Below are 72,089 nucleotides of genomic sequence, written 5' to 3'. Positions count from 1 at the left end.
TGGACTTGATGATACACCAGATATGTGAAAGAGAGATATAGCAGGTTAAGCCCCAAGTTTCTGATTAGGGTGAATTAGTTGATATGGAGATGCCATTTGCTGACACATTTTAGTGTTTTGTTTTCTTGGCATGAGGGGGCCTTAGTTATAAGTAAGTAATCTACTGGGAAAATCAACATAGTATAGTCAAGGTGATTATATCCAGAAAACATGAGGAACTCACTCAGTTATTTTGAAATTTCCTTATTTTTCCCTTAATAAAGCTTGCAAAATCCTGAATATGATGTGCTAATTCGTCCCACTTAATATCTTCTCCCTTAAGTCCTCTTTTACTTTTTTAAGAAAAAGAGCCATCATTTATTTTTCTGCCCATAACAACTATCATTCTTAAAACAACTTATCATTAATTAAAAATGGGAGGGATCAAAATGGACACACTGAGCTGAAAGTCATTCCAATTGGATAATTCTCTATGATTTGGGGTTGGGAGAGACTAAAAGGTAATTGTTTCAGGGTCTTTAAACACCTGGAGCATAGCGCTATTTACGACCATTTGAGAAAAGACATATGATTTCTCCTGAGAACTCCTGCAATGAAGGCAGATAGCTTGTTCCACTGCTCTGTCCGCTCATTACTACTGAATGCTTCTGACATCTTTCCAAAGAGCAATGCTCCCTTAGAAACTATGACGTGCGGAGGGCTTTGTGTATAAGCTGCAGAGAGCTGAGGAAGGGAATGGTGAATGTACAAAACCTAATTCAAAGGTCAGCATTAAGAGATAATGGTACATTTTCTTTTCTTCCCTCCCTTTCATCTTTCGTTCCTTCCTCCTTCTTCCTTCCTGCCTTTGCCTCTTCCTCCTTTGCCTTCTCCCCACCCTTGCTAGTCTCCCATTCTACATGTCATTTCCTCTTCTTTTATCCTTTTCTTTTTCCTCTTCTTCCAAACCATGCTTTAAGTCTAAAGTAAAACATGGTACAATTAATGAGAAATAAAAATAATAGCTGGGGCGTCTGGGTGGCTCAGTCAGTTGAGCATCCGACTTCAGCTCAAATTATGATCTCACAGTTTGGGAGTTCCAGCCCTGCCTAGGGCTCGCAGCTGTTATGGCAGAGCCTGCTTTGGATCCTCTGACCCATTTACTCTCTCCCCCTCCCCCAGTGGTTCTCTCTCTCTCTCTCAAAATAAATAAACTTAAAAAATAATAGCTAACATTATGGCACTGGACATATTACTGTTTATATATTATCTTTGGCATATGTTGTAACATTGATGTCAAACAGCCAATGTTTCAGAAACTGCGGGATCTTTTTTTTTTTTTTTTAGTCAATTCAGTAAAACGTACTCCAAACAATTTCACAAACAGATTGAATGATTCTCTTTCTAAATGATTATTTAGGTTTCGCAGAGACATCCTCTTACTATGTTGGTTTTAGGAAAGTGTGTGGTCCTGTTTTATTACTTGAAGATAACATGGGTAAAACCCACTGTGACTGGGTCCTTCATTTCTCTGATGAAGGGAGGCTAATGTTTGAATAATTTACAGGGATTTATGGGTAACACCTGGTTTTTAGTTAGGGCAGTCCTAATAGCAATTGCCATGAGGAATTTGCAATTGCCTGAATTGCACTGGATCATACTCAGGAAATAAATGAAACCAGTTGGTGCTTTGACAAGAGGTAGTTGTAACACTCAGAAACCAACATTCCTACTATCAGTGTCTCATCTAATTTCAGAAAAGGATATGAACAGGTAGTCTGCAGTTGAAGGTGATGGCATCTTTGTTTTCAAATAGTCCTGAAAAGTAGTGTAATGGCCATAGATGGGTGGGGGAGCAGTATTTAGAGAAGTCTTAAACATTGGGTCACCTTAGATCATTTCCTCCTCTGGAAACTATAATAGCTGGTGTGATTTGTAGTATGAGAGACATATTTAGTCCTCTAGTAAGGCTCTATTTCATCACTGAGCATGGAATTCTCTAAAGCTGTGTTCTAGATAGAATCTGGCACATGAAATAAGGAACTGGATTGAAGAAATGAATTTCAGATGGTTTCTGTCTCATATGATTGAAGGTCCCAAAATACATCCCCAATGTCCAGCTAAGTACTTTTATACTACTTTAGATTTTAAAAATACCACTTAGGCTAGGGAGCCTTCTTCTGGATGTACATACCATGGAAAGGTCTAACTAACACATTCACACAGTTAATCCCATCACATATTTTACCAGAATCCAAAAATGCTATGAAATACTACCCTCACCTTACAAGTATTTAAATATTAATACTGAGGTAGGTGAGACTTGGGAAAACTGAAATTCTCATACCACACTAGTGATAGTATTAATTGCACAATTCTGGAGTACAATTTAAGCAGTATTTATTAAGGGGCTTAAAGATGTGCTATTGACCCAGTAATCTCATACTTTTATGTTATAGAAATAAATAAGGATATAAAACTTTATGCACCAATATATTTATTCAAGCAATATTTAAACTCACGTATATGTACGCATTCACACACATGAAATGAAACAAACTAAATCTCCCAATGAGAGGATCTTGGCTGAATATAGTAAGCACATCTTTGGGAATCTTACATAGTTGAAAAACATGTATAATAACAGAAAAATGCTCATACTATAGTAATATCTAACACTTGTTGAGCTCTAATCATGTAAAAGCACTAATTCCATTATATGCATTTTCTCATTTTATCTTCACAATAATTGCCAGATGAATAAACAGATGCATAGAGTCAAAGTAACTTGCCCAGGATTACCCAGCTGGTAAATGGTAAATAAATAACATAAACCCAAACAGATTGAGATAACAGACCTTATTCTTACTCACTAAAACACTGATAATGTTTTTTTTCTCTAGATAATAAAAATACGTGGGATATGAAATTTGGTCTTTGCAGTTTCCATACTGTCTGTATTTTATAATCATAAAACTTTCATTTAATAATTCAAGTTTTCAGAAGACTTTAAAAGATCAATAATGTCCAATAATTGTCTACCACCACTGAGAATATCATTTAAATGTATGCAATACACTTCAGCCATAAATCCTATAACTTGCCCTCACATACACTCTACTTTTCAATTAACTAATGATTCTGGCCCACTTGTCCCCTGAATATTTTCACCAATTCTTTCACATTCATTATTCTGTTCCCCTAAAACGCCTACCCAGCAATTTCTGTAATAGACATACCTGGTGTTCAACAATATCTATGCTCTCCTCTACTTTCTTAATATACTGCTAGACTGCATCTCCAAGACCTCTGTGTGGGAGAAGCAGTGCATGACTCAGTGTCAACAATGAAATGTGAACAGAATGAAGATATACAATAGGTACATGATCAGAAGTCATACATAAGGTAGTTTGGGAAGGACATACCTCTCTATGCTCTCTTTTCTTATCTTCCAATAAAGTTCAGTAGAGGACTCCAAAGACCATAGAAGTTGGTGACCCAGATGGAAGGAACTTGATTCCCTGATGAATACACTAAGAGACTCTCTCTGTTAACCTATGATGAATGGCAACTTAAGAAATAACACCTCACTGTGTTAAGCCACCAAGATCATGGGATTATTAGAGTAGCTTATTCTAACAAATACACCTATTCATCTTCCAAACCTCAGAGCAACTGCCACCTGAACTATGAATATTTCTTCAAATATTTCTTCAACCTATGTAAAGCACAGTAATTATTTTTTCCCCTGTAAAGTTTTTCTGAGCAGTGCTACTGAACAAGTTGGTCACCAAACACTTTGTTTCCAGTCTACAGTGAAATAAGGAAACTGCATTAGAATTTAAATAAAGGTGATGCTTTCTTCATTGGTAAAATCTTGTTACAAAAATAAAAAATAAAAAAATATCTGATCTAGTAGTGTGTTTAGTAAGGCATTTGGTTTATATTCTTCTTTGTGGATCAGTAACAAAAGGTTCATGGACTTCCAGTGGTCTGGAAACCACATTTTTAAGTAGTTCCATTTTAGAGCAAGAATTGTTTTCTAGTACCTTATGTTTGACTCCTATTTTATCTGCCCTGCTAGATGGTGCATACTGAGTATTTGAATTATATTTTATTCATCATAGATTCTTCCACAGTACCTAGAAAACAGTAGATGTTCAATAAATATGTGGAGAATGAATGAATGGTTATGAGTAAATTTGATGCATTTGAAGAAATGGATGGAAATACATGGAACGTCTTGGCATAATGAGTCTTTCCAGAACTAGTAAGTGATTACTAACTGATAAATGCTTTATGGATAATAATCTTGTGTTTTCTCCTCTAGGTCAGTGTTTCTCAAATGAGGGATATTTAGCAATATCTGGAGACACAATTGGAAAGGGTGCTATTGACATGAGTGAGTCAGGGGTGCTGCTAAACATTTTATAATGCACAAATCAGCACCTCACGATAGTTATTGCAAATACCCCAAATCATACCAGAATTTCAACAGTGCCAAAGTTGAGAAACAAAGTTGAGGCTGATATAAGCTAAATACATTAATTTCATACATTCAAATGATACTAGTCCATCATTTTGTAATATTATCTAGTGTTCAAAAATAAATAGTACTTTAAAAGAACTATGAAGATATTTAGTTGACTAAAGGTATTCGAGGAAAGATGCTTATTGAAATGGAGTTTGTGGTCACTCGACTGTTTAGTGAATGATGCTGTCTCTGTGCCTAGCACTGGTGTAAACTCAGTAGGACTTGTAAAGAAAGTCTGAGAGACAGCCCTTCACCTTAAGGAGTAGACAGTCTAGTTGGAGAGATAAGTGGATAATGGAAAATATCATGGCAGAACATTGAACTGCTAACCAAGTGAAAACATAAAGACTTCAGAAAGGAGAGAGGTCATATATACCTCAGTAATAAAATCAATAACTCTGAATAGATTTTCTATTATTGACCACTCTCCATATTTTGACTGATCTACTACGCATCACTATTTCTGCAAACTTAGAAATAGTCTTTAGAGTTAAATGGAAACAGTTGAAAGGAAAAAAATCCCTCTGCAAAATAATTTTGTCTTTAGCACAGAGAGAGGAAGGCTTAGTGGATGATCACTAGACACTCTGATCCTGAAGGGAAGCATCCTCTCAGACATACATTCTGTGCTCCTCTTGGCATCCCTTTCCATACCTTCAGTGTTTAATGATCAAAGCCCAGCCCACGAGAAAAAGTGGTATCTTTTCCCTTCAGGAGCTGGTGTACAATTAGTCTCTTGTAAGCCTCTCTTCTTCATCCCACTGGAAAAAAAAGCATGGCAGAACAGGGGTCACCCTATTTTTTTCTAACTCTTGAGTGTGAAAATAAGAGGAGATATGCGGCCTAGGAGGCATCAGGAGATTAGAAAATAAAAACGCATAAAGCTGCTCATTTGCCAATATGTTGGAAGAGAACTAGAGGATCATCTATTCAATGACTTAATTTTGCATGTGTAGAAACTGAGGCCCACAGTGGGGAAATTATTTTTTTAATGACACTCAGTATACAAGTGATAAAGAAGGGGATTCCAGGGCTTTGAAGCTTGTGCTTTCCCCAATAATTCTCACAGCCTGAAAGCTTAATGATTTCACTCGCTATAGTTTTATTTGAAGACTAGAGAGGAAGACGATTGGGAAGAAGAAAGATTGAAATGGTTAAGGGGTCTCTGGCTCTCCAAGTAACCCAGAACCCTACCTATTGGAAAATAACCCTAACTTTCTCCAATATTCCAGCCTTCTTTTAGACCTGTATGGTATGGAGCTTTATTATTAAACACAATAATCAGACACCTCAAATAAGGAAAGAAAAAAATAAAGAGCATGACTCCTTCCCTGCAATAGAAGGCAAACAGCTGAACTTGAGCAAAAGGGAGTGGTGGCTGGCAAGAGGAAGGAGGCATCAGTTCTAATTCCATGCTTTTCTCATTATTTCTGTTTAAATTACACCTCCCATCTATCTCCATGCTGGCATTTATTAAAATATATTTATTGTAACTGTCTAGATGCCTGCCTCCTAACAAGACTGTCAGCTTTCTAAGAATGATTTCTCAATCTTGACACAATTGACATTTGGGGCTGGATAATTCTTTGTTGCGAGGTTGTCCTGTGGATTGTAGGATGTTTAGCAGCCTCTCTGGTCTCTGCACATGAGATGCTAGTATCACTCTCACCCCAAGTTATAACAACCAAAAATGTCTCTACACATTGCCAAATGTCTCAAGATAAATGGGGGAGATGTGCCCTGGTCAACAACAGCTGTCCCTAAGGATGAAGACGATGTTTTAATCATCTTTGGATCCCCAGTACATAACTCACTAACCGATGCTCACCCAATATTTTACCAGTCAATTCAGCAATTAATCAAAGTATAGAACTTAAAGCTCAACTCTTAGAAGTAATGCATTACTTAAATTTAGTAGGCTATATATGAAGGATCACTTGCCCTCCCTCCCCCACAAAAAAGATGTCCTTCTGGAGTGCCTTCTAGTTAGTCTTTTTTTTAAATAAAGTTAATTGATTAATTGATTGATTGAGAGAGTCGGGGAGGGGCAGAGAGAGACGGAGGAAAAGAATCTCAAACAGGCTCAGCGCTGGCACTGTCAGTGTGGAGCCCAATGTGGGGTTCAATCTCACACACCCTGAGATGAGGGCCTGAGCTGAAATCAAGAGTGGGATGCTTAACTGACTGAGCCACCCAAGCACCCCAAGGAGTGCCTTCTTGTTCTATTATCTGTAAAATGGGTATTATCTGTAAAATGGGCCTAATTTTGTAAGTCCTCATCAGCGATTTTCAAAGTCCATATGCATAAGAATCAACTGGATTCTTATCTGGTAGCATGCACATGATAGATCTGCCAGTGAAGCTCTTAAAATACATATATAAATATAATCTCCCTCCATCATTACTGGTAGTGGTTCTATTCTGGAGTTTCATCCCAGTTCATCTGGGATGCTAAATTCCAGGTGGTGGGTGATGATTGTCACAATAATCAGTTTCCTCTCTGGAGGAAAAATATGTGACAAAGACATTTATAGGTTGTGCAAGAGTGGGGAGAAATGAATTACGGAACTTATCTGTCACCATTCTCCCAGCTCTGATAACCCTCCCGCCCTTAATGAGAAAGAAATACCAAGACCCAGCTGGGGATTAAAGTCAAGCCTCCCAGGCCCCCTGCATGTTTTATACCAGCAGCTCTCCCAGGCACAGACCATACAGAACTCGGCTGAATCTGAGCCCTCAGGGCTTGGCCCTGGCAGTTGGACTGGATTAGAAGAGAATGCAAATCTGACTCCACCAGGAAGAAAATACAAGGAATCAGGGGAGCAGGCGGCTCTCTTCTGCGTTGCTGGGAATGACTAACAGTTTGAGAAGCACGGATGAGTAGCCCTTTTAAAATTCGTTCTCTACTTGCCAAGCTCCTGTATAAGTTGGAAATTCAATTTATTGCTGCGCTCCTTCAGAAGCCACTGGTGGAGCTAATGGGAGATTTATTTGTAGTGGGAGTGGAGGTGAGGGAGCTGGGAGGGAGGAGTTGCATGGAGAGCAGAACAAGTGAACTGCTGGAGGGAAGTAACCACAGAGAGGGGCGAGGTCTGTGAGCAAGAGGCTCCCCATTCCTTCCTCTGCACTCTGCCTTCTGCTAAAGCGTTTCTTTTAATGAGGTCCCCCAGTAGTGCGGTGTTTTCCTACAGGGCGGAGAGGATGGAAATGTGACAACAGCTTCATTAGAGGCCAAAGGCAAGATGAAGCCTTTGGGCTTCTGTGCCTACAGAGCTGGTCCTGCCCCTTGTGGTGGCAGTGAAGCCCCCTCCTCTCCCTCAGAAAAGGGCATATTGAAGAGACCTGGTCTGACTGCTGTCTGGGACTTAACAGAAGCCAAACACTGGAGGCTTGTGAACTTTCCTCCAGCCTTGCCTTCTGTCACTAATTCTCTGACCTTAGGCAAATCATTTAACCTCTCTGGGCCTCAATTTTCTCTTCAGCTAAATAAGGAGAATAATGCTGCGCCCTATTCACCTCATAGGACCATCTGATGAGGAGGAGGGCTCAACAATGAAATTAGCTAATGCTCTGCTCCAGAATTTCCAGGTTGCATACAGAAGACCTCAACAAACTCATGTGAAGGTCTCAAAGAGGACAAGGCTAATAAGTCTCTTTCACCTCTGAAAGCTCTACATTAGCCTGACACCTGGAAAAAAAGCTGTCCTTGCTTGAATACTATTGTGTACCATGCCCTGTTCTTAGCACTTGATGAACGTTAGCTCATATAACCCTGAAAAACCACATGAGGAAGGTACTGTTCTTATCCCCATTTGAGGAAACTGCAGAAATTTTCAACACAGCTGCCAGAGATGGGGTCTAGGTTCCTGCCCTCAGATCTGGAAAGACCTGTGGCTGCTTCAACCAATAGAATATGACAGAAATAAGGGGAAGGATATTCAGGGTGGGTCGTAAAAAGCAATGCAGCATTCAGATTATCTCCTGGAACATTCATATGGAGTCTAAGGAGCTCTATAAGGAATGAGACCATCCTGGAGTCACCATGATGGAACAATACCAAGTCACATGAAAAGGCCACATGCAGGTGTTCTGGTGAATAGTTCTAGTATTCTAGTCAGCTCAGCCCACCCCCTTTCAGAGGATTCTGAAAGTCTCCAGCTATCAAATCACCCTCAGGCTTACAACCCTCCCCACTCTGAGGCCCCAGCCATCATGGAACAGAGACAGCCATTCCTGCTGTGCCTTGTCTGAATTCCTGACCCTGGGAATCCATGAGTAGAATAAACCAATTGTTATAAGGCACTATGTTTTGAGGTAATTTGTTACACAGCAATAGTAACTGAGACAGAAAGGAAAAAGAGGATTAGGCCTAAGGCCATAAGATTCAGACTGAGAAGCCAGTATTCCCAGGCATGTGGCTCCAGCACTCATGCTTGCTTTTTTTCCTTTTTATTTTAGCACTCATGTTCTTAATCATCAGGTTCTTCTGCTTGATAAATTGCATTAATTGCATTAATATGTCTACTAAGTGGATGAAAAAGAGCTCTGATTAATAATGACTACTGTTAAGGGTCTCAGTTGATAAAGCATCTGACTTCAGCTCAAGTCATGATCTCATGGTTCCTGAGTTTGAGCGCCGCATCAGGCTCTGCGCTGACAGTGCAAAGCCTGCTTTGGATCCTTTGTCTGTCTCTTTCTCTGTCCTCTGCTACTCATTCTCTCTCCTCTCTCAAAAATAATAAATAAACATATAACAAAATAATGATTACCATGAATGACTATTTTTATTGTTTTTATAAACATATAAATTTTTAAATTTTAAATTATTTAAACATGTATCTGTTTACACAAATCAACCAAAAAAGATTTATTTTATTTGTGCCTATTTTCATATAACACCTTATAGATAATAACTATGTTTTGAGAAACTCTAAACAGTGATAAAGTGCATAAATTCTCCACAACACAGTCACTTAGATGGACAAAGGGATTAAAACATATTAGTGTGCCAAGGTTGGTCCAATGTCTAAACTCAATAGAGACTTTTCTCAGATACCGAGTGGCCTTCCTTCCAAAGTAAAATTCAGCAAGAATCTTTTCTCCTTTGTTTGATATGCTGGAATCCTTACCATACCATACACCACAGTACAAACCAACAAAACATGTTAAATGGTCATGTGGTTAGGAGTAAGCCCCGTAGTCACATGAGTCAATATTATCACTGAGGATGCTGAGAGTGAGTCTGATCCTTCCCATACTCCAATTCAACAGCAAATAACAATGCCTTTCCACAATCTAAAGAGAAAGAAAAAGCCCTCATCTCCCTTCACTTTCCCAGCCCCACTCCCAAGATTCATGGGTTTTTAACTTCCCATTAACAAGTGGGAGAATCCATATCACAATGTTGGTACTGGTTTTCCTGAATTTAAAAGGGAATACTAAGTGTAGGTATTCTCTCCCAGCTAAAGAAGAAAAAAACAAATAAACAAACAAAAAACCTTACCACAATGTATCATCAATATGCTGCATCCCCAAAGCCTCTGCACTATTAGTGCAGACCCTGATGCGGGGCTCGATCTCACAAAGTGTGAGATCATGACCTGAACCGAAATCCAAAGTCAAACGCGTAACAGACTGAGCCACCCAGACACTCCCAGCATGCAATTCCTTAAAAGGCACACATGAGCCAGGAGATCATGAGCCCAAACTGCAGAAACTCCCTGGTTTTCCAGTACATATATATGTTCCAGTGAGCCCAAGGAGATCACATGAATTCGGGCACCCTTGTTTGGCCACTTGCCTTCTGAGTGAGCCACAAGACAGTGGGACATTAATTGTTCCTCTTGTTTTGTGAATATCTGCTCATAAGCTCTTTACCTTCACTGTTCCCTTTGCATGAATATCCCCTGTATTCAGACCTCTCTGTTGGTTGGTCCAAGTTCTGCCCTTTTCATAAGGACTTGTTCAAGTTCAATAATGTCCACCCAGCATCCCTCTCCAAAATGTCTTTGTCTTCTGAATTCCAGTAACATTTTCTCTAGATATTGTCTACATCTGCCATTTTTCATATAATATTTGTCACACGTCACTGCCATAAAAGACATCCCTTTTCCCCATAAATGAGGAGCCATGTGAGGAACAAAAAGTTATCTGAGACTTTATAGTATCACTGACAATTGTGGGGCTGGTACATGTCCATTATTTGGTGATGAAAAAACACTGTGGGGGCACCTGGGTGGCTCAGTCAGGTCAGGTCACGATCTCGCAGTTTGTGAGTTCGAGCCCCTCATCAGGCTCTGTGCTGACAGCTTAGAACCTGGAGCTTGTTTTGGATTATGTGTCTCCCTCTCTCCTTGTCCCCCCCCCTAAAAATAAACATAAAAAAATGTTTTTAAAAAGAAAAGAAAAGAGAAAAGACACCATGGTTAAGTAAGGAAGGAGGTAAAAAAAACAAAGAGGAATGCTAATCTTGGCTCTGTCATAGTTCAGCAGAGACTTGGCCAAGTCATTTACTGTGTTTAGAACTCAATTTTTTTTCTATAAAAACATTGGCTTGGGCAAGATGACCTCTGAGTCCCTTTGAACTACTCTGAGGTCCATTGGTAAGTGTGTGAGATAAAAAGAAAACTGTTTCTCTGCTTTAGGACTGCATGTTTATTAATTAAAGTATACTAAAAGAGACAAACACTGAAGTCTTAGTGACTGAACACAATATGAATAGATTTTTTGGTTTGTGTACAATCTACTGTATGGCAGGAGAAGGGCTCTGCTCCACACACAGAGTCAGAGATCCAGACAGGTGGAGGCTCTTAAAGATTCAGTGTGGCTTCCAACACCTTCAGGAGAGGAAAAGAGGGTCTTGCATGAAAACAAGGTTGCCAGCTACAATACAGGATGCCTAGTTATATTTGATTTTCATATAAACAATGAATAATTTTTTAGTGTAAGTATGCGGTGTGTAATTATCTGAACATTTAAATTTATTGGGCATCCTGTGTTTTCATCTGACAACTCTGCCAGGAGGTTTTCAGGTGCCAAGCCTTAAAATGGTACTCATCATGGCCACTAACTTTCTGTTCATCAGAACTCAGTCACATGACCCCACTAAGATGCAGGGGATGCTGGGAAGTACAGCCTCAGCTGGGCAGCTGCTTCCTACCAAAAGCTCTACACTTACTGTTTCCTGTAGCTCTACAGGATGGTTAGCCACCTCTGCCACTACGCAGTACTGCTATCAACCTGGTTGAGTCAGAGTGGGGAAAAGAGTATTTTAAAGTAATTTTTCTAATGACTTCAAAGACTTGGCATTCCTTTTTTAAAAAAAATGTTTATTTACTTACTTTGAAAGAGAGAGAGATCTTGTGCAGGGCAGAGAGAGAATCCCAAGCAGGCTCTGCATTATCAGCACAGAGCCTGTTGCAGGGCTTGATCTCACAAACTTGTGAGATCATGACCTGAACCAAAATCAAGAGTCAGACACTTAACGAACTGAGCAGCCCAGGTGCCCCTCAAAGATCTGGCATTCTGAAACATAAATGGGCTAAGGCTAGAACTGAAGGAAATAGACATTTTATTTCATTCTGAGGTGGAGAAAATGGGCTTCACTGTATCAGGATAGTTTATTTGCTGAATGGAGAAAAAAATCAGGATTGATATTCAGGGCTTTTCTTTTTCATGTACCTTAATCAAATTAAATTTTAAATCACATGCATGCTCTCTATTTACGTACTATATTCTCATTTAAAAGTCTCCAGAATATCATTTTGATTCAATGAAACTGGTAATTCTCTATGTTATTTATGGGGTCCTATCTATCCTCCCCCCCCCCCATATTATTTGGATTGACTAGTCCGTGTTATACTACATAAGAGGAAGAACTCTTACTTTGCTATTCAGAAGTCAAAATTAACTGCTACTGTATAAACTGCCCAGTTTTCTTCTTTGCTCTGAAGGCTATGCCAGGACTCAGCGATTACAATGTGAAAACATCTGAGCTACTGTGGCTAGCCTCCAAGACACAGAAAAAGCTATAATGTCTGAAAGCTAATATAGAGTTGGGGATGGATGGGCCAGACTGCAAGATGAATGGAAAGCAGTGTGGTCTGTAGAGTGTTCGAATTTTTTTTTCAAAAGGAATTTTTTACCCCAGGCCAGAAGCCTTTGTGTCACGGAGACTGTCTCATTTCTCTGCTCAAAGGCTGTCAGAGATGACTGAGATTTGAGAACAGTTTCTGATGTTGACGAGGTCAAGGGAGGCAGCACTGCGAACCATCAGTCACTGCGTCAGCGGTGAGCTGAGGAGACACGTGAGCCCCACACTGAAACCTGGAAAGCCGTTTTCTCCAGAGGAACAGAGGGGAAGGGGGAGGTGCAGATGAGAGAAAGGAAGAAAAGACACAGGTCAAATGGTCACGACAAAGTTTACCACATTAGTATTCAGCTGGAATCAGAGAAACTTTCTCAGTCCCAGTTGGGAGTGTTCTGAAGAAAGAAGTTGGCTAGAGGCAAAAATCATATTAATATTACTGTGCTTAATCAATATATGAAACCCTCCAATGTAGTTTTGCAAGGCTGCTCCACAAAGTTAGGACCTGAAGTGATTCTTATTCCACCTGATTGTGTTTGCAAACAGCACAGGTCAGGGGCATCTGGACTCAGACCATGGGAATATGTACCGGCAACGTATTCCCAGCCTCAGGGATTGGCTGGTTTTGCATAAAACTGGTCAGGCGACAGCCTAGCCACCATTCTTTTCAAAATCAGGCACTAGCTCAATAGAAACAAGCCTCAGTGGACAGCACAATGCTCTGCTCTGAGAAGGATGGACCAAGAGAAGTCACCATGTGTCGTCCCTATAGGTCAACCCATACAGGGTCAGCCCAAGGCCAGAAGGTTGGAAGCCTTAAAGCCATGAGTGTACCTTAAAATCTTAAATGAAAATGTAAGAATTTCCCATATTTCAATGTCTTTTTTGGATCAAGTGTAAAGAACATCTCAAATCCAGTGACTTGGCCAAATATCTTTCCATCCTTCCTGAAACTTTAAAGGCTATGTGAGAAACCAATAGGCCATACAGAGTCTGCACAGAGATATAGAGAAAAGATATCTTTCTATTAGAAATCTATAGAAACACTTCCAAATTTGGAGGATGTTTTTCCAGTTCCATTTACCTAGTTCAGTGCTTCTCAACTGGAGGGTGACATTGGGAAATGTGTAGATACACAACTAGAGTAGAGTTTGCTATGGGCTTCCAGTGTATAGAAGCCAGGAATGTTGCTAAATAACCTATAACGCACAAGTCACACACACCCCCTTCAAAACAAAGAATGATATGCTTGAAAGTGTCAATAGTACTGAGATTGAGAAACCACTGCTAGTTAAAATTAAGGCACTCTGGTTATCAGATAAGAAAAAAAAAGACCCTCTCAAATCACTTCATTTGCTACCTGAAAATCATGATCTAGGGCTCATACACTTATACTCCTCTGCACTCCTTCTTTCCTTCATTATTCCTCCTGTTTCCATTTCTTTCTGTCTGTAAGTATGAAAATTAAATTTTTATTTTTATTCAATCATAAAAAGTTCCATGCACCTGTTGTAATGAAGGGATCGGTCTCTTTTTACCTTTATAAAAATGGTTGGCAACTCCGAATTGATCAGTGGGACAATTTGGTAAATGTGATTTGTCAAATCCTTTGGAGTTGGGCCAGCCTGACATGAGACAAGTTTGTATCTTCTGAAATCCTAATATTTAGAATTAGGAACCTGGAGAAAGCCAGCTGCTGACCCTCCCTACCCTCACCCTCAGGAGGAGGAAAGGTCTAGAGTGAGATTTTCTCTTTCTCTCCACTATCTTGCATTTTCAGTGGTACACAGGGAGCACATTCAGTGGTACATGGGGAACTTAGAGCTCCTGGTAGCCCCCATTAGCCTTTCTAGAGATTTATATTAAATTTAAGTCCTCTTTCTTGAATAACTTTTTGCACTTTCTTGTCAGCACTACTGCTTCCAGTGCTTCATCTGTGTTTCTGCTTATAAATGCTCCAAATGGAAATTTGTTTTCTCTTTGCCCGCCCATTAGTCTCATTTCTCTGCTCTTCATTTCTTTGCAATGTCTCTAAATCTTCACATCTCATGACTGTGTTCTTAGTTCCTTTGACCAAATCATGAAGAGAAATGTAAATATCACTGAGCCTAGTTCTGCTTGTCCCCTGTGGCACTCCACCAGGCACTCTGCCCAGCTGGGGATGCTGCCATTTATCTTAACTTGGCCTCCAGTTTCTTGGTCCAAGTCCTTAATTACTTAAAAGGTAAGACAGTTTCTGTTGGTGGTTCTCAACATCTTTAAAATTAAGTATATTTCTAAATATTCCCATTGTCTTTTCTTGGTGGTTAAAACCTCAGCGTGGCTCAAACTATGCACTATTCTCTACCCCAACACTCTGAGGTAAGTTTCAAGTGATCTCTACAGTTATTTTTTTTATTTTGAGAGAGAGAGAGAGAGAGAGAGTGAGTGAGCAGGGGGAGAGAGAGAGACAGAGACAGAGACAGAAAGAGAGAGAGAACCCAAGCAGGCTCTACACTCAGCACAGAGCTCATGTGGGGTTGATCCCAGAGCTCATGTGGGATCATGACCTGAGCTAAAATCAAGAGTCAGACACTCATCTGACTGAGCACTCAGGTTCCCCTAGAGTGATTCTTAACATACCATACTTTTTAAAAACATGAGTCAGAAATGATTAAATTGCTAATGCATCCCACTTGGTTCTTGTTTTAATATCCTAGAAAGTCACTGTTTGGTTCACAAAAACTAACTCTATCCCCAGTCCCCATCTCCTTTCCTCCACCTTACTGTCAAACACCAAATGGAAACCTTGTCTACACTCTCTTTCCAGACAATTGCAGAGCTACATCTGAGGCAGGTGTACCATAGCCACAATCTGTTCCGTAGGACTGCCCAAGATGGCACCCGATGGAATAAATCAAGGTATGCTTCACAGAGAGTCTCTCCATGCCACTCCCACCTTGAATGCAAATTTGTCAGAAATTCCCTCTTTATTTTGAAAACTGGTTGCCCCCAATCCAGTTTCAGAGAAGCAAGTGATTTTAAGACGACAGTTAACTGCAATGAAGTTCTGAGATCTCTGATGATGCAAGTCCTAGGATGGGGACCACTAATGTATTTCCTACAAAATAGAATATTGTCATGTAAATCGATGCCTATTCTTCTAGATTTCATATGAAACCACAGGTATTAATCAAAAAGTATTAAATCCAAGCCTACTATGATAGCCCTGACACTATTCTAGGTGTTGAAGATTGAGTGCTGAAAAAGAGGAAAATATCCTGCTTCCATGGAGCCTAAAATTAAAGTGGAATGGGATAAACTAATACGCAAAGAAATGCTAGTATGTTGTCAGGTAGTGATAAGTGCTCCATTAAGAAAAATAAAGCAGTGCAAGGAATAGAGAATGCTGTGTGAGAAAATAAAGTGGCTATTTTAGGTAGGATGATAAGGGAAGGGCCTCCCTGAGGGGCAGCCATTTAACATAACCTCAATGAAAAGAGGAAGCCAGTCAGGTGAAGATTTGGGAGAAGTACCTTCTGGAGGTGAAATTCTGAGGCTTGAGATAGCAATGAATCTAAATCTAGTATGGCCAAAGAATAGCAAGAAGGTCAGTGTTACTGGAGCAGAGCAAGAGAGAAGAAGCAAGGTTTGAGACATGGACAGAGGGTGAGTCACATAGACCCTGTGGAAAAAATTCCAAAGGGTGTGTATTTGCTTCCTATGGCTGCTGTAATATATTATCAAAAACTAGGTGGGTTAAAACAATAGAAAATGTTTATCTCACAGCTGTGAAGGCCAGAAATAATGAAATATAGGTGTTTGTAGGATTGGTTACCCCTGCATGATCGGAGGGAGAATCTGTTCCATGCCTCTCCTGGCTTCTGATGGCTGCTGGCAATACTTGGCTTGCAGACACATCACACCAACATCTGCCTTTGCCTTCACATAGCCTTCTTCTCCACATCTATAGCCCCCAAAGTTTCCTCTTTCACTTATAAGTACACCTGTCATTGGATTTCAGGCTCATCCTAAACCCAAGACGATTTCATCTCAACATCCTTAACTTAATTGCATCCACAAAGGTCCTTTTTCCAAACAAAGTCATATTCAAGTGTTCCTGGAGTCAGAACATAATCATATCTCTGGGCGGGGGGGAGGAGGCACTATTCAACCACTACAAGAAGACAGCAGAAGACTCAAACAGGAAGTTGACCTCATCTGGTATATTTTAAAGGATTGTCCTGTATGTCATGTAGAGTAGTCTGGTGGGAACAAGAGGGAAGTGTGGAGATAATGCCCACTTTCCCATGGATTCCACTGCTTTTGATTTGCCCTTTTGTTTTGGGGTAGCAAAGGATCTTTGGACAGCCTAATTGCAGGGTTTTGGTAAGAAGAGAGGATAAAATGTTTCTTTGCCGATGCACAAGAGGGCCATTACTAATGTTCTAATGGACAGGCCATATAGTGAATCCACCAAAGTTTCAGTTAGAAAATCTCAAGGTTAATCACCTACATAGCAAAATGTTTACACAGCCATCATGCTGAATGCTATCTTTATAACAACCAATAATATAACTTTTAAGAAGTGCTTACTAAGCACCAGGCACTGATCTAATTGCTTTATACACATTATTTCCTCACTGGATTTTAGTAGTATTCAGTGGGAGATAGATCATTAATTCTCTTTTGTTTTTAAGGTCCTACAATTTGATGAATTCAGATATGGAGTTATTATAAGTTACAGTTTGGGTTCTAACCATCAATCTACATCATCATTATCAAAAATTCCTTTTTAAAATTCTAATTTAGTATCATTATCAAATTGAATATTTCAAACACTGCATTGCACTTGACTCTGGATTCCATTTAAAATCCAACCTGCTCACCTAAACAACTGTCATGTCACATAAAAACTGCTGTTTATTGCTAACCCAGTAGGGGCCCAGAAGAAAAAGTATTGCCTACTATGCTTACCATTACTCTATCTTATTTTAGATGTGCGTGATCCTCACCAACACTGGGGGGCGGGGGTACTAGATTTGTCATATCTAGAATGTTATACTTAACATTCTTAGCAATACTTAGTAAATTGATGATCATTGGTAACTGATATTTTCAAAAATGATGCAACCAGACTATGTACCTCCTGATGGAAATATATAATACTACCTAGGATTAGTGTTACTTTTCCCTGCTGCTCCCCACCAAAAATCAAGTCTAAAATAATCGAGTTTCTAGATTTAACTATCAATGCACAGGAAATACAAGGCATGTTCAGTAACACCAAGGATATAAAATCAGCAAATTCCAAATGGTAATAAACTCTAAGGACAACTGATTGAATTTTATTAAAATATAAAACATATAGAAGGAAATTAAGAATTTCTTGTTGCAAAAAAAAAAAAAAAAGAATTTCTTGCTGCAATGTATAGCAAGCAAACAAACTGTTAATGAGATGTATTACATAATTACAAATTTGAAGGGCATTCAAGGGACCGTGGACATGTGCAACAATGCCATGAATTGATACTGAAAAAAATAAGGAATTATTATTAATTACTTGAGGTGTGACAACAACATTGTGGTCATATTTTTGTCCTTATCTTTATCTTTAGAAATATATATAAGAAAATACAGATGAAACAATATGTTTTGGTTTGGCTTCAAAATAATCTGAGAGGTGGGGGTGTTCCTGAAATAAGACCAGACACAAGTTGATAACTGTGGATGTAAGAAATGGGTGCATCAGGATTATGATATGGTTCTATTTTTATGCATGTTGAAAATTTCCAACATTAAAGTTTTCAAAAAACTTAGAGTCCAAAATATACATAAAATATAAAATAAATGCTATACATGCTCATTGTATAAATATGGAAAGCACAGAAAAAAAATTTAAAATAATATTATGAAACTACTCATAATGCTGCCCCATTAAATCAACTACACAGTACTCAGGACACCTACTGTCTGCTTTTCGGGCCCATGTTCTAATTTGAGTGTAGCGAATAGAATGAAGAGCTTCTGTGAAGTCTGAAGAAACTATTCTTTGAAAACATTTTTCCTTAGGTCTCTCTTCATGTTCCCCTACCTTCAGGTCAAAACAGAAGCACTACTCAAGAAATGCATTCTTCTTGTGCATAACTAAACTTAAGTGGGTAGCTACAGAGGAGCAAATCTGGTTCTAGCTTTGCAAATCAAATGCGTAAGTAGAAGAGGAGCTTTCACACAAACACCCAGATTGAAGCTTTAAGGCTTTTATTATAGGGCTCTTGCTTTGCTGGGATCTTGCTCCCTCTTACCCTTTCCCCTCTTCTAGATACACTGATACCGTAATTAAATGTCTCTTCTAGAGGCTTAGAGTTTACACTCTTCTGGAAGATATACCAGTCAAATAACAAACCGAGAGCGGGGACACCGAACTTCGCAATAGTTACTGCCACTTAGGATTGTTTTCCCAAATGGGCTGGGAAAGTCTGCTACAGTGACCGGTAAGCTCCACCATGCTTCCACACTGAAAGTGCCATTATCTTTCCACAGTTTAAATCCTGTCCTAAGGAGCTCACACATGTATGCTGGTTTCCTTCCTGTGACAAGCGTTCTTTCTGGCTGCTGCTTCTGCATCAAACAGCTGTGGCATTTGTCACTAGGACTGTTAAGACAATTTCCCCATTCTAATAAGATTTTACTCTTGAGTAAAATAATTTTTCTCAGTATGGCTTTAGATTTTTTTTTATAAACATAATCAGTTTTCAATGAAGGGTGGATTTTCTCCCCCACATTCGGAAATGAATTATATTAGGCATTTGAAGACAAACATGGACATTTTTATTATTTTTAGAAAATTTCTTAAAGCAAGCAAGAGAAATCCAACAACTTGGAGTAGATTTACAGTTAGCCCCCACCCCCCACCCCTTTGTCTTGCCCTGGAGCCTGATGGGACTTGAGTGTCCTTGGAGGAATGGCAGAGGGAAATGCTAGGGGCCAATTGCTGATTTTATCATTCAAACACAAAATTTGTTACACCACTTTATCGGTCACAGGGAAAGCAATTATATTGTGGTTCAATTTTCCACTCAATGGCTGTACTGGGGATCAAAGTCAGTTTTTATGATGGGAAAAAATGTTTTGCTATTTTATTTGTTACCTAAAATAAAGAAATACACTATTATAATGCGTTCTGAGGTTTTCCTACCCCCACCCCCTACTCCTTCATGAGGTACAGTGGATTATTTTGGCTTTCTCCCTTCCTTTGACTCAATAATCAGTTTTCTTCCTGTCCTCTAAAGCGTATTTCACTGTAGAAATGAAATTGGCACGGTTTAAGGCAACACAGCATTAGGACTCTAATCATAGCCACAAAGAGCAAAAACCTGCCCTGCGCTATTTATTCTTTCCTAGACGGGTACTTTTTCAAAAGAAGTAGGCATTGTAATGATTTCTGTATGTGTATAAACTGCTACGTGTTGTGTGACGTGTTATGTTGTGCACTGTTTCCCGTCTTCCATGTGAAATAATTAGCACATCTTTCTGCTGAATTTACAACTCCCCCCCCTTTTTTTTTTTTTTTTTTTTTTTGCTACAGAAACAGTGAAATGGGATTGGGTATGAAGGATTCATATGGAATTATAAGTAAAAATCATCTATTTCAATTAAAAAATAACAGAAGATGTTCTGTCTTCAATTACAATCTTTTTGCCTTATTGTCTATCTTCTTTGCAATGAGGAAACTGAAGTAAAATTTAAATTATTGAAACCAAGTAAAAATTGTTCTTATCATTTGTTGGGAAATATAACTTCAGGACTAGTTAATGATTAGTGCTTTTTGTTTTAAAGTTCCAATTTTAAACCCAGAAATCCAGTGAAAGGAACCTCAAACAATTGTGCTGTGGGGCTACAGTTTGTAATAAAGCTGACTAGCTAAGTGAAAACTAATACTTTTTATTGCACACTTATTCATATTTGTTAAGAAAACAGAGAAAAGTGACAGCTACTTCCCTCTTTCAAATGATATCAAGTTTACATTGACATTTCTAGTTGGTTTCGACTTTTACAATTTGATTGAGATCATCTTTATTTTTTCTGGTCTCCTGCTAATTGCCTCCAGGCTTCAGAGTCTTACAACACATCCCCTGAATCCAGGAGTGGAGGATTCTGGAATCTGCTGTAGGTGAATAATTACTGCAGTAGCTGAGTGATGGTCTAGCTACCATGGGACATTTCTGTCCGTGGAGCTTCAGGCGATGGCAGAAGAGAGGAGTGTGAGGCCCCATAATGGTTTGCGTGGGGAGGCAGCCAAGTACACCCGAGGGAGTGGCGCCACAGGCCGGCTGGTGTCTGCTACCCTCATTTCTGCCCATCGTTGGTGCTTAGAACTAGGTATTTGATGTGAATTAGGGTGACTTCTTTTTTTTTTCTTCTTTTAATATTTATTTATTTTTGAGAGAGAGAGAGCGCGAGCAAGCACGAGCAGCAGGGGTGGGGGGCACACAGAGAGGGAGACACAGAATGCAAAGCAGACTCCAGACTCTGAGCTGTCAGCATAGAGCCCCATGTGGGGCTCAAACTCGGAAAGTGAGATCATTACCTGAGCCAAAGTCAGATGCTCAACAAACTCAGACACCCAGGTGCCCTGAATTAAAGTTACTTCCAACGTTGAGAGTTTGAGTCTCCCTCTCAGTGGTTCCCCTATAAGTTTTGCTCTCTCATATACGTTTAAAGTGCTTTTTAAAGCATTTTCTTGGGGCAAAAAACTGGGCCTCAGAAAAAGGCAAACATGCACCAGAGAAAGATATTTTTGATAACTACAGCTACCATTTATTGACATTTTATTATGTGCTACTTTGTGTGTATATGTTGTATATTACATCCTAGGAGCAATCCTGGAACATACCAATTATTATCCCCATTTTTTAAGATGAAAAAGCTTAGGCCCTAAAACCTACTTAAACTTTTCTTTAAACTATCTGCCAAACTGCTCCTAGAACACTTGCTTACTATATGGTAAAGAGTGTACAGATAACAATATTAACCAGTCCAAACACAATAATGCTCCTCATCCAATCTTAAACACCATCTTCCAAAGCTTTAAGTTCATTTTTTTACCTTTACATATTCCAAAAGCCCTCATAATCACAAAGACCTCTAACTCAATAATTTTGCCAGAAATTTAACTTATTTTGGAAGACTAACACAAATTCAACTTTTCTATAGTAGTCTTAGACATTGTTCTGAACCTGTGAAAATACCACCTATTAAAACTTAATAAATGTATTCAAAGCTGGCAATCGGCTATTATTTTGGCCTACACTGAGCTGAAATCACTTTTATTCTATCAAACAAAATGCAACTTTTTCAACTTAGTAACTAGTATAATGCCTAAATACTGTTATTTAAAATATTATTTTGGGGCTCCCTGTGGCTTAGTTGGTTGAGCATCTGACTCTTGATAATGGTTCAGGTCGTGATTTTCCGGTTGTGGGACTGAGCCCCACATCAGGCTCAGGACTGAGCATGGAGCCTGCTTAAGATGCTTTCTCTCCCTCCCTCAACACCTGCCTCTCTGTCTCTCAAAATAAATAAATAAACTTTTTAACAAAAGAAAGAAGAATGGGGAACGTGGGAGGCTCAGTCGGTTAAGCATCCAGCTCTTGGGTTCGGCCTAGGTCACGATCTCACAGTTCCTGAGTTTGAGACCCGCATCGAGCCCTGCATCAAGCTCTGTATTGATGGTGCAGAGCCTGCTTGGGATTCTCTCTCTCCCTCTCTCTCTGCCCCTTCCCTGCTTGCTCACTCTCTCTCTCTCTCAAAATAAATAAATAAACTTAAAAAAATACAATAAAGTAAAAAAAGAAAAAGAAAAATATATATTATTTTGATTTAGATGCTTATATGTCAAAGTAACTAGACCAACTGTTTTACTTTCCTATTACTTTTAATGAACTTAATGCTGAGTTCTATTCATCTTGTGATAATCCAGTCAATCAATTAATAATTTACCTACAAATGGTCAGCTCGAGCCAGAGGCAAAACAAACTGATTTTGGTCAGGACATGGAAAAAGTAATTGGAATGGGAATGGGTGTCTTAAATATCTAGCCTTTAAAAACAGTATTATCTAAAAGGAATATAGTGAATGTAATTCTAAGTATCGTCCCACGTCCCCAATGGGTCGTTTCTACATACAGATTAGTTGGTTGCCACGACACCAAACTTAATTTAATGCAATGTGATACTGTGAATAAGATTAGTTCTCTCTATCATGATGCATTTTATTTATTTTTTTATTTTTTTTCCAATATATGAAATTTATTGTCAAATTGGTTTCCATACAGCACCCAGTGCTCATCCCAAAAGGTGCCCTCCTCAATACCCATCCCCCACCCTCCCCTCCCTCCCACCCCCCATCAACCCTCAGTTTGTTTTCAGTTTTTAACAGTCTCTTATGCTTTGGCTCTCTCCCACTCTAACCTCTTTTTTTTTTTTTCCTTCCCCTCCCCCATGGGTCTCTGTTAAGTTTCTCAGGATCCACATAAGAGTGAAACCATATGGTATCTGTCTTTCTCTGTATGGCTTATTTCACTTAGCATCACACTCTCCAGTTCCATCCATGTTGCTACAAAAGGCCATATTTCATTCTTTCTCATTGCCACGTAGTATTCCATTGTGTATATAAACCACAATTTCTTTATCCATTCATCAGTTGATGGACATTTAGGCTCTTTCCATGATTTGGCTATTGTTGAGAGTGCTGCTATAAACATTGGGGTACAAGTGCCCCTATGTATCATGATGCATTTTAAATAACAGCTTTAAACTTTCTTTGAATTGTGAACCAAATTTTTAAATAGTCTATTTAGGATGCTCCTTCCTATTTTATGTAATTTTACATTAACTCTGATGTACAAAAGCTCCAGTTCTAATAAAAGCACAAAACTGAATACCTTGTAAACCATTTAAGTACCCTCCCCTTCAAGAACATCTAGTATGTAAATATCCAAATTAGAAAATAGATGGAGGGCAGATTAGTAATGATTCTATTTCTTTGGAATTTTTCACTTATGGATTTTTTAAATTCCAAATTGTCCTTGCTCATTTATTTTGGCACTTATTACATTTGCATTTTTATTATCTGTTTACCTGTTTTCATTCCTTTCTACACAATGCCCTTCTGAAGGGCAGAATCCCTGACTTTATTTTTTCTTACTCTAGTACTTAACACATATAAGAAACTCAAATACTGTTGTATTAGTGAAGTAATTAACAAGCTATGATTTGAAACAACTTTTCAGATATATATATATATATATATATGAAAAAACAACTATATATATATTTACATATATGTATATATATTTTCTTTTTATATTCCTACACATCTCAGATGCACTAAGATATCTTTGTAAATTAGTTCTAACCTTTTCTGTAGTTTCTTTTTAGTTCTTAGAGAAAACATATAGGATAATTTTTCAGAAAGAAATATTACAAAGCTAGATTCTTCCACTCTGAGAAAACTGAGAATTAGAAAGAATGCACTGAGCCAAACACTTTCTTCGGCAATCTTCAGAGCAATACTTTTTTCTGTCCTTTTTTCCTTTAGCAGCACAAAGAAGTACATAAAAATAAATTTTCAAATAAACAAGTAAACAAACAAACAATTTTATCCCCACTGCTCTAGTCCTTCAATCTTGAACTTCTATTTACAAACACTGGATTTGAAATAGCATCATCGGTAAATAAGGCTGCCATTTCAAGCTTAAAAGCATAGCTGATGAGAGACATGATGATTGCTTAAAATATCCTAAGGGGATGAAAACTAAACTGGAGAAAGAATTATTTAGGCATAACTAAAGCATAACTAAAGGGAGATATAACTGGATGGAGAAATACTAAATTTAAAAAAAAGAATAATTTCAGGGAAAGAATCAGTATATAAAAAACCCTCAAACTTTCTTAACAGTCTATTGGGCTGTGGAATTGCTTCTAATGGAAAGTAGTAGAAAAAAGTCATGAGTGCTTAAAACTAGACCAAAAACTACCAAGGACGAAACAAAGATGAGGATAGCCTCACACAGGCAAAGTGTGTGTCAAAGTGATGAAATACAGTCCCTCCTAGTTTTAAGCATCTTGATTTCAAGAAATGAAATCCTAATGTTTCTCCTAATTTGATTTTCCAAGGAAATATGGTAAGCAAAGCGCCTATGAATCATTTCTAACAGACTTCAAGTAAAGTCCTACTTTTCATCCACAAAGATAATGACTGCTTACACACACACGCACACACACACACACACACACACACACACACACCTTCTAAAGTTGATATTCTGTTTTCTCTTAAAGCATATGTAGTCTGTTCTAAATAACTAAGTAAGTAGAAGTCATATTCTTTGGGCTTTCTTCCCCAAAACCAATTTCCCTCCATATATAACCATACTTAGAGTAGCAGAAAAATAAAGACCCATTGTTTTTCCTCCCCAGCTATTAAAAGCGCCAAGCCTCTTCAGCCTGACAATTTAAATGAGTTGAAGGCATCTCCCACATGGGAATCTGTAGTGTCAGAGATAAATTTTTCAGTAAACCTGCACCAAGGGTGAGGAAGGGAAACCTGTTGATCTCTGATTTTTTCCCCTCTTTATTTCTTATTTCAATTGCAGAATGGATGAGCAAGAATGTCTCATTTTTCTCTGAATTCCCAAAAGAGTGATTTCAGATAAAACGAGGAGATTCTATATGGTCCCAAAATTTGTGATGTAAGCAAACGATTGTTATTCTGCTACACACCAGCTGAGTGTGTAGCCCTCTGATTATAATGGCATCCAGTTGTGATTGAAGGACCTAGTGACGATGATCCATGAAATTTATAGGTTAATACAGGAGCCACCTTCCTCCCAGGATCCATTCCTCCTCTTGGATTGGATGGTGATGGGCTAGGGTTGTGTTTGGCACACTTTGTTCATCTACTATTTGCATTTTTACTGCCGTTAAACTGCTTCCTAGCTTCATCGCCTATTCACCCTTGCCTTGTTCCTGCTAAACAACAATGGATTTCAAAGACACAAAATAATTAAAAATAAAGTTTGGGGGTGTGTCTTGGGGCAAAATCAGCTTATTTGTTTGAACTGATCTGACAAATCTATGAATTCAGTAGAGTGTTTAACTAAACCAATTGGCATTCAATTGAGGCTGTGGTATGAATGGTCTATGTAGACCCAAACCTCAAGATTTTGGGGATGGCATTTAAACTCCTTCTCAAAAGAATCCTAGGCTTAAGGATTAAGATCAAATTGAAAATTTTGAAAATGAATCTTATTTACCAGCTTATTATCTATGTGACCTTGGGCAAGTTATTTAACCTTACTAATCTAACCCTCAGTTTCTTCATCCACACAGACATATGTACAATGAGTGTATATATTCAAATGGGAAAAGAGTCCTAAGAGTATGTATTTTCTAGAACTTTGTGAGCACTGGATGAAATGTCTGCTCAAGGAATGATATTGTGCTGTATGGATGTTAAGTACGATTTGTCAACTTGCTGTATTAAATACATATTTGGGAATCATTTACTATCATCTAAACCATGACTCTCCAAGTGTTATCCAGGGGCCCTTATGTGTTCCAACGAAATCTTTTAGAGTTGGTAAAATTAACATTTTTATAATAATACTAAGTTGCTTTTTAAAAAATTATCTTTCTCTTACAAGTATATAGTGGAATTTTCAAGAATCTATGTAACATGTGATATCCAACAGCTGAGTGCAGGATTAGATATGAAAAGAGATTTGCAAGATTGTAAAGAGGTCCTGAGAGAAAAAAGTTTGAGAACTGCAGTGCTAAACCATGTTCATTCACTTTAGGTAGATGTGTCCTGAGATGAACCTGTGTGTGGTGACTGGAATTACCCTGCTAAGTACCTCAGCTCTGTATCTCACAGAGGTGAAGGCACACCTTTAGTGTATGCTTTTTAGTCACATGAGCTATAGTTAGAGAATTTAAAATCCCATTATTAGATGCTGTTATTAGTTAAAAAATGAAACCTGGGATAGGAATATGCATAATGGTTTTATCTATTAGTGATTTACAGAACTGGGAGTTAATTGTCTTTCTTTAAATTCATCAGCAACTTACTAAGGACCTACAGTGTGCCAAGCACTGTACTGGAATTTGCACAAATGGTCTCTTATTTAATCTTCAGAACCCTGTGATACGACTGTCGTTATTTGCCCTCGGTGTATATGGCCTACTAGAAAGGTGAGAGAATGTAGTGGCGAAGGCACCGACTCTGTGGAGCTTAGCCACCTGGTTTCAAATCCCAGCTCTGCCATCCACTAGCTGTATGACCACAGTTAGGGCACGTAACTTCTCTGTGCTTCATTTTCCTCATCCATAAAATGGGTATAATAATAGCCCCTAAAGCATGCATTTGTTACAAGGATTACATGAGTCAGACTATGTAAAGTGCTAAGAAAAATCTCTGAAATTTAGTAACCACTATGTAACTTTTTACCATTATTATTTCTAATGTCAACCAAATAATATTCTTGACTAATTACCATTATTATTTCTAATGTCAACCAAATAATATTCTTGACTATGAGTTAAACCTACCATTTAACATACTCATGGACAATGTAATGACCACGAGCCAATCAGAAGATGTTATTACTGAGGGCGTAATGAGGCCAGAGTCAACAGGAGCCCAAACCTTTTGTGGCCCAACCATCTGTCTCATTCCAAAGATACATATTTCATTCCTTGTTCTGGTAAATCCATTCAGAAATGCCTCCCTTTGATATAGAGGTGAACCAGGTACCAAAAGCTGAATTTATTCCAAAAACATTTTTTCAATTGTCAGTTATGTTCCAGGAAGAGTGAGCAACATGACAGAGGCATGGAGACATCACACCATAGGTGGTCCTGTTAAGGAAACCCTCAGGGATGTCCAGAACTAGAGCATGGAGTGAGAGGAGATGTAAGGAGATAGTCTTGCTCACCAGGCTAAAAGGCTGCAGTTGGCTCTGAAGACAATTCTGTAGTTTGAGGCTGCAGAACAATATGGTCAAGTCTGCACTTTAAAATTATCTTGGGTGTAAGCATGGAAGATGGATTGTAGGGACTAAAGTGGAGGTAAGGGAATTGAGAGATTATTAATACATTTCCAGTGAGAGATTATGAGGGTTTGAACTCAGGGGTAATGGTGCAAATAAGGAGGATGGTGTGTTTATGAGAAGTGTGTGTGTGTGTGTGTGTGTGTGTGTGTGTGTGTGTGTGTTGTAGTGGGAAACAATTCTTTAGGGCTGGAAACTACATTATAAATCATCTAATCCTTGTCTCCCTCCCACAATCAACTTTAGAGATTAAAAACTGAAGTTAAATGTCTTTCAAAAGCCTCAGAGAGACAGAAAGGATTAGTGAAAAGAAAAAAGAAGTTTAATAATTTGACCAGGTTCCTAATCCTACCTCTGTCCCTCACCTTTTTAAGATTCAGCTACATATTTTCTGAAATGTAAATGAAACTACCTGTCCTGCCTGCCTCACAGATTGTTGAAGCAATATGCCTAATGAGATAATGTATTTGTAAGCACCTGATAGCCTGTAAAACATGCTTCACATATTAATTTCCAGGTCTTCTGATGCATTTTCCATTCTTTGAACCATGAGAAAAGTGAAAAACACTAGTGAAAGTGAGAAAGAGAAAAGCTCTAGTGATGTCAGGAAGGAGGGGCCTCCCTATATTCTGATGGGCAGATCCATCACCCTTCTAGAGAAAAGAACAGGGATGGTTTCCAGGATCTGAGAAAAGTTGACAACAGTGGGCTGCCATGTTCAGAGATGTTTGTGCTCCCCACTCCTTCAGTGAAATTGAGAGATGATGTCTCACTTTATATGCTCAGAGGCCAAGAGTGAAGAGAATAATTTCATTTTAGATAAAAATGAATGAAACATCAGGGCATCACATGTCCACCAGTACATGGACAAAACTTGCTAATATATACTAGAAGTATTTATATGTCACAGAGAGAAGCGATTCACATCAATAGTGTCACATTGGTCCCAATGCACTAAAATATTAGCAGTCATGAACATTTTGTAACATTATATACTTTTTTAATTTAAATTTTAGTCAACATACAGTGTAATATTAGTTTCAGGAGTAGAATTCAGTGACTCATCATTTACATACAACACCCATTTCTCATAAAAACAAGTGCCCTCCTTAATGCCCATCACCCATCTAGCCCATCTCCCACCCACCTCCCTCTATCAACCCTCAGTTTGTTCTCTATTGTTGAGAGTCTCTTAAGGTTTCCCTCTCTTCTCTTCCCCCCATTTCCCATATATTCATCTGTTTTGTTTCTTAAATTCCACATGTGAGTGAAATCATGTGGTACTTGTCCTTCTCTGCTTGACATATTTTGGTCAGCATAATACATTCTAACTCCATCTACCTCATTGCAAATGGCAAGATTTCATTATTTTTGATTGCTGAGTAATATTCAATTACACACACACACATATATGCACACACACACACACACACACACACACACACACCACATTTTCTTTATCCATTCATCAATCAATGGACATCTGGGCTCTTTCCATAGTTTGGCTATTGTTGATAATGTTGCTATAAACATTGGGGTGCATGTAACCCCTTTGAATCTGTATTTTTGTATTGTTTGGGTAAATACCTAATAGTGCAATTTCTGGATTGTAAAGTAGTTCTATTTTTAGTTTTTTGAGGAAACTCCACGCTGTTTTCCAGAGTGGCTATACCAGCTTGCATTCCCACCAGCAGTGCAAGAGGGTTCCCCTTTTTCTGCATCCTTGCCAATACCTGTTGTTTCTTGTGTTGTTAATTTTAGCCATTCTGACAGGTGTGAGGTGGTCTCATTGTGGTTTTGATAATAATTCACAGATCCTGAAAAAGCTTTTGAAAAAATTCATTTTTCATTCTCAATAAAAAATACTAAATATAATATAATATAATATAATATAATATAATATATATTAAATACATATAATATATAGCAATTATATATAATATATTAATTATAAATTTTTATACAAAATACTATATATAATGTATATATATACATATGTATAAATTTAAAATAGATGTAATATCGTTGATCAATATATATACTATATATAATATATATGAAATATATATTATATATACATATACATATATATGATATATAGCAATTATATATAATATATATTAATTATATATTAATTATATATAAATATAAAAATTTTATACAAATACTATATACTATATATCATATCAATTACATATAATTAATATATTAAATTATATATATGATATATAACAATTATTATAATATACATATATGATATATAACAACACATTATAAATATGATTTTTATATTTATATTTGTAATATATTATATATCTTATATTTACATGTATAATATATATAAAAGATATTTTTTAATTTTTGCATTTTTATTTTTATGCATACATGCACACACCTCAGTCCTAAAACTAGCATCTTACTTAATGGGGAAATGGAGGCATTTCCATCAAAATTAGACAACAAAACAAGGATGGCCACCATCTACATTGCTGTTTAACATATAGAAGGCATTTCTCAATGCAGGTAGATAAAAAAATTCCACTAGAGACATAGGAATTTGGGTAGGAGAGGAGTCTCATTTTTTGAGGATGATATGATAGTAACTTTCTGGCAAAACCTAGAATATTAAATGATAAAACTACTTGAACAGTGAAATAATTCAGGTCAGGATAGGATATAAAGGTAGCAGGATATAAAGGTAACACACAGAAATTCACAGCCTGCATACACAGTAAGATAGAGGACACTGGAGAAAAACACATTTTCAATTACTTAGGAATGTTCTCAAAAAGAAATGAAATGTATAAAACTTACATGATAAAAACTTTAAAATATTCCCAAAAGTCATACCAGAAACTGAAGGTATTTCTTTATCTTATGTAGCATAAGCATAAAGCTTATAACCACAGCATAAAGATATTAATTCTAAGTTAACTTATAAATTTGAAAAACATAAATTTAACATAAAAATATGAACAGTCTTTATTATGAAACTAGACAATATTTATTATGAAACCAGATATTTTTTGATACAAAAATTTATATGGAAAAATAAACATGCAAGAATAGCTAAGAAAACACTGTGAAAGAAAAACTGAGTGGGGCATTAACTCAACCTGTCATTAAATACATATCAAACATGTATGATTAAAACAGTGGGGTAGTAGCACATGAGTGGTCAGATAGAACAGTGGAAGAGAGTAAAAGTCCAGAAACAGACAAGTACTTATAGGAATACAGAATATAATGAAAGTGGCATCTAAAATCACAAAGATGGGCCATTAACAAATGAAATAACTATTTGGAAATAGAGGTAAATTAGATCTATATCATGCATCATGCACAATACATTCCCAGTGGTCTGAGATCTAACTGTAAGCCATGTATAGAGGAAATTCCCTTCTAAATTGGATATAGTTAGGAAAGAGGTTTTTATTGATTTTAAATCCAGAGCCCATAAAAGAGTGACAATTTGACTATACAAACATTAAAAAAAAAAACCTTGCACAGCACAAAACACCAGAAACAAAACTAAAGCTAATAACAAACTAGTAAAAAATATTTGCAAAATATATCACAGACATAAAGCAACCACTGTGTATATATGTGTATGTGTGTCCCATATGTATCTCTGTATGCGCAGGTGTAATCTTACAAAGTAAGGGAATAAGGACACGAATTGTGGGGAAAAAGACATGAATAGATAATGCAAAAAAAAAAAAAAGATAAAAATTAGGTCTTAAATATATGAAAAAAATGTCAATTTCATTCCTGGTAAGCAAAATTCACAAAGGTACTCTGAATTACTTCACTCATCAAAAAATGTTAAAAACTTGACAACAGATTCTGTTAGCAGGTTAGGGAACCAGGAACTCTTATGTATGGGGATAAGTAGAAATCTGAATTGGTGTAACCCTGTGAAGGAGAAATTGGCATATCTAACAAAACTAGGAAATTACACTAATGATATATCTCCAAAAATATTTTTTGAACATATGCAAAAGGTTATTTATTGCATCACTGTTTTAAGTAGTATGATCTAGGCATAACCTCAATGTCAAAAAATGGGAGAATGATTAGAAACAATCAGGACACATTTACACATAGCATATGAACCAAAAAAAAATGCATTGCAGCAGAGCAGACTATTGCTAATAATTAGCACTATTTTAAGGAAATGGGTTCCCCTAAGACCAATAAAGTGGATTAGAAGCCCCACTCTGACACTTGCTAGTTGTGTGGCCATGAGCTCATAACTCAATTTCTCTGAGCCTCAATTTTTTTATTATTATCTGTAAAACTAAGATATTAAAAATGCTTATCTCACACAGTTGTTTTGATGATTAAATGAGATGATGCATATAAATGTCTAGCACACAATAAATAAAAGAAAGCCCCTTTTGTCACTGTCTTGGTTAGCATTGTGCCCTTTCTTTGGCTGTGTCACAGTACTCTCTGTGTATATGTCATGCAGACACAGGAGCGCACACACATGAATGTAGGCACAAATAGACATGCCCAAACACTATCCAGTCTTTTATTTCACAACTCCTTCTCCTTTGTCCAGCTTGATAATCTTAATGTACTTTGTACCTCAAATTCTTATTTTAATCTTGGGGACTCTGCTCATAAATCTCCTTCCACTTGGATATGCAGCTCCCCATTTTTCAAATCCTATCTTGAGTCTAAACATCTCTTTAGCCTTTACCACCTCACCCAGAACCCACTGTGCTTCCATAGTTCATTGGTCTATAGCAGGCTTGAATATACTGACTTGTAATGTTCTTCAGCTATTTTCTGTGTTTACATCATTACAGCAACAAGCTTTTCAGCTCTTTGAGAGTAGGAGCCATCATTTATTCCTCTAATATACCCACCACACCTGGCAGTGTGTGTCCTGTATTGTAGGTTACCTACAAAACCTTATCATGTTGAATTGATTCGAAATGTGTCTCACCATATTTTTCAAATATATTTCAAGCAAAGAAGATCAAGTATTACAGAGTAGTACAGTAAAACTGACTACTTATTTATAAAATCCCACCCCTGAGACTTTGTAACAAGGAATTTATGAATTATATTACACAAATTATGCCATCATATAATTTTGTCTATTAACCTCAAGGGGATGTTATCAGTTGTGGAAATTTTCTGACAGGTTGTCATATTTCAATCCAAGTTATAACAGATTCTGACACTCTAAAAATCTTGACATAATGTGCCAGAAAGAGACAGTGACTGTCACTGATGGCCTCGTCCGTGCTGAACTAAATTCATTCCTCAGGGTCATAGCATCACATCTCAGCAATGAGATTTCAACATTGGTTCTGATCCAGGTCAATGAATAAGATATCATGCACCCAGGCTTTACATAGAAATAATAAATGGATTCGGGTTTTCTCCTCTGGCTATCGGGTTTCTTTTTACATCTCCACCTCCCAGTAGTTTAAAGGAAAAACACAACTGCAAAGTTCTAGATAGAATTGGGAAGGAATAATTTATTAATCAAAACATAATTCTCCCTGGAAGTTGGGCATAAACCTAGGGTGCAAAACAAAGCAACAACAATAAAATCATAAGCTGTGTTGCATGGGCTTGGTTATATTAATATAAACCGAACAGCAAATAGAGCAATTCTAACTCAACCAAAGTGTGCTTTATGTGGTAAACAGAATAATAGCTCCCAAAGATGGCCACGTCTTAATCCCTAGAACGTGTGACTATGCAAATATAATTAATTTGAAGATCATGAGATGGGAAGATTACCCTAGAGCATTCAGGTGGGCTCAACATGATTACAAAAAGTAGAAGACACAGGCAGAGAGAGTGATGGGACTATGGAAGACTGGTCAGAAAGATGCTATGATGTTACCTTTGAAAATGGCTAAAAGAGTCAATGAACCAAGGAATGTAGGCAGCATCTCAGAAGTTGGAAAAGGTAAATCAATGATTTTCCCACAGAGCCTCCAGAAAAGGAAGCAGCTCTGCTTCTACCTTGATTTTAGCCAATGAGACCCATGCAGGACTTCTCACACATACAGAACTGTAAGATAATACCTTGTTTTAAGCAACAGAGTTTTTGGTAATTTGTCATGACAGCAATAAAAATTACACACTTGACCCACAGTTTGGTATAATCTCTATGAAAGCATAAGCTTTGATGTTTACTGCTCATTTCCAAAGCCTATAATAGTGCCTAATCCATTATGCACTCTTAGTACATATACACTTTGAATGAAATATTGATAAGACCTTTTACATTTTACCAAAACAGTCCTACTATACTATCTACACTCACCCTCACAATAATCTTACTCCCTATATTTAGGTATCATCAGCATCTTCTGAATTTTATAGATAGGGAAACATTTAGTAACTTCTTGAAGATTATACAGCTATTTACTGGTATGGTCAAGGCTTGAGACAATGTCACTTGACTTTCAATCCATTGGCCTTTTCACTGCATGACTGCTTGACTACCCAACTGAAATTTGTATAAGAAGGAAAGTGGACTGGCCAATCTGTTACAAGGAACATGCCTTTAAAAAAGCTAACATTCTCTTTCTAATTACATTTGACTTTGAAGATAATTTGAATTAAGAATAAAATGACAACATCACACATTAAAAGAAATGTCTTGCCATTCCACTTAAAAATCTCATCATTCAAAGGGGGGAAGGTGCCCCAGGTTCTTTCTCCAGTTACAGAGAACAAAGACTTATCTAGTACAGTGGGTCCTGGAATGGGAGCTCTAGACTAGGTATCATTATAGAGGAAAAGTGGCCACCACACTGCTAATGAACTATTCAAGAATCCAGAAGTCCACACCAGAGATAGGCCCACTATCCCAGAATCAGGCCTCCATAGTCACTTTGTACACAGTAATCCTGCTTTAGTCTTCTTTGATTCTATCCTGAGCTGCTCTGGTGGCTGTATTAGTATACAGCAATATAACAAGCTGCCCTAAAATTTGGTTTTAAACAATAATAATCAGAATTTCTTACAATTTATTTAGATCATGAATTCAGAAGGACACAGTGGGGATGGATTGTCTCTGTTCCACAATATCTGGGACTTCAGTTACACATCTTAAGAGTCTGGGGGCTGCAATCATCTGAAAGCTTGACTGGGGCTGGAGGATCCACTTTTAATGTGGCTTACTCATGTGACTAGCAAGTCAGTGCTGTATATTGGCAAAAGGCCTTAGTTCCTCTCTATCTGGATTTCTCTGTGGGTTGCATAATGTCTTCCTGGGATGGCAGTGGCTTCTTCTAGAGTAAATAATCTAAGAGACCAAAGTATAAGATGCAATACATTTTATGACCTAAAGCCATATACCATCATTCCCACAGTATTCCATTGGTCACTAGGTCAGCCCTGATTCAATGTAAAGAGGACTACCCAAGGCATGAGTATCAGGAAGAAAGAATTATTAGGGGCCATCTTGGAGGCTATTACATCAACACAATCAAAGCACTTTGCTCTTAGAAAACATCTTAACAAGTCCCTAGAACCTACAATACTGCCTACTCAAAAAAAAAAAAAAATAAGATCAAGACTATTAGGTCTTGTCAACCTTAGGTTTCCAAGGGAAACAATCTTTTCTTATTCCCCAACTCTATTGTTCATGCACTCTATAGGAAGTACTTTCCCTTCCTGTGAGGAGAATACAGAATATTAACTAGTCAAGATAGGCTAAAAAGGTAAAGGAATGACTATAACAAACAACACACCAGATTTCAGTGGCTTCTGAAATTAATGTTGCATAGAGCAATGACAGTCAGTGGTTCTGCTGAGAGTATCTTCTGTGATAAATCAGAGATCCATCTTCTGTACATGACCACCATTGTCACTGGAGAAAGGGAAATGAGTGTGGAGGATTGTCCATGGTGATTCATAGCCAGACGTGTAAAGAATGTACATCATTTATACATTCACATGGACATCAAGTTCAATCACATGCAAGGAAACCTGGGAAATGCAGTCCTCCTTAATGTATCATTGGGAATCTAAACAGCCCACTAATAGTTCTGTGCCACACTGCACTAAGCCAATCCACTACCTTAATTTGTCTTAGTTGATCGTATCAATTCTGTTTTCAAACTATTACTCAGGATAAAGACTAAGCTCCATAGCAAGGTGCCCAACACCCTTGACTGCTGGCCCTAACTTCTCCTCCCACACTTCTAGTCATCTCTTCCACCTCTTTCTGTCTTAATTCTTCCCTTCCCTCTGGCCCACTGCTTCACATAAGCATGAGGTTCCAATCCTGGCTCTTAGTTGTAAAAAGATTTTAATTAAGCAAGTGCTTTACCTCCTTCAGCCTCAGTTTAATCATCTGTAAAATGCAGAATAAAAATATCCACCTCAGAGTTACTGTGAAGATTCAGTGAGAAAATATATATAAAGCATGGTACCTGGAGCATAGGAGTAACTGAATATATTCTGGTTGTTTAATTAATTATTTTCCTTCCATTTTTCTATGTGGTCAAGCTCATGTGCTTGATGAATAATAATATACCACTTTAATTTTTATTATGAATACACATTCCCTATATTTGGAGAGAAAGTTTGAGTGACTACAAGCTTGCATTTAAACTCAGTCATACTTGTTGGATTTAATCCCAGGATTTACCACTTTCTTGGTTGTGAGCTTGGAAACATTCTTTAAATTTTTTGGAATCTCAGTTTCCAGACTCATTAAGATTGTTAAGTAAAGACAATAATTATACTCATTTCACAGTATTTTTTTGAGGATCAATTGAACAAATGAATGTAAAATACTTTTTGGTATCTGGTTCATAGTAAATGCTTAATAAATAATAGCTATTATTATTTTACTACTACATTTAATGAATTCCTACCATGGGCCAAGTACTATGCTAGGTATTCTATCCTTAAAACCGCCTCTGTTTTAAGGGGAAAAAAAAGTGAGGCTACTAAAAGTTAAGTAACTTTCCCAAGACCACATGTAGAAGCATAAGGACAGAATAGTCTGACTCTGGCATCTGTGTACTTCATATTGTATCACTGCATCTCCCAAATTCAATGAACATTTCTCCAAAAATATGTGTTTTTAACAAAATGTTTATTTATTTATTTTTGAGAGACAGAGAGAAAGAGAGGCAGAGAGGGAGAGAAAGAATCCCAAGCAGACTCCATGCTGTCAGCACAGAGGCCAATGCAGGCTCAAATTCACAAACCATGAGATCATGACCTGAGCTGAAGCCAAGAGTCAGATGCTTAACCAACTGAGCCACCCATGCGCCCTGAAAAATATGATTCTCAGTGAGGGTATTTAAACATAGTGAAGGCACATATCCCTGCTATGACTGTGGCAGATTTGGAACCTTGATTTCCACAACTAGAGTGTAAAGTATAGAATACAGACAGGGTAGCATGACTTCCAAGAGTTCCACCCTGACACATCCCTGAAGACACTGTCCATGGATGCCAGGGCAGGTTTCCAGCCCTCCCATAAAGAAGCCAAGGGGCATCACAGGCACCTTCCAGGTTGGTTGGTATTAGAATTGCTTTAAAAAGTAATCCAAGTTTCCTTTAATCTTGTTATTCAAAGAAACTACACTTGCCCTTGCCATACATTTTGTTTTGCCAGGACCTGTCCCCTAAAACATTTTGAGTAAGGTCTACTATGCTGCCAGCACCCTCATGTGCAAGCTTAACTATCAGCAGCTCCAGCCAGTGACGAGTTTATGTATTGAAAGCATCCCCTTTCCTTAGTATTCATTTTATTTTGCTGTGTTTACTTGTGTGTTTGGGCCTGAACTGTTCAAAACAGATGCCAAGATGTAAAACTCTTTAAAAGGATGGTCTATGACATACAGGATTTACCATTCCAGTAATGTCCTAGGACTGCAGGGTATTGATTTGTTGTTGGAAGTAAATTGGTAGGTAAAAGGTTACCCAGTGATTCTTTCACCCAACTTTAAGTATTACTTCTTCCTTGAAGACTTCTTTGGAAATTCCAAGTGTGCAGTGACTGCCTGTGGGCTAGCACTGCTCATTCCACGCTTAGGTACATGGTGGGTTTTGTTATTATTCATTCAATCAATAATTTACTGAATACTTACTCTATTCCAGACAGTGTTCTAGATGCTGAAGATACCTCAATAAATAAGACAAAATCCCTACTTTCCTGGAACGTACACTCTAATAAAAGAGTCAGATAATAAATACATAGCTATTTATAAAGATCAGGAGAAAGAGAAAACTAGGTGAAAGCACAAACACTTATAGAGAGAATCATTTTAATACAGTAATCAGGAAAGACCTCTAAAACGAAGTACCACTTGAGACAATACCTAAACAAAGTTAAGTCATTTGAATAAATGGGCATAGAATGTTCAAAGGAGAGGGAATGGTCCTGAGATGTTTACATGCACAGTGTGCTCAAGAAACAAGAGTGCCTGGGTGGTTCAGTTGGTTAAGTGTCCGGCTTCGGCTCAGGTCATGATCTCACAGCTCATGGGTTCAAGCCCCACAGCGGGCTCTGTGCTGACAGCTCAGAGCCTGGAGCCTGCTTCAGATTCTGTGTCTTCCTCTCTGCCTCTCCCCCACTCACACTCTGTCTCTCTGTCTCTCAAAAATAAATAAACATTTAAAAAAAATATTTTAAAAGAAACATAAAGGAAGGTAGTGTGGCTGAAGCCCATTGAGGGCTGGGAAGAAGAGTAGGAAATAAAGTCAGAAAAAGAGGCATACGTAAAAACAGGCACAACTGCTAGATTTTACTCTAGAAGTAAAGGTAACTCATTAGAAGCTTGGAAGCAAGGGAAAGAGATGATATGACATACCATTTCAGAGAATCAGTCAAATGTATGAAGAAAATATTGAGGTCAAGAGGCACTGGCAACACTGGAAGCTGGAAGACAGGTTAGGATGTATAACAGCGGTACACTGAGAAGACAGAGGTTTGAACTAAATTTATCTAACAGTATAATTAACATACAGTATTGTATAAGTTTAAGGTGTACAGCATAATGACTTGACCTATATATATTATGAAATGATTACCATACTAAGTTTAGTTAGCATCCATCATTTCATACAGATTAAAAAAAGAAAAAGAAAAAAATGAGTTTTCCTACTGAGAGGAACTCTTCAGATCTACTCTCTCAACAATTTTCAAATATACCAAAGGCAGTGTTAGCTACAGTCATCATCCTGTACCATGCTCAGCGCTTATGTATCTTATAACTGGAAGTTTGTACCTTTGACCACCTTCAATTTACTCATGCCCTACCTCTGGGAACCACAAATCTGATCTCTTGTTTCTATGAGGTTTGTTTTTGTTTTTATATTCTACTTGTACGTGAGGTCATACAATATTTATCTGACTCTGACTTATTTCCCTTCACATAAGATTGTCAAGGTCCATCCACATTGTTCCAAATGTCAGCATTTCCTTCTTTTTATGGATGAATAATATTCCATTACATAAATATGTACCACTTCTTTATCTGTTCATCCTTCAGTGGACACTTAGGTGACTTCCATGTCTTGGCTATTATAGTGATGCTATGAACATGGGGTTGCAAATATCCCTTTGACATGGTGTTTTCATTTACTTCAGATATATTCCAAGAAGTAGAATTGCTGGATCATGATAGTTTTATTTTTAGTTTTTGAGGAATCTCTACTATTCTTTGACTCTAATGTTGCTTACAACGGTATATGTGTTTTGCTTCATTTCCAAGTGAGATTTTAAGTAATCACTAGCCACGATAGGGTAGTAGAACAGAAAGGGAGATGGGCTTGGGTGGGGACAAAAAGGAGGGATTGGAACAGTTGCCCCAAATGACATTTCTTAGTAGTTTCCAGAGCATTTGGAACAAAGTTGTGCTATTCAGAAAACAGAACTCAATACGTGCTAGTTGAAAAAATGATGTATAAGTTTCTAACTAGCACAATGAAAGTTGGGTTAGCATAACCTGTGTAGTCTTGCCACTGGAAGTAAAATTCTCTTACATAAAATATCCTTTGGGGATCTGATGAGAGACTTTCTAGATTAGGACAAATACAGTCTGTGGTGTGGCTGTGCAGTAAGGAGAGGGGGCTCCAGAAATTCAGTATAGGACTGACCTGGGGAAAGAAATACCATTGGAGGTAGTGATCAAAACTCTATTTTTCAAATTAAAAACAATATTCTTTATTCCAATGTATAAATATTTTTAGATATATTCTTAAATGGCATCATATAACACATGCTGGCTGCTTTTTATTCTGTGCTGGCTATTCTACTTCTCATGCTTTGCCCCTTCTTCTGCTCCTTCTCCTCCCTTCCTCCATCCATATGACTCCCACCTCTGCAAATCCAGGCCTAGTCAGGTATGTGTACCCATGTTAAAATCACAATTTGTTTCTTTTTAACATTTTTTTACCAAGCCCTTGTGATTACTTATAAACGTATATACATATATGAGTATATATGTGTCTGTGTTTCTGTGTTTTGTCTATATGGCATAATATTACTAGCTGCATCTTGCTCTGTTATTTGCCATATACTCATAAAAATTCCTCCAAGTCAACTGGTAAAACTCTAGTTCTCTCTTTTTAATGGCTATATAAAATTGCACAGTATGAATGTACCATAATATAGTTTGCCACTGTTTTATTTAAAATCAATCTGGTCTTGGTTAAAAAAATTTTCCCCTTCCTCTAGACTGGATATGTGGTCTTTTATAATTTTCTTCTAAAATATTTATTATTTCATTGAAAAAATATTAAAACTATTAATCCATGTGAATATTAATTTTGGATATCTGGTATGGTAGCCATTTGCACTAACACTATTAAGTAACCTATCTTTTATCTCTGAATTGATAATAGGGTTTTTTTTCAAATAGATTAAGTGATCATATAACAATAATATTTTTCCTGTATTTTTTATTCTCTTCCACTGATCTATGCATCTAGTGTTATACTGTTACCACATTTATCTAATTGCTGTGACTACAGAGTGCACTGCAATGTTGCCTAAAGCATGTCTTCCCTCACTATTCTGCTTTTCACACTACTCTTGACTACTGTCACACATTTATTCTTTTTTAGATCATTTTATACAACTGTCCCAAAGCTTCGATTGTAATTGTAATTACATGAAATGTACATGCATTAGAACTTCTCTACAATATTTGCCTTCCCATGGAAGACTATGGGTACATTTTTCCATTCATTCCAACCTTATCCCTCAAAGGATTTTATTTCATTCACACATTTTCTGAGCTTTTCTTATTTAGGCTATCCTTAAGTGTTTTATGGTTTGATTTCTGACATCTTGTCTTAAAGCTGCCTTTGCACAAGGGGCATAGTCCTTGCATAGACTTATTTGGGGTAACTTAGAGGCAGTACAGAGGAGGATCATGTTGGTGAGGATAAATCCTTCCAAGATACCTCACAGCACTCACTTGACTGATTCTCTCCCCAGATAGCTACTGGGTTTCTGAACACAAAAGGAAAAAATAAGCACTGTTCTCTATCTTTAATATCAGCTCTGTTTGACTTTGATCATAGTCATTTTAATGCTCTAATTATTGTCATTTCAAGTGCATATACCACGTGTGGTCCTTATTTTTTTCACACAGGTGGTTCTCAGGGAATTATGCCAAATGGAGCTTTTGGGCATTTTTCTTTAAAGAGTTTTTGTGAGGCAGAGAAGGAGTAGGAACACACATACCAAAATTAATAATATTTCCATTGTAAAGAAATTAAGATATTCAACATAAGAATTTCCTACATATGTAGACTAACTTTAATGGCCAAAAAAATAAAAATTAACTCATTAGCTATGACTCTAAATTTCTATGCATAAATATGTTTTGTTTTTTATTTGCCAGGCACCTGTGCTAATAAAATCCTTGGATTCTGAGTTTGATAGCAGTCTTAATAAAAGTAAGATTATAGAAGCAGCAATAAAACCTATCATGCATGATTAAGTATGGAGGGGCAAATTAATTTGGCACTGCTTTGACAGAAAATTTCCCTTTGTTGTGCTTATATGCCTGTATTTTGTACCAATGGCTTTTGTGATTCCCTAGTTTAATCATGCCTTTAAGGTGATGAGCTACATGCTGATGATAGAATATCAAACTCTAGATGTTTACTCAAGAAATACACAGAAGTCATAGCAGGCACAGAATCCCAAGGTGCCTGTGGCATTTACATAAAAAAGGAAGGCCTGATATTTTTCAAAACATTGTATTACTCTATGTTTGAGATATCTTTTTAAGGAAAAAAATGTTAAATACTTTCATAACAGAAGAGGATATATTTTTGCATCTTACAATTGAGATTGAAAAAGTAAAGTCTATTAAGGGTTAAGGAAAATTGATAGCAAATTATATATCCCATGGTTTCTCCAATGTCCATCTTCTAGTCCATGAATAATTTTAAGGTTCATGGAAAGTTAGAGACAGATGACCTTTTTTTTTGAGAGACAGTAAAAAATTCAGAACAAGGGTAGAATTTAACATCCCTCTTATTGAGATGATTAAGAGTGTGTGCTTATTAATGGCATGAAATGTGCTGTTAAATCATTTTTGGAATCCAACAATCTCCCAAGTTTATAGGCTTCATGATATAATTATGATAAAGTGTAATTAATGAGAGGGGGACAGAAACTTATGTTCATATGTAATGTATAAGGCAGTTACCTGAAGGTGAATTGGTAGAACTACTAGTTACCTGCTTCAATGCTTTGGCAGTTACACTGTATTCTACTACAAAATAAACAATTGCCATATAGGCTTTTGTCTTATCCAAATGTGGCTTTTCTATTTCCTTTCTTATGCAGTGATCAAAGAAATCTTAGTTGATGTCAGCTCTCAGGAAATATAAGATACCATGTAGGTTAATGTATGGCTAATTTCAGCCCAATTTATTTGTGGGAAGATGACAAATCACTTTCTTTGCATTTACACTTGCAATACTTTACATTCACTTTGATATACTTCTATTTGACATCATATCATTTGCATCAATGATATGGGATTTTCTTGAATTTTATGAAAGATTTCACTCCCATAAATGGCTTCTACCCCATTTATACTGCTTCATAATTGACAAAGGATGATAAATATCTCAGGATAGGAAACCATTCTTTTTTTTTTAACATTTATTTATTCTTGAGAGAGAAAGAGAGCATGAGTGGGGTGGGGGGGGGAGAGAGAGAGAGAGAGACAGACAGACAGACAGACAAAGACCCTGAAACAGGCTCCAGGCTCCGAGCTGTCAGCACAGAGCTCAACATCAGGCTCGAATTCACAAACCATGAGATCATGACTTGAGCCGAGGTCAGACACTTAACCAACTGAGCTACCCAAGTACCCCAGGAAACCATTCTTGATTCTGTAGATCTAACTGACATGAATTTCCCATCCTACTCAGTTTTATTTTATTTTTTAAATGTTTATTTATTTATTCTGAGAGAGAGAAAGAGAGAGAAAGGTGAAAGAGAGGGAGAGAGAGGATCCCAAGAAGGCTCCACACTTAGCATGGAACCTGACATGGGGCTCGATTTTATGACTGTGCGATCATGATCTGAGCTGGAATCAAGAGTCAGATGTTCAATGGACTAAGCCACCCAGGTGCTCCTATTCAGTTTTAGTTCTAATGAACCATTTCTTCTGGGGAAGGAGTATCTGAATTTTAATTTGGAAAAAGAAAGAAAAGCTAAAGAATGAATGTCTAAGTGTGAGATTGCAAGTATTAGTGAAGATTATAGCAGGCAACAATAAAGTTTTCTACGTGGCCATAATATCCCACCTAAAACGATAATAAAACAAAGCACTTAATTCCACATAGCAGCCCACACCTGATGACCAGACCATGGAATTCATATGGATAGTCCAGAACCACAAATGTCTTTTAAAGAAGAACAGTATTCCTAGGAAAGTTCTTTTGACTCAAAACCTTAGCAAGACCAAGAGTCAGGGTTACTATATAGTTCATTATCCAAAACAGAACACCTTTGAGAAAGAAAGAGGGAATATTACAATTATTCCAGAACATCAGACAAAACCAGTACTGTCCTTAGCAAACCAAACCTATCAATAATGTATCATCAGGGCACCTGAGTGGCTCAGTCGGTTGAGCAACTGACTCTTGATTCAGCTCAGGTCATGATCTCACATTCCTGAGTCCAAGCCCCGTATCAGGCTTGTGCTGACAGTGCGGAATGTGCTTGGGATTCTCTCTCTCTCCCTATCTCTCTGCCCTTCCTGCTCTCTCTCTCTCTCTCTCTTTCTTTCTCTCTCAAAATAAATAAATGAACTTAAAAAAAATGTATCATCGATAGTGAAATTGCCCTGAGTAGAATGGTTTTTTACCAATTTGCCCTGAATGCTACCTTGGTGCAAGAAATTTTTCTTTTAAATCATCAACATGGTGGTCATTATGCCTCTAAATAACAGTGTATAACATTCATTAAGTACCTCATGCTCAGAGCACACATACATTTTATCTCTGGGCTAAGAACTTTTATATGAATTATCTCATTTAATCCTCACTTACTACTTTTAATCCTGACTTTACAGTTGAGAAAACTAAAGCGCAAAGAAATTAAAATGCCAATGACCATTTGAGTGGCAAAACCCAGATATAAATGCAATATGATTCTGTAATCTGCACCCTGAAATAATAGTTATTCTTCCATCACAATTGCCTTTAAGTATTAGAACCACTATCATATATAACTTCCTTTCTCCTCCCACAACAGACACTGTTAATCTATCCCTGTGGTCCTCGCTGCTGAGCTCAGGCATTACGACAAAACTGTTGTCAATACAACACTCTAGGAAGCAACTACCAAAGTTCAGATCTTCCTATAGACCTTGAACTAGTCCAGATCCCTACTTTTACAAATGGGAAAATTGAAGCCCATTGTTCTCCCTGAGGCTGACACTGTTCTCCCTGAGGCTCCCAGCTTTGTCACCTACCCCTTTTTTCCTGCTACCAAACCTCAGTTTTGTTCCACTCCTAAGTGGCCACATGTAACAGAAGACGGTGGGCTTTCTCTAGGCCCAGAGCATAAATCTGTATTAGTCCAGGCTGATCATAATGTCAGCATTTCCCTTATCAGTGGTCCATTTGGCAACGAATATGAGACACAATTCTGGCCAATGAGATGGGAGATTATTAGCTACTAATATTATTAGCTACTAATTATTATAATTAGCTATTATTATTAGCTACTGTTATTATTAGCTACTAATTAGCTAGAGCTTGGGAGAGGGAACTCTAGAAAACTTTTTTTTTTAATGTTTTCTTTATTTTGGAGAGAGAGAGAGAGAGAAAGAGAATGAAAGCAGGAGAGAGGCAGAGAGAGAGAGGGAGACACAGAATCTGAAGCAGGCTCCAGGCTGTGAGCTGTCAGCAAAGAGCCCAATGTGGAGATCAAACCCAGAAACCATGAAATCACGACCTGAGCCGAAGTCAGATGCTTAACCAACTGAGCCACCCAGGCATCCCTGGAAAACTTTTTTCTTGAAGAAGAAACACGTGAGAAGATACAGTTCATCCTCTTCTTCCTGCTGTGGGAAACTATATAATCCTTGGGGAAGGGTATCATTTAGCTCATTGTCAGCCATAAAGCACAAGTCTGAAAGTAACAGTTACTATATCATATGGTTGACTGAAAAGTACTTTATTCATTTTCTATTGCTATATAACAAATTCCCCCAAACAACACACACTTATTACTTGTTTTCATGAATCAAGATTCCAAGTATGGCTCAAACTAGATCTTCTGCTCAGGGTCTCACAAGGCTGTAATCAAGGTATTGGTCAGGATACATTTTTACCTGGAGGCTCAACTAAAGGAGAATCTACTTCCAAGCTCATTCGCATCATGGGTACAATTAATTTCCTTGCATTTGTATGCCTAAGGGTTCCCATTTTTTTCTGACTGTTGGCTAGAGGCCACTCTCAGGTTGCATAGACTGTCCACAATTCCTAGAGGCCAGCTGCAATTCCTTGACACATGGGCTTCTCTAACATGCCTATTTTATTAAGGCCTCAGGAACAGTCTCTGTGTTTTGTGGAGCTATTTGTGGGAAAAAGGAGAATACTGATTTTCCAAAAGTGAAAATAAACACAGGAGCCTGGCTTCAAAAGTCTCCATCCAGTCAGATAGTTTAACTCAATGGGGTAAGAGCCACCTTGGACCTGGGGCACCTGGGTGGCTCGGTTGGACATCCAACTTCGGCTCAGGTCATGATCTCATGGTTTGTGGGTTCGAGCCCCACATCAGGCTTTGTGATGACAGCACAGAGTCTGCTTGAGATTCTCTCTCACACCCTCTCTCTCTGCCCCTCCCCAACTTGAGCTCTCTCTCTCTCTCTCTCTCTCTCTCTCTCTCAAAATAAATAACTTTTCTTTTTTAAATAAAAGAGTCACCTTAGACAAACTGGGTAATAAATGTAAGGAAAATATTCTCTCTTCTTATGTGGATACCTATAAAGAGTAGAAAGGGAGAACTGGATCCAGGAGGGGTACAAGATAAACATTCATACATTCATTTGTTTGTACATTCACTCATTCCTACATTAATCCACCAGATATTAAGCAAGTACAGAATATTGGATAGGGGTTCTGGCAGATGCAGTGATGAATCATACACAATACATAATCTAATATCAGGGAGAAGCAAAAAATACAAGTACAGAATAATATAGAAACTATTAAGCACCTTAAAAGATGAACGTGCCTTGCAAGGACCAATGCCTGTTTCATTACCACTAAATGCTAAACTTGCCTAGAGGTGAAAGAGCCTTTGTCCAGCAATAACCAAAAGGTAAATCAGTACATTCAAAAACAGGGAGGGAAAGCATTCCAGGTAGAAGAACAGGTAAACAAAGGGAAGAAGAAGGAAAGTGTTAAGTCTATGAGGTTATGCACAAGTGAGAGCTTATAGTACAATGTAACAGAAAAACAGCACAAAATCTCATGGGACAAAAATGAAGAGTGAATAGAAAGAGAATGTGCCAGAATTCACTTCATTTATATCAGACCTTTGTCATGAGACCTCAACTCACTGATGCCACCTCAAGATGATTTGTAAGAGTTAGGGTGACTAGCACATGGAGAGGTTTCTGGATTCCATATGAGTTGAAATAAAAAGAATAAATTATTGGAGTTCGCATTTTTATGATTACCAAAGAACAAAAGAAATATTAAAATTATTCACAAGGAACTGTCTTAAATGTAGTGATGTGATACATAATGGCTGCCTGTGTGAAGCAAAGCTACCCCTATAAAGGGAATCCTTTTACTTTCTCCCATGTTTATCCCTTCCCTGTACTTCTCTCCTAAATTTTGGTCCTCTGATGGACTCATGGATACCTTCCAGTCCTCCAATATCTTCTCTCAGGAGCATCTCATTCCAGAAAAGGACAAATATCTTATGGTAATTTTTCACTTAAGGGGATAAAATCTTAAGATATAGTAAAACTTTAATGGAGGTGATTGTGGACATGAACCAAGAGCCAATGCTTCACTCCACTAGGGCACTGAGCTTGGCCCACAGTGTGTCCTCTGAAATGGGGATCCTAAAGCCCCTCGATGCTGTTCAGCAGAGTCTCAGGGCTTCATATGTGTAATCTGCTTAGCAGTTAAAATGCATTTGCATGCTCTCTACCTCCTCCCTCCTCCAAGGCTATTTAACATTCACCAACTCAGATATGGTAGCCTTTTGGGGATTTTAAGAGAAGAGATCTGAGGGTGAGTCTATGTGTGTATGTTTCTCTGTGTGTCTCCTCCTATGTAATGCTGTGGTCAGCAAATTACATGGAGGCATATAAGTCCACATGCAACTTTTGGCAAAGCATATCATCTGATTTGTGAGCATGTGCATGGATGTCTGGCATTGTTTAAGTATGTGCTTTTTGGATTAAAATTTTTTCTTGTCCTTTTGTTTCTTCCTAAAAAATCACTCTTCAGCTCTTATGGCCTCACATTCTAGAACAGAATACAATCTTCACAGAGATTATCATTAATGTTGGAGACAGCAATAAACAGTATTCCACTGAGACCCAATGTGGAGTCTGTTAATGAACAAAGAGATGAGTTTTATTCTCATGTCATTTTCGAAAATATAGATAATCTCATGCTAGACCAAATAAGCAAGTAAATATTTTGCAGCTCGAATTTTAACCCCTAGCATGAGAGATTGAAGAGGGGAGCATTGAGTCTACAGTGTTTGGCAAACAGTATAGAATAAATTAATGAATGAGGTTTATATTTGCTTTCTGGCTTTTCACAGGTGCTGTCTGCAAGCATACCAGGATACTACTACCAATGTTTTAGTGAAGTCTGGAATGGGCAAAATATGGCACTAACTTCCATTCTGAAGAACATACCTGTCAATCCACACCTTTGATTTCAAGACAGTCAATTAGCCAACATATTCAATGAATGCCTGTTCTGTGTCAGGCTCTGTTTAGGAACTGGAAATACAGAGCTAAGCTATTGCAAGTCTCTTCTCTTAAAGATAGTTTCTATGTAAGACAGTGAGGGACAGCAGGTGGAGTGTATACAACATACACATCAAACATTCAAAACGACAAACCAACACTGAAAATCACTTGCTATTAGGGAATGAGGATTGCAACAGTAGAGATACCACTGCATATACATCAGAATGACTAAAATTTTGAAAAATGACAACACCAATTGCTTGTGAGAATGAGAAGTAACAGGAACTCTCATTCATTACTGGTAGGAACACAACATGGTATAGTCACTTTGGACAGAGGTTTGACAATTTCTTCAGGAGCTAACCAGTCTTATACATCAACTGCACTCCTAGATATTTATTCCAACTGTTTGGAAAACTTAGGTTTACACAAAACATACACATAAATGTTTATAACAGTTTATTCATAATCACCAAAATCTGGGAGAAATCAAGCCATCCTCCAATAGGTGAAGAGTAAAAAAAAATGGTACAACTACACAATGCAATACTGAATGATAAAATGGAATGAGCTAACAAGCCATGCAAAAACATGGATGCCTATCACTGAGTGAAAGAAGCTAGTCTGAAAAAACTGCATTCTGTATAATTTTATTTATATGACATTCTGGAAGAGGCAAAACTCTAGTGGTGATAAAGAGATCAATGGCTCTATAAGTCAAACTATTCTTAAGTAGAAGTTTACTGAAAAAAAAATAACCCATACAGATGATGTTTGGGGAAAAGATAATAATTCATTTTTAGACATATTGTATTGGAGGTATCTAAGAAATATCTAGGTGGAGATATGCATTTATTCACTTATTGAATGTCTACTATGTGCCAGGCACTGTTCTGTGCGTTATAAAAAAAAAAAAACCACCTAAAAACAAAAACAAAACCTGGTTTCATCAAACTTATAATGGAAAAGATAAATGTATAGTAAATAATTGTAAAATGGGCATACTATTACATGTCAGTAATGTCATGAAGAATGGTTATATGAAAGAGTACTAAGATCTGATACATAAAAAAACAATTGGGTTTGTGTATCTAGAACTGAAGATAGGTTTCTAATAAGAAGACAGAGGTCATGCCTGAGCCTATAAAAGCCCATACAACTCTGGTTATTCTATTTGGGTCCTTTTCATGAGGATTTGAACAGGTCAGTGGTATCATAAAACATATTAGAATCCATTTCTTCTTTGGAAGGAATAAAAGTTCAAGTAACTTGGCTCTGGAACGACCCTGGATGTTGGCAATCAAGGCTGAGTATTTAGAACTCTAAATGAAAACAGAAGGGGAGACCATTGAGAAAGAAACCAGGAGTTGAGGTGGTATATTCTAAATGGCTATGAACACAATGATTTGAGGAGCTAATAAAAATATATGGCCCCTCCACTACCCCCCCCCCCGCCAAAAATTCAGATTAAGTAGATGAGGGCTGGATTTCTTCCAGATGATTCTAAGGTCTAGTGCTTGGTTAAGCACTAAGTTGAGAGGATGAAGATACAGGTAAGGTAATGCAGATACAACTAGCACAACCAGGGTCACAAGAATGAAGAGAGAAGATATGAAAGATAACATTAACTGGCACAAAATAATTTACGACACAAAGACAGAGAAAATGAGAGGTGTTGGGCCTAGCTGAGATAATTGGGAGAGGACCCATGTAGGCAGAGAGTCCAGGGTACTATTTTAAGGATACTGTAAATATATCTGAACAGAAGGCATAACTGGTACACTAGGATGGGAATGTAGAGTATCAGAGGTCCTGGTAGGCATCAGTAGATAAAAGGCAGCAGTTTTTGGCTGGGGCAATTATTTGGGCAGCCCTTCCAGGGATGTGGAAGAGGCCACAAACCATATCATGCTAGCCCTTAGCAATTGTGAGGGGCCTGAAACCTTCTCAAGCCTGAGATTTGGAGGTAGAGAGTGTACTAATCAGAGTTTTTGTTAGAAGCAACAGAAATCAAATCTGGTAATTTTAGGTGGAAATACATTCACTAAACAGATGCGGGGTGCCTCTCATGGAGTGTGGACACCAATGTGGGTAAAAGAAACCATTTGGCTCCCAGAGACTATATAGAGGAGGCTGATCCTACACACTCATAATTTTCTGTATTTCCTACAAGAGTTGTTGTAAGTAGGAAGCAACAAGCCAGCTGATGAAAATGTCATGGGCAATCAGAGCCAATTTAGACATTGAGTGACTTGGTCCTGCTCACATGAGAATTTGCCTCAGAACTTAGGCTGGGATGAGCCTACATGTGGCACTGTGATTTTGTCCCACCTTCACCCACAAGGGGAAAGAGGAAATGTGAAGTTTCAGAATGTTGTGAGGCCTGATCAAGTTACAGCAAGGCCTTCAAAGCTAGGGTGTCAATTAAAATAAAAGATTATTATAAGAAGAATTCAAGAACTTAAGAAAGCTGATATTGAGCCAACCCTGGCCATATCTTTGTGATGAATTCAGCTATCATTTTGATTCAGTGATATCCCACTCAGAATACTCAACAATTAATTACTTAACCCTCAAAATGACCTACTACCGTCTGTAGGTTGTAGTGAACTCTGTAAGTTCAGTTCACTTAGTATTTACATTTTATGCTTTGTCTTATCATCTATATTATACTTCCCTAAAGGTAAAGACTACTTAAGTCTGCCATTGTATGTCTCCACTCCCAAGTGCCCTGCAAAATATTAAATTCATAGTAAGCACCCAGTAATTATTGTAAAAAATAACAATGAATTTGGAGGGAGATAGAGAGGGAAGGAAGGAGGAAGGGATGGATGGATGGATGGATGGATGGATGGATAGGCAAATATATTCCACAGAACCCCTGCATTTCTTAAGGGATAATAGGGTCAATATCAAAGCAGTTTATGAACAATCATTTTCTCCAGTTAGAGTCCACATGTTTTGAAGACTATAGCCCAACCTTCTCCAACACATTTGAGATCATATTCCTATAGGTAGCTCAAAGGAAAACTAGATTTTTTTATTATAGCTGTTATTAGTTGAATTCTGTCCTTCCCAAAAAGGTGTGTTGAAGTCCTAAACTCTGGTACCTCAAAAGCTGATGTTACTTGTAAATAGTTTCTTTACAGAGGTAATCAAATTAAATGAGATCTATAGGGTAAGCCCAAATTCAATATGATTGGTATCCTTATAAAAAAGGGGGAAATTTGGATACAGACCAATGAAGGGACACAAGGGAAAGACAGCCAACTACAAGACAAGAAACATCTGAGGCTACCAGATCTTAGGAGAAAGGCATGGAACAGATCCTTCCCTACCACCTTGAAAGGGAACATGTCTCTGCCAACACCTAGACTTTAGACTTCTGGCCTCCAGAACTAAAAGAATAAATTTCTGTTTTTAAACCATTCAGTTTGTGGCACTTTGTTATGGCAGCCCTAGCAAATGAATACAGTAATGAAGAAGTTATTTTTGGTGGGGGAGGTGAATGTCTGAATACACTTGTATGCCTGTTTTCCTTACTATGGGAAATACTTTTGATTCATTTTATTCCTATTCTATTGTCATAGAAAACTAATGACAATAATCCTAGAAGCTTTTTGACAAGCTTACAAGGCATAGAGCTCACTGGAGCTAAGGAAAGAAAATCGAAGACACCAAGTATATAACTCTTCCAAGGCACTTTGCTGTCAAGAGGAAAAAAGGGGGGTTAGTGGAAGTCAAAAAGATGGGAAAAACCTATGTGCTAATAAGGATGCCCAGTAGACAAAAATAAAAAAATTGGGTGGGTGACATCGTTGCACTGGTAAAATGGATTAGAACCCAGTGCAAGGGTGATATACTAGCCTGCATACATGTAGTAATAGCTTTTTTTCTCTCTCTTCTCCATACTTCTGAAACATTATTTAAAAAAAAAAATGACAAAAATCCTATATTAAAACTTTACCTTGCCAAAGAGAGGAATTAGGGGGTGATTAATCTTATTATAAAAGAACCTTTTAAATAGCAAGCTCCCTTAGTGCCTTTAAAGGATTTTTAATATTGAATTTGCACTCCACTTTTTAAGGAGTAAGACTATTGCATAACACTGGGTACATCTGTATACAATTATACAGCAGAGAAGTAAAGAGACATGTGGCTCCATGGTTGTGCCTATAGTTTAGTAATTTAAGGTATAATATAGGGCATTCCCCCACAGACTTAGAATTTAATAATTTGGGAGATTGTTTTGTTTAATTTCATCCTGGCAGGATTATGGGGTGGAGTTTGCTGACATGTTAGAATATTTTTCACCTGAGTTGATGTCACAGCTGTCTGAGGATATTTTGGGTTTTTTTTTTTCATAAATTAATAAGCTCAAATGTAATTTTTGGTCTCCTTCACTGCCTCTGTGCTTTTATATATTCTGCACAAGCGCCTCAATGTTCCATTCTATTTTAACTATAAAATATATTAATGCATTAAAGGGAGGTGGTAACGTTTATCATAAAGTTATAGTTTTTCCACTTTGCTTTCCAAACCCATTTAAGTTAGCAGCACAAAGCATAGATCCTTTATAATGCTTATGTTCATAGCAAGAGCATATAAATATTCCATCCACCAAACCGGTTCATAAAGAAAACGTTATAGGAAGGGGTATTTTAGGTAACATCAGTACATATGTGTAAACCCCATATAACTCAGGCCATAAATTCACAGGATCTCAAACACTTTGTGCTGAGAAGTTCATACAAACTTCTTAATGAGAACAGAAGAAAAGCACCTGCTGGCAACCCCTCCTCTGTAATGATTATATTGGTGGAGTTCCTGCTTTCCTTACAAGGAAATGGAGCCTAATTAAATTATAGCTCTATCTGATACTAAGGAAAAGTGAACAGTGAAAAACTGAGCCAGTCGTCCAAATCTTTATGCTCCAATATGGCAGCCATAACACAAATGTGGCAACTGAACCTTTTATTGAGATGTGATTTCAATGTAAAATAGGCACCCAATTCCCAAGACACAGGATGAAAACTACCTCATTAATACTTTCACATTGATTACATGCTGCCATGATATTTTGGATATACTGAATTAAATAAAACATATTATTGAAACTAATTTCATCTGTTTCCTTTTACACTTTTAAATGGAGCTTTAGGAAAATTTAAAATTACATATGTGGCTTGCAATTATATCTACAGGATAATGCTCCTTTCGATGTTTCCAAATGTTACATACTTCGTAATCCATAGTGGACTTAATTGCTGGTTACTTATCTACATATAAATGTTTACTATTATTATGATTAAGATCACAGATTATGAAACCAGAGTGCCTGCCTCCACATTCTGACTCTGCTTAATAGTAATTTACTTCTTTGCTGAGCCTTAGTTTTCTTGGCTGGAAAATGAGGATGATAGGAGCACCTACCTCATATAATTTATTGAGTTAATTATTCTAATTCACATAATGATTTTAGCAGAGTGCCAGCCTTGTGTAGCATTCAAAAGCTGACGGACATCTTTTGTTCAGCCAGTGCAGCATTTAAAAAAAAAAATGAACTGGATTGCCTATAGATGAGGCACATTGTTTCCAGTTTAGCCACTGGCCCTGCCATTTTCCATAGTCTACATACTACTTGAGTTGATTGTACTTGTCCTGGGGACATCTAAACTGGTGAAAGTGCCATGGAATTGCTCAAAACAGCCCCTTTTATCACCAGAAACTTCAGACTGGTTAGGGATTCTAACCAAATGCAATTGGTTCAGTTTACTGTTTGTTAATTAATTAACTTACTATTTTCAAAATGTGTCTCTTTCATTGAGGTTCCCAGGCACAACACAGGGATTTAAGTTGCTAGCATTAAATTACCTTATGATAGCCCAAAGACATCTGAAGTATCCCCCACCAAACACACTAACATTGGGACTTACAGCAGGCTTGAGAGGTAAACCAAGTAAAGTTCTTCCAGGCCAAAAGAAGAAGGGAGAAAGCTCGCATGGTAAGATATTCTAGAACATTAATTCAGAAGGCTAGGGAGTCTCTTTTTATGAACAGTTGATCACTGAGGCAATTACATAGTTAATTAAAATATCCAGATAGTTTATAGCATGTTGCTGTGGAGTTGGAGATCTGACAATGTTATTACCTCATTTTTGCTTTCTCTTCCTTTATCCTCATCATGAATGCTTGGGAGCACAACTCTTCATACAGACTTTGTCCCTTAATCCTCCTAAATACTGAGCTCCATTAAAAGGTCTCTTACGACTTCCCTAGTGTAGACTCACTGCTGCAGCCACACTGGTCTCCCAATTGCTCCTCCAAGTATCCAAGTTTGCTCTCACCTCCAGGCTTTGCACATACAGTCTCTTCGGCCTTGAATGCTCTTCCCTGCATATACCACCTAACTCCTGGCTAGCCCTTGGCCTTTGACCATTTTGCCTAAAACTGTAATCCTAGTCCCTCTTTCTCTCAACTTTAGTTTTCACATAGTAGTTATTGCTGTCATTCTATACATTTTACATATTTTTTTCTTGTTTTCTCATTTGTATTTCCTGCTAGAACGTAAGTGCCATAAAATCAAGGATTTCTGTCCATTATCATATTCTTAGGACTTATAAAAATTAAAAAATATATAATAAATAATGACAACTGTTAAGAATAAAATAATGTAGGGCATGGAAACAGGAGGTACAAGTAATGGATTGGATGTGTGACCAGAGAGGACCTCACTGAGAAGGTGCATTTGAGGAAAGATCTGAAGGAGGTCAGAGGATGTTCAGGGATAAGCATCCAGAGGAAAGATCCATAGAGAGGCAGGTCTGACTGACATGGTAGAGTCCACATACATGGCACACTGTAATTCCTCAATAAGTATTTGTTGAATGAATGAACATTTTTAAAGTACATCACAAAAAAAAGCCCATGTTCATGAATCAGAAGATTTAACATTGTTAGGGGCGCCTGGGTGGCGCAGTCGGTTAAGCGTCCGACTTCAGCCAGGTCACGATCTCGCGGTCCGTGAGTTCGAGCCCCGCGTCAGGCTCTGGGCTGATGGCTCGGATCCTGGAGCCTGCTTCCGATTCTGTGTCTCCCTCTCTCTCTGTCCCTCCCCCGTTCATGCTCTGTCTCTCTCTGTCCTAAAAATAAATTAAAAAACGTTGAAAAAAAAATTTAAAAAAAAAAAAAGAAGATTTAACATTGTTAAAATGATAATATTCCCCAAACTGACCTGCAGATTCAATACAATCCATGTCAGAATCCCATTTGATTTCTTTTAAAAACAGCTAAGTTTTAAATTCATCTGAAATTGCAAGAGACCCACAATAGCCAAACAGTCTTGAAAAAGGAGAGCAAAACAGGAAGACTCACACTTCCTGGTTTCAAAACTTACCACAAAGCAACAGTAATCAAGACAGTGTAGGACATATAAATCAATGAAATAGAATTGAAAGTCCAGAAATAAATATATACATTTGTGGATTAACTGTTCTTTGACAAAAGTTGTGGGATTTTGTATTGGGGGCACAATAGCCTTTTCAACAAATGAAGCTGGCACAACTGGAGAGCCACATGCAGAATTAATGTGGACCCTTACCTTACACTATATAGAACATTTAACTCAAAATGGATCAAAGACTAAAAACTATAAAATCTCAGAAGAAAATTTAGCACCATCAAGAAAGTGAGTAGAAAACCCACAGAATGGGAGAAAATATTTACAAGTTGTATATCTGAAAAAGGAACTTATATCCAGATTATTAAAAGACAATCCAGTTACAAAATGGACAAAGAATATGAACAGACATTTCTTTAAGAAGGATATACCAATAGCCAATAAACACATGAAATAATGCTTGAAATCATTAGCCATTAGGGAAAAGTAAATCAAAACTACAATGACATACCACTTCACAGCCACTGGGTTGGCTAGAATCAAAAAGCCAGATAACAACTATTGGGGAGGATGTGGACAAGTTGGAATTCTCATATACTACAGGTGGGAATGTAAAATGATTACACTACTTTGGAAAAACATCCTGGCAGTTCCTCAAAAGATTGAACATGAAGTTACCACATGACCCAGAAATTCTACTCCTGGATATATATCTAAAGAAAATTAAGACATATGCCCACACAGAAACTTATACACAAATGTTTATAGCACCATTATTTATAATAGCCCTAATGCAGAAACAACCCACTGATCATCCATCAGTTGATGAAAGGATTAAGAAATATGGTATGTCCATTCAATGGAATACTATTTGGCTCTAAAAAGAATGAAGTACTGACATATGCTACAATACAGATAAACTTTGAAAACATTATGCTAAGTGAAAGGAGCTAGTTGTAAAAAATCGCATATTATATGATTCCATTCATGAAACATCCAGAACAGGGAAAGTTATATAGACAGAAAACAGGTTAGTGGTTGCCCAGGGCTGGGTGGGGGGAGGGGGTGTAAGTGTGGGGAGTGACAGTGAAAGTGTACCAGGTTACTTTTGAAAGTGATTAAAATGTTCTAAAATCGACTACAATGATGTTTGCACATATCTGTGAATATACTAAAAAACAATGAACGTATACTTTAAATGGGTGAATTGTATGTATGTAAACTATTTCTGAATAAAGCTGTTTTTGTTTTTTTTAATTTTTATTTTTTAAGTTTATTTATTCTGAAAGAAGAGACAGTGCAAGCAAGGGAGGGGCAGAGAGAGAGAGGGAGAATCCCAAGCAGGCTCAGCACTGTCAGCTCAGAGCCTGATGCAGGGCTCGAACCCATGGAATGTGAGATCATGACTTGAGCTGAAACCAAGAGTCAGACACTAGTTGACTGAGCCACCCAGGTACTCCTCAATGAAGCTGTTTTTAAAAGTATATCACAAATGGACTCATCAAAAATCCTTACAGTAACAAATATATTTCTATGTGAAAGATCAACCTTCAATCCAACTCCACATTTTAAGTCTATAGCATGATTATATAAAACATGATTCTAATTTCTATCTTACATCCTTCGATCTCTCCTCTAGCTCTTCCTAATGAACATCTCATCTCTTTTTATAGCAAGAAAGCTGTAAAAGTTCTGTGTGATGCCTGCCAAAGTTCTCTGAGTGACAGAGTTCAAGGGTTCAGATTTCTTCACAAGTGACAGGTTCACACTAAATATATGTTGAATGAATCTAGGTTAATTTCCTATATTTTTATCAGCAGTGCAGTACATAGGACAGTAGATGCTTATACATGGAAAAAGCAAGTCCATAGTCAAAAGGAGACAGAATGATTTTATTTTGCTGCTTCAGTCAGAATTACTCACTTAAAAATAATAAAAAAATGTTTCTCGGGGTAAAAAAATGATAAACACAGCTAATGCTGAATGAAATGATTAATGATGTTCCTTTGAATAGAAACACAGAGACTGCCACAAAGATGAACTTCCAAGATATATTTATTGTGTCAAAATGTACAAAGGTAGTATTATTCGTTTTGTTTAGTATGTATATTCAGTTAGAATGACATTGCCCAATTGATCAATTTGTTAACCAGAAACTCAGTTTAAGAGGACAGTGCCAACATGTTGTCTCCTTGAAGACTCCTTTGTTTCTCTGTCTGCACAGCTGATGCCCATCAAATGCACCACCCAGGCATTCTTTTGCAAATTTAAATGGGATAGCACATTTGACCTTAAAGACTCACAATGTCTCGTATTTCTTGGTGTTACTCATGTCTAAGCCCACTGCTGTCTGGTTCTAGGATAGGATATCATTGAGTTTCTGCTTGACTTATGACTTAGTCTCAATTTTACACATAAGTTTAGAAAGCTCGGACTTCTAAAGTGAGGGGAAGAGAAGACATTCCTTTATTTTTTTTATGTCACTGTATGAGAAAGATAAAGTGTTCAATAAACTCATCTTTAGACTTCTTTACATGTGATTTCAAAAAAATATATATTTTTCAAAGCTATTACAGAATGGTTCATCTATGTTGTGGGGGGTAGCTGAGGTCAGGGTAAGGGTGATTATGCTAAGACTTGTTTTGGTCACAAATTGTGACAACTGAGTTTGTTATATAGACAAATCCATTAACTTTTATTGACTATGCTTGCTATGTAGGCTAGCACATGAGCTGGAATCCTAACATTTTAACTTGGTAGCTATGTAATATTAAGCAAATGACTCAAGCTCTCTGAGCTCAGGGTACTCCTCTGTAAAATGAGAGTAGTAGTTGTACAGACTTCTTTGAGATGTAATGGAGAGTTAAGTGGATTAATTCATACAAAGCAACTTATATGAGCTAATTCACACAAATTTTGCTCTCAAACAACTTAAATTCAAATAAGAAAGAGAGAAAGCCAGACATAATTATAAACTTAAACCACAATCTTACAAATCTATAGCCTTTAACTACAACTCATCTAAACTTTTCCTTAAAAGACAAAGCATCAAACTCAGAAAAGATTTTTTAAACATTCAATTATATAAAATAGAAAATTTTGTGCATGGCTAAAACTTCCACAAATAAAGCCAAAAGAAAAAAAAATACTAACTGGGAAAATACTTATAACACATACTTCTCCAAAAGGCAAGGGACTTACATAAATAAATAATAAATATGGCAATAACCCAACAGAAAACAAGAGACAAAATGCATTAACAGAGAATTCACACACAAAAAAGAACTACAAATGGCTCTTAAACATATGAAACTATGCTCAAAGTCACTCCTAACCAGGGAAATGCAAATTCAAACTACACCTCTCAAGGAGGAGGTGAGTTTATGTGAACACTACTTGTACACAGGGCTGGTGAGCATAATTTAGTCCAACTTCTATGGAGGGAAGTTTGGCAATATCTTTAAAAAGTCATAAATGAATACACCATGTGACCCAGAAATTCCACTCTGAGGAATTTATGCTGCAGATATGTGCGATATAATCTAGAATGATCAACATGAAAAGTTTTTAATTATATCATTCCTTGCAACACCAAAATACTAGGGGGGGTCCTAAATAAGATATGGTTAATATATTAGGGAACAGCCAGCCATATACTGCAATATTGTGAGGTGTAAAAAATGAGAGACCTCTTCATGTACTAAAATTGAAATGATCTACAGGATTAAAAACTAATGATAGTAATGGTAACAATAGCTTGCAACACTGGATGATTACAATGTGACAGAAATTGTGCTGTGTTACATGCATGGTGACTCATCCACAACAACCCTGTAAGATACAAAGGATCTCATTTCCCACAACAGAGAGGTTAACAAACTTGTCTGAGATCACTCAGTTATTATTTGACACAGCCAAAATTTGAAGTCAGGCAGTCTAGCTCCAGTCTTTGCTTTTAAAAGAAGTTTATTACACTGCTTTTCCAACAACAACCAAAAAAGCAAGGTGCAGAATAATATGATCTTCTACTGTTCATATATTTTAAATGCATAAAAATGACATTAGATGCACACACACATACACATATGACAAATAAATAGCATGCACATATTTCCTTACTTATTATATAAACTATTACTGGAAAGACTTATGAAAAACTGGTATTGTCTGAGGAGGGAAACCAAGTGCTGAGAAGACAGAAGAGCAGCGGGTCAGGGTGGGGGGAATTTTCATTGTATACCCTTTTATGCCATTTTCATTTTGAAAGATTTTGAGAAAATAATACAATTTAAAACAGCTTTCCTTTTACTTAACTCTGTGATATGGTATAGCCTACCTAGCACCTCTTTTAGCCTAGTTTTAACGTACTTCACCTTAAGAGACAGTTTTGGATGGGGCCTTTACTTCACTCTTTAGCATAAAGTTGCACATACAAAGTAGGATTTGTCCATAATGGGCAGGGGGTGAGGGCACTGTCTTCTGGAGATGTGGAGAAGAGACAATGTCTAGAATTGGGGAAACAGTGCTGTCTGAATGTGTCCTTTCCTGAGACAAAGCTCCAACCAGCTTGTCCTAACTCAGCAAGCCTTCTGAGACAGGTCTGTGTCTAGAAAGGCACTGAGCTCAGAGGACTTAAGATAGTGTGCCCTTCTATCCTAATACTCTTTCTAAGCCATCACACCAACCCTAAATGTCCACTTTTCTAACCCCTTCCAAGAATTTACCACCCAGCAGTATATGACACATAAAGTACATGAGCTGAATTCATTACATCTAGGGACAAGAAGGGCATCTCAGATCATGAATAGACAGAATGGGACCACTCTGAGCTCAAGATTTCACTATTACTATCCAAACACTGGTTGGAATCATTAAAACAAAATTCAATTAACCTAAGATTTTCAAATAGCAGTTATTGAGCATCTACTATTTTGTCTCACACTACAAGAATGATGATCACATTTTCCAAAGTAAATCAGATCAGGTGGCTTGATATTTGGTTGGCTTGTTTCTTTTTAACTGAGTAAAATCATTTATTTGAAAAGGCATAAAATTCAGTTCCATGCATTCATGCATTCATTCATTCAAATATATTTACTGATTGCCCAATATATGCAAAGTGCGGTTCTGTGGTTGATCAGGTCAGAGTCTCTGCCCTAGGGAATTCACATTTTAACAGAGAAGATAATCGACAGTGAAGGAGAGTCATGGGTTGGGGAGACACTGCTTGTGTCCAGTGGTCAGAGGCAGCTTCTCTAAGGAGAAGACATTTGAGCAGGCACCTGAATGAAGTGGTGGATGAAGACATGAGGGAACAGCAAGCAAAGGCCTAAGTGTGAAATCAGTTTGATGCACTCAGGTACCAGCAAGAAGGCATACAGGTGGGGTGTGGAGGCCAGGACAAAGATAAGTTAAAAGGGGAGGGCAGGGAGCAGATTTGGAAGGATTTGAGAAGCCAAACATTCCAAATACAATCAGAAATCACTGAAGGTTTTGAGCAGGAAATCGATTTACATTTCTGAAGATCATTCTGGTAATAGGCCACGAGCAGGCAAAAATGGAAGGGGAGATGCAGAAGGAGGCAAGAAATGATGAGGGCCTGGACTAAGGTGAGAGCAGATGTTGGAATAAACACCACCAGATCAGGAATGTGTCAAAGGTAAACTCTCTTGGGAATGTGCAGTGAAGTGTGAGTAGAAGCTGGCAATCAAAGACGACGGTTCTGTTTTTGACCTGAGCACGTGAATGAATTTTGGTACCCTTTTACTGAGATCAGTGAGTTTAGGTGGAAAGCAGGTTGGGACAGTGGGGTTACAACAGAGTTCTGTATTGGGTACGATAACCAAAGACGTAGGTAGAGTAATTAAGCAGGCAGTTAAATAGAAAACTCTGGAGCTTAAGGGGCAGACAGGGCTACGAGGTAAATTATGGATTATATGTCACATTGCCTCTATTGCAAAGAATAGTTACATAAAATCAGCATGACCCTTGAAAAAAATTAAGAAAGTACCACTATAGCACAATGAATCAGACTTCAAGCACATAGAAGGCCAGAAGTGGTGATGTGCCCACCTTTGTGATTGCAGAAAATTTTGTTAATGAGTAACTAAAATCACCCAGGCTAAGAGTAAAATTTCTGAAATAGTATTACCAGTTATGAGCTACGGAATTTTGTTATTTAAAATCGCTATCCTTCAGATTTTCATCTGTAAATATAGTATGTGATAAATGTATATGACTTTTTACATGGGCCAGTTCTTGTGCCAGACTCAGAGGCAAATAGTGGTGAACAAAGCCAGTGTGGTCCCTGCCTCAGAGAGCTTACAGTCTAACGGGTTGAAATGAAAACCATAGTGCTTTTTCCCCTAAATAGGGTGAGGATTAGATGAAATGATGTGTTTAAGAGTTAAGCACTGTGCTGGCACTAAGGAAGTGCTTTGTACCTATTAGTTTTTGTGGCTGTAGTTTGTTATTATTATTACGAATAAATCATAAGTAATATCCAGCCTGTGTGTTGAGAATTAGCAACAAATGTACCGACTTTGAATTTAGTAAGACAATGAAAATATAAAATGTGAAATATTCAACTAATTTAGTAATTGGGAAAACACAAATTGAAAAAAAAAGAAATACATTTTTTTTTCTCTTACCAGTATTTCCTTTTTGGGGCATCCTCTGTGGAGGAGAGGGAATAGTCACTTTTATCCACTGATCGTTGGTGTATGCATTGTTACAACTTTTCTGGAGGGCAGAGGTATATTTATTTTTTAATAGGTAATTCATGTGTGTATGATTTGAAATGTGCATTCTTTTTGATGGAGTACTTCCATTTCTAAGATCATTTCCTTAAGAAATAATTAGAATATATCCTGAGGATAAATATGGGACATCACATACCCCATGTATTGTAAGCTCCATGTGGAGAAAGACTTTGCCTGATCTCTCCAGAGTTGGATCCCCAGTGTCTACCACAGCAGCTGGCACACAGTAGACACTCACTAATATTTTTTTAGGAGCACCTGGATGGTTCAGTTGGTTAAGTGTTTCACTCTTAGTTTTGGCTCAGGTCATGATCTCACAGTTCATGGGTTCAAGCGCCACATTGGGCTCTGTGCTGGCGGCAAAGAGCCTGCTTGGGATTCTCTCTCTCCTCCCCTCTCTGCCCCTCCCCCACTCATGCTGTCTCTGTCTCTCTCAAAATAAATAAACTTAAAAAAATTTTTAAGAAAAAAATAATAATGGTACTTACTTAGTGAATGAATGAACACATTAGCAAGTAAGCAAAGGCTTATATACAAGGATGTTCACTTCAGTGTTTTTATAATTGTGATCAAAGGAAATCCTCAATGTCCATTTGCAAAAAAAATGTTTAAAGCTGTCTATTCCACTTAAAGAGGAATTCTGTGTTCCTTCCCATCATCTATGAAGCTCATATGACCTGACTCCAAGACCATGCTCAATTCTCCTATCCCACTCTTTTCTTCTTAATTCCATTCCAAATACAGTGTCCTCCTTGTTGTTTCTCAAGGCATACATGATCTCACCTCAAAGCCTTACAATTTGCCATTTCCTCTGCCTTTTGATATGGACACCGATTTCCCATGTCTCAGCTCAATATCAACTGCAGCAGAGGCCTGGCCATCCCACTAAAACAGCAATCCCAACCCCTTCACGCTGCCCCCTTACTTTGCTAGATGTTTTTCTTTACTCCTAGAGCACTCCCTGAAACCCGTGAAAGAATGATATAATGTCTAAAAACAAATAATAACAAGGCTTTGCTACTCATAATATGTGCATACACCAAAATGCCAGAGAAGCATGTTATCTCTTAGTGAGGCTGTTAACTTATGTCTCCATGTAAACTCACCTGGGAGTAGAGACAGGCCTTTCAGGTTAAAAAAGAAATGGCTAGGACCCAATGATGTGTGGGTATTTGGCCTGCAGAAGCACTCAGTTTTGTATCTTTTTTAAGCCACAGACTCAGGAAACTAAATGACAGAACCTACCCCTTTTTTTAATTCTGAAAGACAGCTCCATAGATAAACACACAGAACCCCACATAAAAATAACCTGTATATTAAAAACAATAAATGCATATTAACTAAACATACCTAGAAACAATCAAAAACATGAGGAAATTAATATTTGATAGGAAACAGGATATATGGAGCCACCACTGAACATGGTTTCTAGATAAGCACCAGCAAGACCTCAAGCCAAATGGGCTTCATTTACACCATTTACCTTTTTCTTCAATTAAGAGGAGGGAGGTGATTTAAAATATGAATCCCAGGCAATCCTTTTCTTCATAAGTATTAAAATGCCAGCAGTGTTGGCATACTTAAGGCTGAACTAAAACATAAATGGTTTGTAAGTTGTAGTTCTTCCAGTTGGAACACCTCGATGACCCTTATCAGGTCAGAAGAGCATCCTTGCAGAAAAATGGGTCCAAAGCACTATAGTAATGTCCCCAGTATAAATAGAAAGTCAAGTTCACCACAGAGCTTCTGTATCATTCTCTTAAAGAAAAGTATGTTCCTGTAAGCCCTAAGCTCACAGGCAATCATACAGCCAATGCTAAATAACCCAGTCTTCAAGGGATGTAATCATATGGTTAAACTTTTCTTTTTTTTTTTTTTCCTGATTGCTTTTACATTCAAATTAAATGAAAATCCCACTTGGGAGCTCCAGCCAAAGGTTCCCACCTTGAAGGCTTTTTAAAAGAACTCAAAAGAGACCTTGAGTCACAGCCTTATTCCTTACCCTAGGCAAGCTCCAACTGGGGTCAGAGGAGGTGACCTGTGGGCTTCCCACCCGCGTGCCCTTCAGCTCTCGGAGGACAGGCGGTAAGTAATGACGCGTGGCAAACAGCGCACGCACACAGGCATGTGCACCACCCCCCAACACACACACAATTCTTGTGAGCTGCTATTTGCATCCTCCCCTCCTCTTCTGAAGTTCACACTATTTTAGATTTTTGCAGAGAGAACCACCTCCTTCTCGTGAGTAGGAGAAAGTACTGGAACACTTGGAAGACCAGAGAAAAGGACTCCCAGACCCAAGCAACAGCTAAAGAATAGGGAAAAGACTGGGATTAATTGGAACTGGGGTCGTTCCCTTAATAAGGTATACTGCTTTCATTATGATAATAAAACATTCCGGGAAGTAAGTTGCGAGGCAGAGAAAAGGAAAGAAACTCTCTGTCTCTGTCCCTGTCCCTGTCTCTGTCTCTCTCTCTGTCTCTGACTCTGTCTCTCTCTCTCTGTCTCTCTCTCTCGCCCTCTCCCTCTTCTGAAGGAAGCAGCAGCGTCTCCTTGCAGAACGACAACCCTGAGGATACAGCAGTTGTCTTCAAATCTGTGACCATAAAAAATCATTATCTCTGTGAAATACAGCAATTTGGGAGATAATCAAACGGTGACCAGGGGGCAGAGCTGCCAATCTGAAGGATTATGCTCCCGCGCGCCCGCCTGCGCCTGACCTTCCTGGGAGCCAGCTGTCGGCGCGGCGAAGACGCCCCATCCACTCCGGGCACATTCATTAGGCTGCCTTCGGTGCATGAGCCATTTGCATAACACCCCGGCTTTCTTAATTAGTACTTCATTTCTCCCTTGACTTATTTTGTGGCTAAGTTCACTGCCCCCCCCCCCACCACCTTGATCCTCTTTTCCCTTGCTGAAATATATGAAGGAGGAGAGGGGGTGGGCCAGAAGGGTGAGAAGGAAAAACGAATCGGACTTGCAAATTAAGGCACTGGTAATTAGTCTATTAATATTTCCAGATTTGCGTGAGGTTTCTTCCTGGAAAAACTAGGAAGAGAGACTGCTTGAGGAGAAATTTATCCTCGAAACTTCTAATTCCACTACCCGCCAATGGGCAGCGGGAAGGATAGACAGTGCAAACACGTTTGCCTCCTTCTCTGCCCCCTTACTTAGGGTACACACTATCAGGGGGTGATAAGTCGCTGGTGTTGGGTTTTCCGAATTAATATTAATTCCATCAGAGGGAGGGATCATGTCTATCCACTCATCATTGAGCTGGTCTCAAATTCTAATGGGGAGTTGGGCAAATCTTCTCCTAGCTGTTCTGTGCATTTCCAATTTCTTACTCAGAAATCTCTTGCTGAATTATTCTATACAAGTGAAATGAAAAGATGAGCAAGTATATTCAACATGTGAGTACTATAGTTCTTTAGGGTAGATAATTCGGATTCAAACAAAACCCAAATACTCTGTTAAAGCAAGGGTTTATTTTACCTGATCTGAGGAGTAGAAATGCCTCATCTTCCCTGCTTGACAGCTACGGCCTGTGAGATTAGTAAATCTCAAATTCTGCTCATGAAGAGAAGGCAGATTCTGCTGCGTGGGCCTGGGGGACATCTGATATCTTCCTAGAATAAAACAGAAAGTGACCTTTATTAAAAGCCACAATAAGTGATACTTAGTCCTGAGATATATGGATGACATCGATAGAAATAAAGAATTATTTCTAAAGAGTCTCACTTATTTCTAGATCCGCTATATTCCTCTCATTTCTTTAAATATTTAAACTCTATAAAGTAAATCATTCTATTTGCACTACAATACCCATAGGAATTTTTTTCAATCAGATATTTAATAAATCTTGAATCTTTATACTTATAGAAAGTATAATGCTAGACAGATTAGACTCAAAAGGTAAGGAAAAAGAATTAAGTCCTCTTGAACTTGTAGTCGAGTTGAAGAGAGATGACACATTCATAAGCAAGATGGTAACTATTCCATGGCAATGAATAGGTTAACATCGTGAATGAAGGTGTCTTGGCCCGAGGTTTTATAGACTTATTAGAGATGGGAAATCATCTGTTGGTTGCTCCTGTAATGTGAGTCCCAGGGTTATTGACCATGTCCTGTCTCTCTGCACCTATATGTAACAAAATACTTCCTATGACCCAGGTTCCTCATCGATATACAGAAAAATTCAATACACTACCAATAATTCAATACACTACCTGATGCTTCTCAATGCCAATAAAAAGATTAGTTGGTGAATGTTACATGATAATAGATTGCTCACAACTTTATTCTTTATTTCCATGGTTGAAAATAATTGAAATGAAAAGCTGAAACCTAAATACAAGAACCTTTAAGTGTAACTGCCTGAGGGGAAAAAGTCTTTAAGGCAGACTTTTTAATTGTTTCAGTGATTAGAAAAAAAAAAAAACAATAATAATAACCAACTACATTTCTATGGCATTTGTGCTCAACATGTTAATTACGTCATAATCACTTAGAAAATTCTTAACCTCATTTCTTTAAATATGGCTTGATTTTCCTCCTCCAGTGTGCTCTGTAACTAAGCCAAACATAAAGTTTATAACTTCAATGCAAACAGTATCTTAACAATACAGAGGGAAGGAGTGCTTTCTAAAAATCTCTTGTAACCCCCAAACACCTGAATCTATTTTGTTGTAACTTTTAAGCACACACATACATTTATACAAATAAAAATAAATAAATAAAAAGGAGACTTTGAACATTAATTCAAGAAAGGACACTTTTCGACTCCAAACTATTAATTTGGAGAATGCTGCAAGCAACCTAAGGAAATAGTTTTTAAAAAGGAATTACACCTTAAAAAAAAAGGATACATATTCAGAATTTTCTTTTCCAGACTATTTTTTCTTAAAAAGTAAAATTTATAAATTACAATTGTGTGGAAAATATAGATTTTCCATTATATATGCATATACACTTGTACTGAGAATAAACACATTTATATATGAAACAATATGCAAATGATAATTTTTATGACTAACAGATTCTCTTTAATATGTAATCATGCACACATGCATAATTTATAAGTAACATATACCTAGTCACATCTCCAAATGCATTTCCTTTTTATTAGTTCTTATTCATTCTTTATTTTCAACTGAAATCAAATCATTCTTTCATCAGGGACTTTTTCCTCTCTCTTAAAAAGAAAAAAAAGTGAATGCAGTAATTGAATTCTGACAATTAAAAGTCTGTAAGAATTCCATCTGCAAAGTTAAAAACACACAGGGCAAAGGAGAGGCCAAGAAGTTATGTTGGCAGCAATATATATTACTCATGAACAATAAGAGGGGGTAAAATAGTATGTGAAGCGATCATTTGAAATGTTAAGCTTTGAAATATTTGCCCATAATGTTATTTTAACATAGTTGGTTGCACTGAATGGATGTGGGTCTCTGTCCCAAGTGATACTTCTGTGAACATAAAGTGTCTGCAGGTGTTTGCCTCCAGGTAGGTCACTGAAAGACAATGCAAATGAGGACAATTTCCCCAGTAGCAGCAACCATAGAAATTAACAAGCAGAAACCTGGTAGACACTGGCATCCTTCTCTATAGCAAGATAAGTTTCGGGGCATTTTAAAATTTGCCCTCCATTAACTCCTGGATTACCCCATCCCTCATGTGTGCCACCAGGTCATAAGCAAGGAAACTGAACATAAGAAATTCTCAATTATCCACTTACAGAATATGCACTTTATATTTTATGCAAGGCATATGTGATACCCCACAATGGCTACTGGCTGCCCTGAGCCTTGTGTTTGTTTCTGCAGCATACTCCTCTCTGTCAAGTGGCCAGCATTTTGGGCAATAATCTTAGTAGGAGCTTCAAACAGACAAACGTCTGTCTCTCCCCCACAAAAGTTACATACTATATTTCTATAGTATGTACAAAAAGAGTAATCTTTTTGTAGCAAATCTTGTTTTAGATTATTACTACATACACTAGTTCACTCTGACCATTTTGTCAGTACAGATCATTGAGAAGAGGTTAAAAAAAAAAAAGAAAGAAAATAATTGGTATAACGAGTCAGGCTTTTTTATGTTACTTAATGCTCTTCAAGATTCCATGAACTATTAATGTTCCCATTTCACAGATGAGGAAACTAAGGCATAATGTATTGAATAATTCCCTGAATACCACAGCTAGAAACAATGATGTTAGTATTGAAGCCAGGTTGCTCTAACTGTAATGCACTTGTTTTTTTCCACAATAAAATATTGTTTGGGCCTTGTATGTTCATGCAATTTTGCAAATGGTTTGGGTAATTGCAAAATGAAAGGCATCTACAAAAAGGAACCATTCATAGTTCAGTGAAACTCATTTAATGAAGCAGCTCTCAGATGTATATAACATATATAATAAAATCACTGAAATTTAACAACAACCTAGAATGACAGGACATGCATGCAAGTCAAGTCTGGCCAATGTAGATAAAACAGAAGAGATGGCCTACTGAAAATGTTTCTAGCATTCTGACCAAGATTTTTCATACATATCCTTGTAACTTATGCCATTGCTGGTAATAAAATAGGAACCCGAATTCTACAACACCGAGGCAATGAAATGTCCTGCTATGGGACTGCATAGCAACCAGATGTCCACAGTGGAAGGTCTGGGAAAGACAATTAAATACAGTACTTTCCCTCTAGGGCAATATTGATCAAAGGAGTAACACATATACATGCTTCATCATTCAAATGCTAATGAATCTATAAACCTCATTATTTCTTATCTATCTTTTGAGTTTCCACAGCAGTTTTTGGTGACATACCATATTTATGCCAGTAATGTTTGCACTTTTTATATGCATTTTCTGAGCCCAGTAACAGACAGGAAACCATTAGCCAAGGAAAAAACATTATATGAATATAATCCCATAGCATGCATTATTTGCAGACTGAGAATAAATACAAACTTTTCAACTCTCTCTCTGCTTGAAGTGTAACTTGTGTCAAACTAGGATTATTACTAGCTAGAATAACAACAACAAAACATTTATAAGTGAGACACCAGAAAACACCCACAATGTGAATTTTGAAATTTTCAGAAGGTCAATCCTATGAAAATGTTACTATGTGTTTTCACACATATTGCATGATCTCTAGACAACCATCAGAGGGATCAGCAAGAACCAGCTGAAAAAAATTAGAGATAAAAAACTCCTTTTCTTTTCCACTGGATATCCTTCTCTTTCTTCATCACACTTTTTTTTTGTCATCATTGTCATTTTATGTTTGGTTTTAGAGAGTACTGTGATATATTGGAAACACCAGGACATTTGGAGCCAAAAAGATTTGGGTTCAAACCTGCCCTGCTACTTATTTGCAAGATGACCTTGAGCAAGTTAATTCATCTCTCTGAGCCTGGGTGTTTTCACATGTAAAATGAGGATAATAATTATTATTGCTAGCTATGTGATGTAATATAACTTATTCAACATTTCTGAAATGTGGGCTCCTTCTTTATAAAATGAAATTAATATCTACTTTATAGGGTGTGGCAAGGATTAAATGTGATAATAGCTCCACACACATAGCACAGTACCAAGTACCCAGTGGGTTCTAGGTAAATCAGTGTCAGTAATTTATGCTACAAATCCATGCTCCTTGAAGAATATTTATAAAATAATACCGACAGTCAGAGATAATTTTTGCCTATTTTGGTGTACTATCTTCTTTCTATGTATATACTTTTGTATGTAATTGAGATTGTATTTATCCATAGTTTCATAGTTGCTATAATAATTTATCATATAATGAATATTTCCCCCAATAATATAAATTCTTCATAGTCAGTATTTCAATATTAGCATAATATCACACTTTGGGGTATAATTTGTCTAATTAAATTATGGTTTTGCTATGATACATATTATTCTCTATCATTAGCCACATTTCGGAATATTTCTTTAGTCTATTTATTAAAGTGCTTGTCTGTAGCCATGTGCCACAAGATACATTGAGTTGGAAAAGTTTGGGGAAGGGAATACAAAGAAGCATCAATTTCTGCAACAGCAATGAAAGAAAGTTCAAGGAAAACACAATATTGATACAGTGAAGTGTAAGGAAGGAAAGGGAAATGAGAAAAACACAACAAGGAGAACCTCCTTTTCAAAGCCCCTGCAGTTTGACAAATCTATAATTAAAAAAAAAAAAAAAAAAACTACTGACTAGAGAATTTTTGATATTCCAGGGAGCCCCTGTATATGAAGAAAAAAATCCTTAGGACAGATCTGAAAGCCATGGCATCAGTGGCTCAAATGCTGTTATTTTGTACACATTCAAGGTGGGACTAGAAAACATTATAAGTTCATAGATCTGAAAATTAGGCATGGCTTTAAAATCCTTCAGAAGTGCAGGAGAGACCCGTCACTGATGTCCCCACTTCTTTTTTTTTTTTTTTAATTCTCCCGTAAAACCACTGCCAAACTTTTCTTGCAAAATTACGTGTTAAAAACAAAACAAAACAAAACTCCAAAGGGCTTTACAAATCAGCTCGATCCCCCTATACAAAATGTACATTTGTTAAAATGCAAAACAAAACATGCTGGCATTACATTTAGATGGAGAATGTGAATGACAATAACCAACTACCATACCTCTGTTCCCTTTGATAAAAGAGGCTCCTTATTTCTCAACGCCAACTGAACCAACATTTCAAAAGTAAAGGTAGAGGAAAAGAACACGGGCAACAGAGGCCAAGGAGCTTGGATCACAAGTTGCAGACCTTTTACCCAAGTCATCCTTGGAGGGCAAAAGCATTTCTACACACTCAGACTTGGGAGCAGGATCATCTTGTGAGCTAGGCAGTCCACTGCATCTGTTTTCTTGGATACTGTGAGAGGAAGGAGTTTGGCAAATTTGAAGAGAAATGTGATCTCACTCCTTCCCATGTAGTCCATGAAAGGTGCTGAGGAGAGCTTTTCCACATTCAACAAGTTTGTTTCATCCCTTATTAAGAAACTACATACATTTTCCTTCTCCTCCAGTCTTTCCTGTTCATAGAGCCTCCTTATTGGGCCTGGGGTTTCGTCTAAACAAAATTACCATAGAGCCTGGGGTAGGACTCAGTTTTTTATCCTATTGATCTTTATATCTGGTGGTTGCAGTTGTAGCAATAAATTTCTGTTTACTGGAAGTCCCCTGGGCATGTGACTTGACACTAGACTTGGGGAGGAGTGTGGAAACACACCTCCCACTTGGAGCACATGCTTTCAGAGCTTCCAATCTGACAAAGACCAAAGTACAACACAATGCCCAGAGGAAAGTACAAAACAAGAGGAATGGAAATCCTTCACTTCTATCCCTACCCACAGAGCTAACTATAGCTTTAAAGATACGGTTTAATATAAATGGTATATGTGTTATATCAGGAGTCACAGAGTATGACTCAAGTCAAATAAATCCACGTGAAAATTTATGTTATAAAACAATGTTCTTTTCTATTTATAACAACTTACGCCTAGCTATCCAAAACCCTACCAAAAGGATGCCATACAATCCTAAGTCATCACAAAGGCTACGTCAAAGTAGACAATTATCTCACAAAGTCTGTATGTGGGATATATTGTTCAAAATCCCTAAACTTCCCGTTCCTGTACATCTCAACAAGTGCACCTTCAGTTTTCAAATGCCTGATATTATTTCTGTTTCTTGTCAGAGACTCACAATCCTGTTCTATGGCCAAACTTGAAATCTTCACAGATGAATAAAAAGATAATCTACATCAGAGAGTACATTTGATACTAGCAT

This window comes from Panthera uncia (genome assembly GCF_023721935.1).
Source record: "Panthera uncia isolate 11264 chromosome B2 unlocalized genomic scaffold, Puncia_PCG_1.0 HiC_scaffold_24, whole genome shotgun sequence".
NCBI classification, from domain to species: Eukaryota; Metazoa; Chordata; class Mammalia; order Carnivora; family Felidae; genus Panthera; species Panthera uncia.
This window is presented reverse-complemented; position numbering follows the sequence as displayed.